Source organism: Coturnix japonica, chromosome 1, assembly GCF_001577835.2.
Source record: "Coturnix japonica isolate 7356 chromosome 1, Coturnix japonica 2.1, whole genome shotgun sequence".
NCBI classification, from domain to species: Eukaryota; Metazoa; Chordata; class Aves; order Galliformes; family Phasianidae; genus Coturnix; species Coturnix japonica.
In genome coordinates this window covers 34709251-34781339 of record NC_029516.1, presented here as the reverse complement: position 1 = coordinate 34781339, position 72089 = coordinate 34709251, and the positions used below count along the sequence as shown (strand labels likewise).

General features: G+C 42.0%; 1 protein-coding gene across 2 annotated transcripts; it reads left to right on the top strand.

The window, feature by feature from the left end:
* The first annotated feature begins 37011 nt into the window (after window positions 1-37011).
* Window positions 37012-53706, top strand: E2F7 (E2F transcription factor 7). 2 transcript variants are annotated; one of them, XM_015857014.1, is made up of 12 exons: window positions 37012-37231; window positions 39132-39407; window positions 40415-40583; window positions 42007-42288; window positions 42929-43087; window positions 44030-44167; window positions 44898-45092; window positions 45541-45625; window positions 46332-46845; window positions 47478-47745; window positions 48906-49327; window positions 50608-53706. In XM_015857014.1, exons 1-12 carry the CDS (start codon window positions 37145-37147, stop codon window positions 50782-50784), a joined length of 2772 nt encoding a protein of 923 aa, XP_015712500.1. In that variant the 5' UTR covers window positions 37012-37144; the 3' UTR covers window positions 50785-53706. The 2 variants fall into 2 exon arrangements, with proteins under 2 accessions (XP_015712500.1, XP_015712492.1); XM_015857006.1 differs by having other exon boundaries at window positions 47475-47745.
* Window positions 53707-72089: the final 18383 nt, after the last annotated feature.

Genomic DNA, 72089 nt, shown 5'->3' with positions numbered 1-72089 from the left:
ATAGGAGCCTGGAATCACACTTAAGACTCCTAAATCAAGTTTTTCCTTCTGAAAAGCCGAGCCTTAATGAATGTATGCTCCCAGTTTGTCCAGTAACCCACAAAATCTCTACATCCTGGAAGGTGCTCCTAGTAAATCCCCAAAATCTGTTCAAAACTGAGGCTGAGACTGCTACCTAAAAAGCTGTTCTGTAACACTTGCTATCCCGCTGCCAGATTCACAGTAAGCAGTATATATAATAAAGACCCTAAATTATTTGTAATATTTATTAAAAATGTCTGAACAAATTACTTCTATACAACACAACCTCTGCTTTACAGCTCCATCCATTTCTGTTAGGTTTCTAACACCAGGCCTAATTTGCATCTTTATGCTAAAACATGTAAATAGAACTTCCTTGAACACCCACATTTTTCATTAATTTCAGTAGAAGTGTCTCATGTAAAAGGAATGACAGATCAGAAAGTGGTAGCTACAGTACAAGCAAGGTGAGTAAAGTCACGTAAGAGAGGACAGTGAAAATAGTGTCCTTCTATTGCTATATGAAGAATACCCACTTTAAATCAGGCAATATCATGTCTAAAACTTAGAAACATTCTGAGTTTCCTCACCATTACAAGGAAATATCTGCCACATGTGTCTGATGAGGTCACTGTGGCAAACTAATGCATTAGGTGGTTGTTTGGATTTACGGTGCAAGAACGCATTGCTGCACCAGTGATTTCAATGGGTGAATTGCCTCGGATGTTAGCAGGAGCTGCTATGGTGAGCTTTCTCTTTTTAGGCTTTTATGGCCTGCTTTCTCTTAACTAGTCCAAGCAGCAAGCCCACTTAAGACACTGTCATTCTGCAAGTGGCCTGCTAGTTTGACAAGGAGCTGAAATTGTTTTAATAAATATTTCAGTACTCTTCGTACATATTGCCATGAATGAAGAAGCTTTAAGTGTAGGCTTAAATTAAAATGAAGAACTCAGAAATACTATGTTTAGGCCGATAAGTAGATCGTGCTCGTTGCAGTAGCAAATTGTGAGGGTATTTCTGTGCCTGTTCACTAGTTAAAAATGGAGATAAGACTATACAATCATATGGATGGATCCAAAGCAGAGTATGTAAGAAGAGCAAATGAATTTTCAGACATGCAGAGCCTGAAAAAATGCCCAATGTGAAAGAAATTAAAGAAGTCTTCAGTGTGAAAACACCTGTTACACCAAGTCTGCTTGTGAACATTGAGATCCAGCAGCTCTTTTGGCATAAAGACAAATGCCCTTTCCCAGCCCACAGCTACAGACTAAGCAGCAGGGAGCAGGACTCAGTGCAGGGATCCCATGGAGATCCACTCCCCACATATGTGGGAGATTCCTTGAAACAGTGAACAAGAAAATAGGGGGCATCGACCGTCCTTGAGCAGTTTACCCTGAGCTGTTATTACATATGCTATTTATTGTGTTCAGATGTAAACCCTGGTGTGAAAATTTCAAGGAATGCTAAAAACTTCAGCAAAAACAGCATAGTAAACTTTATTTTTTTCTCAAAAACTGCACTTTTTTTTTCCTTTCCAGAGAAATCTAAATCTTTTCATCCAAGTATACAATAAACTTATATGTCTGCACAGCCCACATTCTTTGAAATAACCATAAAATCTTTTAGAGAGGCCGTGCTGTAATAAAACTGCAGACTTACACTTTGATTTAAAAACAAGCAAACAAAAATCTATATTTTCCATTGGAAAAGAAAAATATCATGTTACTGTCTTAGCTCTGCTTTCACTTTACTATATAAAGCAACACTAATGATCTACTGAGTAGTTTGGGAAGAAAAAGCCGGAAAATCTATCTCCAGAAAGCAGAGTGAAATAACATGCTGTAGGTAGGGGGATGGATCTTTAGCTCTACCATCATCAGATTCTCTCAAGAGGATCTCACAGACTGAACATGAAAGCACTTTTGCTGCAGGGAGCACTCCCGTGTAAAGCAGGGCATGGCATGATGACCCCTTTGCAGCAAAGGCTGCGTCTGTGGATGGGCTGTTCAGAGAAACATAAAACTGTGGGATTAGACTGGTTTGTGGATAGTAGCATGTTTCCTGATGACCTTTTGTTATCAGGCATCACATCTCTGCTCAGATTATCCAGCTCAGTGTGAGGAGAGCTGTTTGTGAATGGCTATTCCAGGAATGAGGGGTTCTGCAGTGCTCTGTAGTCCCTGCATATTCATGCAAGCATTCTCAGTACAGCCAGGGAGGTGATGGCTTCTGGAGAGATGAAGTTCTCATTGGTATGCTCATCTGGCTTCTGTTTAAATCAACAAACACAAGGAAGATGTCACAGTGTTGAAATGACTAATGATTCTGAATAGATGGTAGCTGGTAATGGTAAGCAGATCAGAAGCATAGGCTTAGAGGTCAAATGGTCTGAACACAGCTTATCTTTTCTGAACATTTATTCCAAACAAAATCTCAAATAAGGCACATGTGAAGGATAATTTAGGCTTGAGGGAAACATGAAGAAGAACCTACATGATAACAAAGAGCTTTGTGAACAGAGAAAAAAAGATGAAAAATATAACAACAAAAGAAGTCAAAGAAATGGTGTCTTGAATCAGTTGAGGAAAAAAATATGCTTTAGGATTGAAGAGTTGAGTTATTGTGCACAATAGGAAACAAGCTTGTGTAATTGGCATTTCCTTGGTGCAGGCACCTAGCTCAGCTGCTCCACGGAACAGCACAGGACTCTGTCAGAAACAAAGTGTCCAAATCCAAACCACTGAAACGCCATGAAAGAATAAAGTCCTCTGGAAACTTTGAAAACTGGAGTTCAAAGGGATTTCCAGTAGATGAGGAAAAGGAGAGAAATATTTCATCTCTGGGAAGAAGCTGAGCTGCTGCTCCAGGATCCCCTCTGTGGGTGCCTTGCAAGGTTTCTGCCAAGTTCTTCAGGGTGAGGTCTGCTCACACAGCTTCATCTATTTGAAAAATAAAAATGCAGATTTAAGCCTCTGTTTCATCAGCTAGTGATCAGAACTGGCAGCTTCAGGAGAAAACCCACCACCCCAAATGCCCTGCTATAGGACTGAACAAAGTGCCTGGTGGGGTTTCACTCTTCTCCTCTCTCACTTCTCAGATCCCAGAGGGAGCACAGGTGACGAGCTTGCACAAGAGACCTTGCTTTAGATGAAAAAGTTCTCTGAAATGAATCCTGCTTTCAGCTTTTTCTTTCATTTCTGGGAACTACCACTATGTCAGATTAAGATTGACGGCTTCCCCTCGTGGAAAAGCACAGCAGAGGACTGCCGTTACTGAATCACACTTGATTTGATGTTTCTTGTGTTTCTGTGTTTGAAATAATTTCCTACATGTAATTATACACTTAAGCAATATTCATGTGCATAAAACAGCTAACGGTTTTCCTGTTTTCCAAAAGAGATTGGCTTGCCCTGGGAACATTTTGCCTCACTGCTGTGTTTGGACTAGATTCGGCACTTAGGATAAAAGCACGGGAAACAGATTCTGAATTGTAATTCCTACAGGAGGCTCCTACATAAAACCATCCATTTGTGCATCATATAGAAAGTGTGTAGATGCAGTGCTGCGCTGCACTTACACTGAACATATGTATGTGTTACAAAGAAAAACATTGGAAACTGGTGCTGCTTTAATGACATGCGAAATACTAAACGATGCCTTTCAAATTCAGATTCACAGTACATCTTCTGGTTTTTGAGCAATCCATATATTAACGAGACGGTCACATTTCATTTATCTCCTTCCTGAAGAAAATCAGCCTCTGTCAGATTTTGAGTGAATGCAAGGTTTGAAAAAGCCTCAACGGTAGCCAAATCCTGCAGCGCTCGCACAGCTAAACCCCAACTGCAAATTGCAAGCGGTTAGCGGCTGCGAGATAATGGTCTCCAGCCTTTGTTAAACTCTCCATCTCAGGGTTTAACAGCACAATTCTGCAGACTGCAGGGAATAGTCCCGCTTTAATATGACTCATTAGATTTTTTGTCTGCTTTTCCCACTTAGTACTCGATGTGATAGAGAATACACCCCCATGACCTTCAGTGAAATTGCGAGGATGTAAATGAGAACGGTGCTTAAACTGAAATATTTGTTGAGTAAAAGCTCTTGTAAATTAGTCTGCAAACAGCCACAGAGTGATACAAACCGAACAGCTTTTACAGCCTACTTTACAGTGTTATTTTAGTTTAGCAGCTGAAGTAGGATTTTACTCATTACAATTCTTCAGTGGTCTCATTCCCTATGCAGCCAGAGGAGGCTCAGGGCAGCTCCAGGCCAGATTGCCATAATCCCCTGAAGGCAGGTGGCAGCTCTTGAAAAGATGCCACTTTGTTTGAATAACACAATGTCCTGAATCCTTGCTTTTTTCACACCTGTGGCACCTGTCAGGCTGCCACCCAGAACAGTGGCAGGAGGCAGACCCATACAAGCACGGAGAAACCGTTTTTCCCTCTAGTGTGGCATGAGGATGGATAGATTAACCCAGATGTGCTCAGCTGACACAGGCCTGATCAAAGACACAGTGTCCCAATGCACAACATGGCCAGGCAAGCACAGGGGGAACTACAGACTCTGCAAGGATACAAGTACAGCCGGTCCCCCAATTTTAAGTGAAAATTAAATGCAGGTGCTGGGACCCAGCCCAGGGAACTTAGTCAGAGCTGGCAGGTTTCAGTGGGCTTCCAGTCCCCAAAGCCAAGGACGGCTGAATCCCAGCCCCAAGGGGAAGGGTGTGTGCACGCCTGCTTCTCTGCAGCTCATAAACATGAAGAGGTTGCTTGCAGAAAGAGGCCGCTTCTTTACAGAGCTGTAAGGCCAGACCTGCTTAGCTGGGAGGAGGGCAACTGCTACTTCTGCAGTGAAATTAATGGAAATTTCTCTTTCTTTGCCAAGCAAGGCATAAAGTGATCTGTGCAAGAATGGCAGTGCTGATGGTGTTGCCCTGATTGGGCTAGAGGCATAACCTGCTGGCACATAGTCCACCAAAATAAGGCCTGTGCCATTTGGTTGAAACAGGGGAATTGAGAAGATTCCCTCAATACAAACTTTGGATTGCCTGCAAGAAACTGTGTGTAAAGACCACTGGATGTCTGCAGTCAAGGCAAGGGATACTGGACGTGTTAATTTAATCAGTGCTGCATTTCTGATCAAAGGAACTTGGAGTCACGAGAAAATCTCTCTTAGAGCACAACTTAATATGATTACCACTTGTCAAGTTTTTCAGATGAGGAAATTATCCACTTTCACTTATAACACCTTCATACCAGGCTATGCAAAGATTTACAGGAACTGAGCATCTGTCTGCAAATCTTCTAGGTTCTTAATCATATGGCCAACTTTATGCAACTTCTTACAGAAGAACTGAGGAGTGATGCCTTCCAGTATAACTAGCCCTTGCTGTCTGCTACTTTGATTCGGATGTGATTTTGCCAGCCCGGGTTCTAAGCCCTGTTCCGTTGGTTTTGGTGCCTCCCCCCATGCACTTTTACCCAGTCATTAATGGATAAGAATGTATGAAGTCCCCAACTTCCTGGGCTACAATTCAGGCTTTTGTTTGAATTCTTGCTTTGTAGACCATCGATTTTGCTTTTTATACTGGCGTAGTTTCATTTGGTAGAGCTAAATGTTCCTATTCCCACAAATTTATCTTCACAATTTTCTAGTCTCTTTTCCCATCTGTATTAGCTATGGGATATTGAGAAGCACAGTCCCTACAAATTGGGAACAATAGGTTAAAACCTCACCTACAGTGATGCAGGCATAAAACCCACACTTCACTGTCCTTGACCAAGAACTTTAGTTACTACGTGAAAGATGAGCTGCAGCTCAAACTACCTGTATCAAGTAGGAAAACCTACAGCATTTACTACCTCTTGTGGTGTCAGTTCTCCTGCTGTCAGTATTGGCGTGTTAAAAACTGCTGCATTATTGGGGCTGAGAGGCCTTTACATATGTCTAATACAAAGGGAGATGGATACCATTCAGGCCAAAATACAGATTTTTCCAAGTGGACCCAGCTGCCAAGTCTGAAGCAGAAGACAGTTCTAAAGCTATATGAAAATCCACAAAACAGTTTCAAGATGGCTTTTCCAGGACCCCTCTCATTTAATCTGGAAGTATGAGGTTTCAGGTTTTCTTTTACTCTCAGTTTTATTCCAAGATTTTACTGGTTAAGATATTTGTATTCTGTTTAGGCTGTGGTTGCCCCTACCAGTTATCTAACTGTATTACTACGGTAATTAGCTGGGCTGGTTTCCCCTTCCCCAGTCTAGGCCTCTGCTTCTGGCCTAGTTAACACGGGCGGTATGCACTTGGCCCCCATGAGAAGTGATACACAAATCCCTCCAAACATGCCAGCCTTGCTTTGGCATTGCTGGAAAACAGCCTTCGTGGGGAGCACTATCCACGATTGCTGTGATGGTACTTAGTTAATTCTGATAGAGCTGAGGGTCAAATTCAGGCAAATATCGCTGAAGACAAGAGGTAATGGCCAAGGACGAAAGGCAGTGGCCTCAAGTTGCAACAGGGGAGGTCCAGGTTGGATATTAGGAAACATTTCTTCTCAGAAAGAGTGATAAGGCATTGGAAATGACTGCCCAGGGAGGTGTTGGAGTCACCATCCCTGGAAATGATCAAGAAATGTATAGATGAAGCACTGAGGGATGTGGTTTAGTGGGCGTGGTGGCAATGGGCTGACAGTTGGATTAGATGATCTTAGAAGTCTTTTCCAGCCTTAATGATTCTATGATACTAGGCCTGCACAAGCTTCAGCCATGTCTCTTCAATGGGGATAAATTCTTTTGTCACAGTGGAGCTCTAAAGATATATTTGCTGGTATTTTTGAAGTGCTCTGGTTTCCCAGTGACTCACAATTCAGAAAAGCACACAAGGAGATGATTACATCCATTTCATGCAGCACGGTGCTTAGTCAGAGCAGCACAGGGCCCCTGCACAGGGAACTGGCAGAAGAGGCTCGCTGAACAGATGCCCATGGTAGAGCATCCTATGTACCAAGCGAAGCTGGAGTTAAATGGGGAAAACACCGTATGTGATCGTGTAATTAGCAAATTTATCATAATGCCTAGGCATAAGGCAGCTAAACTAAGGTATGGATGCGTAATCTCAATTTCGAGTCCTTCTCTTAGCTGGCCTGTAAGATCTCCATAGACTGCATTCTGTCTTCTCTTATTGATGGATGATGTATGTGATAAACAATCCTGCAGATATATTTTCTTGCTTGTGTACACGGCTGCTAAACTCAGCATTTATTAGTGGTGTCTGAGAGGCAGACGGTTGTTATTGATGACAGTCTGTAGAGGCAATAGTTGCAATACTGCAGCTACTGCTCTGTAGAAATGACTGAGAAAGGATTTAACACTTTAAAATTGCTGTGCAGGGGTGAGCATTTCTGGTACTCTACATGGCACATGAATAATTAGTAGGCAGGGTAGCTTAATACAGAATAACTCTGTAGGGTGATGGCAGCTGCTTCTCTATATTGACCTGCTGTGATGCTCAGTTTAGATGGCTGTAATTGCTTGCACGTAGCTGAATTAATGGTGTGTATGATATATTGTAATGCTCAATAAAGGTGCTCCAATAACTCCCTGCTCAGGGAGAATATTGAGTGGGAAAGATATACACGAAACAGGGAAGACTGAAGCTCTCGTCTTTCATTTTTATTATGGATGGGCCTGAAAGTAGTCACAGTGTTTCCTAGCCTGCCTGGAAATAACTGATTTCTAAAGCATTTACGCTTTGCAGCATGTGCCTTCCCTGGGCAAATGCCATAAAGGGCAGTATCTGGCTCACTGCTCCTTGAAGACTGCTTCCTTGCTCCAAGCTGTGAGTGGTCAATGGCCCACCAAGATAAAGCTTATTAATGTGGCATGTTACCATGATGATAAGAAGTGTTGGGAGGAGGAGGGATCCCCCATGCCCTGAAGCATGTTGTAATGCTGCTCTGCAATCAGAGCTGATTTACATTTGTGTTGCTCACACATTTTAGAATGCAAAAAGACTTGAGTTACCAAATAAATGTGACACCAGTACCTGTATCTTCGCAGAGCAGTTGCGCTTACCAGCTATGCGATGACTCCCCCATGCAGAAGGGTGGACTGGGACCCCAATCTAGACTACATTCCTTCCAGGAATGTGCTGGGCTCACTCTTCCCTTCCCCAGCCTTCCTTTGTTAACTATAGGCTTAGCACAGCAAAATTTTAGACTACCTTCCTCCTCAGAGATGAAGCTGGATGCAGCACAGGTGGGTCCAATTTTACCATCTGTAAGTGGAGAAGGTGATTTGTTGCCTCCTACAGATGCTGAGAGGTTTCACTCATTGCCATTTTGTGCTTTGCATGCAAAAAGCACTACACAAGTGTAGTTTATACAGATATTTGCCAGAGGCTTACAAAGCTTCCCATATGGCATCTCCACACAGTGCTCGTGAGCTCAGATTTTATCGGCACAGGACTGCTGCAATGAAACAGTGTCTCTGTCAAGCCGGAAAACTCCAAGAACCAGCACTAAGAACATTTAGAAGGGTTTAGGGTTTTTGCTTGTCTGTTTGTGGTTTGTTTGTTTGTTTGTTTCATTTTGTTGGTTTTTTTAAAAGCATCTAAAACTTTTCTGGTTATTCAAATTTTTTGCCCTAATTCCCATCCTAAATGCTGTCTTCCCCATTCCTTTAGCTTTTCTCTCTTTCACTACTAGGAGAATGGAAAACAGCTTTAGGAGATTGAAATGGAACTGTTGCGCTTTAAAATGTGACGCTTTGGAAGTAACATTCCTATTTAGAGCTGGAATTGTTGCTGTATGTTGGAAGTAAGATTTTCATTCACTTCATCTCTTGACCTCAAAATGTTATTACAAGTTTTTCCCCTAAATGTAGACGAGAAAATCTTTTGTCCCCTTCCTAGTTCTAATAATTCCCCCTGAAAAGAGAAAAGCAATGTGCAGAAGGAGAGATCTGTCCTCTTCTGGTCCTGTCCTATCTCTTCCATTACCCTGACAACAAAAAACATTTGCTGATTTTTAGGAGATGTGCTAAATCTGAACTGTCATATTTATTTATGAGCTACAGGGATAAGTCTCAGTCAAGACTAATGATACACTAAGAAGTGATACATACGATCCTTTTCTTATTAAAGGAGATACAACCACTTCTCATTACACTCTCATAGCTCATTAATTAATTTTAGGACATCTCTGTCAGGCAAAGTATGTGCCTGTACTTCACTAGGATGTAACATATGGGGATATAACACAATCAGTCACAGTGAATTGGGTGATTTGACTAAACTCAAGTCTGATACCCTTGTCTGACCTTAGTGTTAACTGGTACTCTTATTCATCTACCACACTCAGCAAGAATGCAATTTCCAAGACAGTAAGAGAGAAGGCAAGCATCTAAGAGAGCTGTGATTAGAGCTCTTTCTAAGTTTACCCACTGCACTTTAAATGTTGTTGTTTTATGAGGGGGGGGGGGACAAATGATTTCAACAAAATAAAACTTGAAGAAAAAAAGACTGACTATTTTAATAAAGTTTAAAGATCATTTACTTCAAAATGAAACTTTACTTAGGAAAAAAACAGCAAACAAGCCCATAATATTTTCTTTAAAGGTCACTTGGTGGTAAATTCACAAAGCATCTCAGTCATCTCCCCTCTGCCCTTATGACTACTCGATTTCAGTGCCCTACAATTTAGAGAATATTTCAATCCAGGGTCAGATTCAAGGCTACAAAACAGCTCCATGGCTGTCCCAGGAGTCATACTTATGCCTAGCAATGGCCCCATCTTCTCACAGCTCTGCTTTGAGAAAGAAGCTCCATATGGTTAAATGAGTGTATGAAAAGGTAGAGATTTATAGCTTCAGAACTGTATCCAGGCTGTTATGACAGTTTAGAGTTGGGTCAGAACCAAAACCTTTGATCATGCACAGAGATTTGGGTGGTATTTGAAATCTGGATCCACTTCTGAAGTCTCCATCTGACTCATCTCTAGCTGCAGACATAGTGTTTTGCAGTTTTATTTCTATCCCAGAGGGACATTTTCATGCATGCCTTGTAGCAGACAGAGGAGGTGGAGATTTCTATATGATTTATATGCAAGGTAATGCATACATAACTACATCTCTATTTCTCTAGCACATAGCAAGATATAAATTTAACTTTATTCATTTGCTGCACTAGGAAACAATACAGCTCCCTTGGCAACACAACAGCCGCAGACAGAAGTTAGGTAGAAGAGAGATTCAAAGCCAGTTTCCTAATTGACTTCTTGAAGTCATAAGCCATTTGTATCCGGAGCAATAATGATAGTAAACAGGTAGTTTAGAGACAGTAGAGAGAAAAAAACCTAGCAGGAATATTGACCTAAGGGAAACCTGGAACACTTCACATGTTGCCCAAGAAGAAGCATTTATTGGCTTGCTTTGGTAGAGTGCTCTGCTACTAAGGCCGTTGAAAGCAAATTCCCAAACATTCGATATTCTAAAAGGTTAAGACTTCTATATTTTTTAAAAACCGGTAATTCAATCTCTGTGTACCAGAAGATTGTATTACCCTGGAAGAAAAGTAATTTATTTAGCTGGGAATAGATGACCTTGCTGAATATGATTCACTTATCTGTGGTTTCAGGTGAACAGCTTTATTTTTTACATTGATCGGGAGCACAAGCTGTTTGGCTGGCTCTGGCAGGAAAAGAAATGTTTTCTGGAACAAAAAGGCAATGGCTAATGGTTGCTTCTTTTTGTGGAAAATATGAATTCTAACAGGTGTAAAGCAGAAGAAAGCAGAAGAAAATGAATGTGAAAGCAAGAACACATTTACATATGCTATTTTGAGAGCTCTGGGAGGAACTGAATCAGTTTCTGCATGGAAAGGCAGCAGCACATGCACCCAGTGGGATATTTCTGTTCTCTAACCAACACACGCATCTTCCTGAGGGGTGATGCAGTGATACTGAAACACACTTTGAATTCCTAGGGAAAAACAGCAGAACATGTCAGGAGACTGCAGCCAGCTCGGTGTACACAGCAGTATCGCTGTGCACAGTGACAGAGCTTCCTCTTTGCTGCTCCCTTCTCCCTTTCCTGGTTTGGCTGGAATAGAGTTAATTTTCTTTCCAGTAGCTGGTATGATGCTATGTTTTGGATTTAGGCTGAGAATAATGTTGATAACACACCGATTCTTTATTTTATGCTGAATGTTTCTTACAGAATCAAGAATGTCTCGGTTTCTCCTGATGCACTTCCAGAGGAGGAGGCTACAGTACACAAGGTGCTGGGAGGGGACAGAACCAGGTCAGCTGACCTAAACAGGCCGAAGGGATATCCTGTCTACACCCATCCCATATCCCATCCCATATGACACCATTCAGTATTATGGAATTATAAAACTGGAGAAGTCGACCAGGGGCAGAGGGCTACCACTGCTCCAGATCTAGCTGGGCATTGGGTGGTGAGCAATTGCTTTGTGCATCACTTGTTTTGTATATAAATAAATAAATAAAATTATTCTCCCTTCCTTTTCTGTCTGATTAAATTGTTTTTGTCTCAACCTGTGAGTTTTACTTTTTCCCATTTCTCTCCACTGGGGGGGGAATGAGCAAATTGTGTGGTGCTGAGCTGTCAGCCATGTTACACCATAACAGTCTCCTCTGATCAGAGTGTTTCCTCCTCCAGCCACTGCTCCACCTATCTGCTGAAGCACTTACAAGCAACATCAAATTTGGGGTCCTTTGGGGATACAGTCACATATTTCTCAGCTATGCCACAGGGTCCTGTCTGCTATTTATCAGCTCCCAGAGACCTGAGTAAGTACTGAGTGCAGATTTCCAGATGGACCTATGTAACACATCCTGAGATGACATAAATAACTGAGTAAGCAAAGCTATAAGGAACCCTGCTTCCACAGTGATTTTTACTACAATCTTCATTGCTCTACACCATCCCCAGGGAGAGCCAGTCAGCTTGGGTTACAGTGATGAGAAGTCACCACACTGAGCAAGGGCAGTTGTATCTGTCCAGGAGGAAATGAGAAAAGAAAAGCAGGACTTCAAAGTTAACTAAGTTCTCACACTGCTCTGACAAGCAGCTCTCAGCTGTTGCCTCCTCCTGGAGCTAGGCCGTCCAGCAGGTCTGTTGTAGAGCAGTCACAGCTATCTGAAAGGAGACCATGCATTTGAGATGCCTTGACTTATATGAGAAGGGTATGGCAAAAAAAAAAAAAAAAAAAAGACAATCCAAAAGATATGTGCATCCTGCTGGAGGTTACCTCAGTGCATCCCAAACAGCATAAGAAACACTCATTTGGGTAACTGAAGCTGACCCATATGCACACATAGGATCACAGCATCACAGAAGAGCTGAGGTTGGAAGGGCCGCCTGGAGGCCATCTGGCCCACCTGGAGCTGGCTATGCAGGACCTTGTCCAGGTGCCTTTTTAAGATGTCCAGCAAAACAACTGTCACAGTCCCTCCAAGTGCCCTTCAGCAGATACCTGCAGAGCTGCAGCCTCAGGAGACTACCACACCTGTCAGGACTGACAGAAGTGCTGAGGGTGCTCCTGCTTAGCTTTACCTTCAATGCTAACAGTGTGTTGTTGGCCTATTTTCAGCATGGATTTAATTCCATCAGAGACCGGTACACATATGTGAAGCTGGCATTACAATAGAAGTACTTTAGTGCACTTAGGTTTGACTGAATTTTTCAGTGGCCAAAGCAAGTTCAGAAAGATTGCAGACATTTCCACTCCATTCTTTCTCCATCAGTTCACAGGTGAAGCAGTGCTTCTATTTGAACTAGTAAGAACTTAGCACTTAAAATGAGCATTACTGGACATACAAGGTAGATGCCCACACATAGATGATCAAATTCTGCTCTTTGCACACAAAAGAAATGTCACTAGAATAAGTCTGATAAAAAAGTGCAAAATCTACCTTCTCTGTATCCAGCAATGCTCTGCACCACTGAAGCTGCTGGATTTGCAAGGGTCAGAGTGGTTCTAGGCCCAGGGGTGATGTTAATAACTCCACTATGCAAACAAGAGAGCTAGTTGTTACTAAAAGGCATGTTCCCTCTATTCCTGTTTCTCCTTACAGGAAAAGCCACTGGGATGCCACTTCAGGGGCAAATGCCTGTCAAATGACACTATCTTCAGCACCAAACTGCATTCCCACAAGTGGACTCAGCCCCTTCCCAGCACAACTTCCCTTTAACCAAACACTGGTGGAGTGTCTCATGTCTGTCCCTGTCCCACCTGCCCAATGGATGGCACTGAGTTCATCAGCAGAGCAAACAGCAGGGTTCTTAGTGAAGGAGGATTCAGGTGGTGCTATTTCTTACAGACNTTCACTCTATTTGCTCACCTTTTCATTTCTTTCACTTCTTAGTAGAGGAATTTCAGAACAATCAGTGAAGTAAAGCTGACAGCTTGACACCCAGGACCCATCTTTATGCATGCACCCTGATGAGGATGGAGGAAGGAAGTGATTTAGTCTTTTAGATTGTGAATGCTGGTGCTTGCTCTACAGCTCAGAGAAGGAAGCACATATAAATGACTTCCAGGGGCTGGTGAGTAATTCTGCGCTTTTTCAGCTGCATGGAAAACTACAGACACAGCATCTGCCATATTTGTGAAATGTAAAATGAAAAGATATTGATGGCTGATATCTGCAGCTGGGTTTGATCTGCTATTTAGATCTCATTTCAAAAGGGAGAAAGTTAGAACAGTGTGTTAGTGCTTAGACAGAGAGTATCCTCATGTCAGGACTCGGAGTAAAAGAATACAGAGCAATTCTGCCTTGATTCTCGTGCTTCTGAAAGCCCCCTACAGGAAAGGAGAAATGGCAAGGCAGCATATTCAAGTTCACAGGCTCTGAGATATGTGAATTCATGCTGTTTTTTTTTTAGTATACCAAGAAAATAATAAGAAAGAAATTATTCCAAGGCAAAAATGTGGCTGTTCAGATCATCATTTTTAAAAGGATATTTGAAAAATGATAAGTCTTTCTAGCCTTCCTGCCTTCCTGGAGCTCCTGAATAAACTAGTGAGATCTCTAGGCCTTCATACTTTCAACTAGTACATTTTGTCTTTCCTTATTCCCTCCCAGTTTAGGTTGTACAGTTTTTTAGTGGATAAACTCAAATAATACACAAATATTTAGAAGTCTGAAAATCCTCTAGGCTTACAGCAGCACTAAAATATTAACAAGCAACTGCATTCCTTCCAATAAACCTTGTTATACATCTATGTTTATACACAATAAAATGCCTTGTGCTGTCAAGGCAGAGACCTAAGAGAGCACCAAGCACCTTCAAATCCACAAATGAACACAGTTCTCCCTACAGGTTGGGTTGGATTTCTTCACTCAGCACTTCCTGACTCATAATCCTGCATGCTCATATTAAGAACATCAGCTGAAGGTCTTTTTTGAAAGGTTAAAATCAGCAATTTGGGAGTCAGCTCGCCTTGAATTCACTTGAATTTTATAATTTCACATGAAAATCTGGCTTTACATTTATTTTGTTCCACTCTGGAGACTGCAGAAGTTGGGGAATCAAAGCATTATATTACACTGCTGATTGAAATTTGCTTTTTTCACAGTAAATGAGTATGATGAATTCATGCCTGTGACTGTGGGGTCAGCTCACAGAGACACTAAGTCTTCTTGCTAAAGGATTTGCTTATATCATTTTCAAGGCAGACACTTGGTCATTAACTATAAGCTTGATGCCTTCCATAGCCTTTTAGTCTCCAAACAAGATAAAAACACCCAAGAGGGTCAATTCTATCCACTAGATAGAACATTAAAACTTACGTTACTTTGATGCTCCCTTGTATCACTCTGGTGATAACAACCATTCTGAAGCACAATGACAGTTTACTAGGAAGAATTAAATAAAGCTAAACTTTAATGCTATGCTCCTATTGCCTTACACTACAACCCCAAGAGCATCCATAGACACAAGAAGCTTTTGCCAGCTCTGCTCTGGACCCAGAATGAAATGCCAGGTTCTTCATTTCTCCATCAGTGAGTGATATTAGTTCTGTGCTACATCACTGCGACTGTTGGATATAACAAAAGTTCCCTCCCAGTCCTTCCTAATGTTTATTAATTTACTTATTCATTCCTTCATTTCTCTTGAGCAGGGAGTTGATTTGGTCCAATGCTGCACCAGGGTGCTGTGACACTCTGAGAAGAATCCTTACTTGGTGACTTAATAGCAGCAGAATGAATTAAGGCAGCTCAAGCCAAGAGTAGGCTGTAGCCTGACTTCAGCTACATAGCCCAGCAGAACAAGAAGCATGATTAAAATGGAGCACACCCTCACAGGATGGGCTAACTCAAGAGCCTTGTGCACCATGAATATGCTTATTGCATCTGCTTTGCCTTCCAGCTGAATGAGAAGCATTAATGCCCTCTGTTAACCATAACAGTGATGGGGACTGCATGAACCTGAGTGTTTGTCACCTTCATCCAGAACTTACAGCACTGAGGTCTCTTGGTCTGGGTAAAGGAAGGAGCCTTCCAGACACAAAGATGGGAGCAGCACCCATGGGAGCAGCAAACATCCATGACTGCTGCTTTGTGTGGCAGCCCTACAGCTGCAATCACTGCTGTTATTAGAAAGCAGGGTGTACTGAGGCAGCCCTTCCTAAATGGCAGCTACCTTTGCCATTGCAGTTCAGTAACAGTTCTCTCCCAGGTGAAAGAATAATTCAGGATCTGCTGGGCCTGGTGCTGCATACCTCCACCATAAGCAGCACCCCAGAGAGGATTTCCAAAGGGGCACTGCCCACAGTGTCAGTCAGCTGTCACCAAAGCCAGTCCCTCTGAATGTTCAAGGTACCTCTGGAAGAGCACAAAAGGGCTGTGTCTTAAGTGTGGCTTTCACCTGAGAGCCTGAAACCCTTGGGATGAGTTTGAGTGGCAAGGTCTTAGTGGAGGTAAGTGCATCTTTGTAAGCACAGACCACACTGAGGAAATTTATTTGAGTTTCTTCAAGGCTGGGCAGCAAAGGGATGGGAAGGCTTCTGTCTGTCAGCAGGGGCTGGAAAAAATATTGCAGAGCATTGCAATGAAAGAAGCAAGTTTTAAAAGGAATTGTTACGATCTGATCCTAGTTAACCCTGAAAAGAAGAATGACAGGAAAGTCTATGAGTAGCTAACAATAGGGTGGAGAGGAAGGAGGTAGACCATTAAAGAGCTGTGATCTGGGTATTTTACTTACTATTGGAATCCTGCTGATTCACCGCTGCCATGATTTTCTTAAAACAAAAAGCTCTGCTCCTTCTCTTTCCTCTCACTCATTCCAATGCTGCCTTTATGCGCAGATTCAGACACCAAGAGCAGAGAAGTACTGACCCCTGTGGGCCTCAGTGGAGATATCAAGGCTCGGATGGGAATGCAAGGAGAATGTGGACTCACACCTATTTTGCTTGCTTTGTTAACCTCCTATTTTATTGAACTGGGAACTAATGCTTCTTCTGTCTATCGATAGGGAATTGTTTTCCCCCGTCCATATAAGAATGAGTGCTCTTGTGTAGCTCACTTGGGTTAGCAGCGGCATCAACAAATGACTTCCCTGACTCTGGTCTTGATGCCGTTATGAAAATATTGCAAAGAATTTTTATTCTGAAACCTGAACTTCATCTTCTGAGGTAAGCACATCATGCTAGAGGGATAAATGAAGCCAAAGCAGCAATAATGGAATATCCATGACTCTTGGATTTTGAGCCCAGTGATGATTATGATGCACCTGAAACTCAATCAAGTAATAAAGAAAAATTTGCACTCCCTTGTTTGACAGGGAGACCTACCCTGCACTCATAAATTTTTTCACTTTGTGCTTCACCCGTTTCTATTAGATTGCCTTTTGCGTGTGAGCACAGACACAATAGGCTGGTGATTTGTCTGGAGAGATGAATAAACTTGACAGGTTACCTTAGGAGAGTCCTGTGCAGTCAAAGTGTCTGCAAGTGGAGGCTTGGTAAAAAGATATGCTTTACCAATTAATTTCTTAAAGGTCAAACTTTGAATTATGGAACTAGCCAGAGCCTTTTTCTTGTGATTCAGGTAACCATTCAGAGATCTCATCCCATAACTGAGCTCTGCTGGCTGCAATCTGGCAGACCAAGTGACCATTTATTTAGCATTTCATTTTGGATTCTTGTATCTGTGTTGATGTATACTCAGTATGCCCCTTGCCTCCATGCAGAGAGGCACTGTACTGACAGCTCTTTGATCATACAGCTGGAAGAACTGAAAAAAGAAAGCCGACATCCAGTCAATCCACATCACGTACTACTTACCAACACTTTCAAAAGCACAACAGTGAGAAATACTGCTTTTACCTCTCCCTTTATATTTATGTAGGTGGCTTCTGGTTTTCATTTGAATGCTATAAAGTCCCACTATGAGTAATTTGCTGAATGTTCCACTTCAAGAACGGTGGTGTGATTCCTAGGTCAAACAAGTGATTTAAAAACATCACAGGCATTTAGAAATGTTAGGAGTTGAATTTCTATTTGCCGTTTCTTTTCTATATGCTTTTGCAAGTATTCATGAATTCCAGTTTCATAACATAACATTTTTTCAGTGAATTTGTTTAGAGACTTAGTGAGAATTTTAATGTCTTGTACATTGCCAAGGCTCAAAAATTGATTTTTAGAGCTCACAGAAACAATTACGTGTGCTTTAGCTCATGTTTTGTCTTAACGTCAGTCTCTCTCTCTCTGGCAATGGCTTTCTCTCACAACAAGCAAAGGCAGTAACATCAGTCACATTTGTTCTTTTTCTGTTTTTTGGGTGGCTTTTTTTTCCCCCTGATCTGCAACATAAATGGGACATAAACATAAAATAGTAAATAGCACTCAGTAAGGCTATTCCAGGCCTTCAGTCATCAGATCGTGTTCTCTACTGCCATATCTACTCCCTTGTGAGCTTAGGGTACATGTTGCTTACTGGTGTATTAGCAAGGATACTCGTAAGTAGAAAAACCTTCAGCAGAGGACTGGATCTCTGCAATGCTCTCTACATTTTCCTGCAAAGACAGAATACATTCATAACTCTGTGAGTAACAAAAAGCTTATGCCAGCAGCTTTTATAAACACATGTTGTAAATGAAATTTTAGCACAAACACAATAAAAGAATGACATAGTTCCTGAGGATCCAGCCCAGAGACTCAGCACTAACGTGATTAAGAGACGTGAGCATGGCTATGTCACCTGTTCCTGTTCTTAATATAGCAGAAATTAAGCAAGCTGTTGATGAAGTTTTGCCTGGGACAAGCAAATCTTGCAAGAAACCCTTACACATCATTCTGATGTCTCCCTTCATAATTACTTAGCATCTTCCACTAACAACCCCTTACACCTTGGGTGTATCAGTGATCTTGGGAGCTGCCTGTCACTCACCTGGTCAGAATACCAGAACAATATCACTACGATACAGATAGCACCAAAAGCTAATTTTTAAAAGCCCATTGTGCAAGAGGTAGGTGCTCCCCCATTGAAAGTGCTGGACCATAACTGTCCTCTCTTCTGGCAGCATCCTGGGGAACAGACAACTTCAACTGTCCTCCATATAGATTAAAAGCAGCACGGAAGTTGATTATATTTGTTAATTGCTAACTGAAAGTGACTGGTAACCTAGAACCTCACTAGTTCTTTAGCAATTTCATTACCCATTCTGACTCTTTTTCAACAAATAATTTGCTAGTGCAGATGGCAACACTGAGTGAAATGCAGTACCTGAAGATGCAGTGAAGGAATTTTGCCTGGTCATAATATGAAGAATAATACAGCATAGATATGCACAACAACTTTTACGGTTTGAACAGAGATGTAAGAATGATGAAAAGCACCACAGGACAACAAAAACGAAAAGTCACTGCCATTTGAAACTTTCCTTATATTTTTCCATCACTCACATCCACTATCAGCACAACACAGTTATACGTGGGTCTTTCTGTAAACCAAAGAACCCTTTGAAACAGATTCAGCAGCCCAGAGTCGTGAATACAACATGTAATGTCAATTCAAAATGAAGATCAGAGCATCGCAGTAATTGTGTGAACTTACATATCCAGTCTTCTTGATTGCTAATTTGTGTATGCAGTGTCAGAGGGAAAGGTTTTCTGGTGAGTGGAAAAGGTTACGTCACAAGTCTCAAATCACGTTGCTGAGGGCATCGGGTAAGAACAATTGTGGTGTAGGTCTAACTATGAGAATAGAATTTACATTACAGCTGTTTTCTATCACATGGGTACCAGAACTAACTATTCTTCAAAAACAGAGAGAAGACTGTTCCAGTGATAATATATGTGCCTGTTACAATCCTTGTGATGAAGATAAGCACTAGGACTTGGAGCGGCAATGAATCACATGACACTATCCTGGCTCCACTACCACTGTTTGAAACTTTAAGGCTGGCTATAAAGTCTTGAGCAAGGAAGGCAATCTGAATAAAATCTGTACAGTACACAGAAAAGGACTTTATGAACAGTGTTTGAAAATATAAGTTAAAAACTGCAAACAACCAGAAAAAGTAGACTACCAGGAATGGTATTTATACGTCTTTACATGAAGTGTGGGTAACATGAACATTTAATTTAATGAATCCAAATCACAGGTAATTTATCTTTCTGTATACAAAAGCCAACTGAAAACTTATTTCACTCCCCAAAACAAGCATTTTTTCTAAATATTGCCAATCACCTTCTGCAGTTTGAGTAGAATAATGGTTATGGCACCTTTTCCAGCTGGATCCTCACTCCTTTTCTCACAGTGAATTGCCAAAAACAAGCAGAAGTATGATCAACAAATGGAACTACCACATATATTTGATAACTTTCTGTATTAAATTCTACTACAGACTTCTACTATATCATATAGAGATGTTTGATTCCTTCATGCAAACACATTTTTTTGCTATATCCACAGCCCCGTTTTCTGTTAGTTTTGTTTGTTAATTATTTTTAACAACAACAACAAAAAAAACACCCCACCTTCCTTCCTTTTGACAACATGTTGTTGTCTTGCTACATGCTTGATGGATAATGTCAACCTACTTCAGGGACCAGTTTATCCCACTGGTAATTTCAAGTGATGCTAGAAAACTCAAGTTTCCCTGTCTCAAAAAATGGCAGACAGCCTGGCTTTGCAATGTATTTGGCTCCCTGTTCTTACAGCTCTGAACTTGAAAGAGATTGAGAGTAGATGAAACCTTTTTCTTTTTCTTTTTTTTTTTTTTCCCATTTTTGTTAGCAAGTGATCTACTATATGTAAGAATAAGTTTCAGAAAGCATTTCATGGAAAATGAAGAATATGAAAAATATATTGTGTATAAATGCTACCTGCTGTCTGTCTACTTAATAACATGGAGCTACAGATGTGTGATTAGCTACAAAATGCTATTGTGAAAGTGAGGTTTTGAAGCTTAAAATTCTGCCATGCATGATCCAGTAGCAGCTTCCAAACATGTCATATCATCTCCACCTCCATCCTCGTCTCTGTCATTCACTAGGCTCATAAAGTTTGCTTCCTCTCTTATTCCAGAAGTAACCATCTGCTCATTCAGACTGCCTTAAGGATCCCTTTCCGCAGGGCTTGTCAAGCTCTGCTCACTGCTGTTTCTGCTGTTAATCATATAGTATTCTTCCAAGTTGACCTCTGTGGAATGATTTATGTTAAAAACTAAGCAGAGGCGAGTATCTCACACTATTCCACATTATGTCTACTTTAAACTTCCTTGCAGACATCTATTCTGTCTTTTTTGGTTCCTATACACAGGCTCAGTTACGTGTTGACTGAGATGATTCTGTCAAGTGCTGCTCACCATTTTATAGCTCTTTTCAACAGCAAAAAAACAAAATCTCTTCCCATCTCCCTCAAAAATACTGAATGGAAAGGAAAAAAAAGGGAATGAGTGAACAGCTGCATCTTAGCAAAGGATTAGAGGTGTTGGATTTTTGTTTTCATAAGATAAAATGCTGTGTCTTACTGAAAATATCCTATTCTGAAGTATTTAAGAAGATAGTCATTTTTTCAGTACTTCACACAATAAAAAATAGCTCATGTAGAACATGGAAAATAGAGCTTATTGTGCAATGAATGAGAAGTCTTCAAAGAGAATCACCTTAAGATTTAATCATTCAAAGCAGGATTAATAATATGCCACTGGCTGCTGAAACTAACAGAATAGTGATTGGTAATTAGCCAGCAATCATGCAGCATTATTCACCAATAGCAACTCAGTTTTATAAGACCTTTGTGTACCTTTTGTCTGACACTGAAAAGCTTCAGTGCCCAAAGGAATCTATAAAATTGAAGTTTTGATACAATTCCAATTAAAACTCTGCCAGTGACTTCAGTATGAACCCAAGCACCCAAGCAGGTGTATGACTGGAGTATCAGTAGTAACGGCTATTAACTAGGAAATAAATCAGTGCTGAGGGCAATTAACACCTTACAGAGATCACCTATATGTAGGTAAGTGTTGAAAAGTGCAGTAGAAACGTATGATTTGATACAAGGTTTGGTGAAGGAAAAAGGCACTAGTGATTTAAGTGTGTATATAAATATATAAACAATATATTAAATACAATTCATTTTTAATAATCTTTTCATGAGTCTTAGAATACCATGTTTTATAAAGTTATTTAAATATCTGAGTTTTGTAAGGCAGGATACCCAACAGCAACAACTGAAAGCATATTCTAACATATGCCCTTCATAGACTATCTGAAGTAAGAAAAATCGCTTGTAGCCTATTGCTTCTTTGTGATGGAGACAGGAGATGGCAATAAAGCCCGGTTAAGAAATATTGTCAGAATGAGATCATCTAGCCTTTTAAATCTAAATTTACAGCAATCTGTCTGAGTGTAGGTATAACTAACAACAGAACAGGTGCATACGTAGCAACATATAAATCTGGAAGAAGACTTTGCTAAGGGGAAAGCAAGATGTTTGCAGAGTAGATTTGTTCTCAAGAGTCATGTAGTTCATAAAGTCTTAGCTGGGGTGCCAAGGCAATGCTGCTCCTCAGAGCTGACTGGGATTCCCAGTGGTGTATGGGAAGGACATTAAGGCACCATGGCAGGGCCATCTTCTACTTGTCCATGGTGCCTGTCAGTAAGACTGTGGCTCATCTACAACAGGCCAGACAGACAGCAATTGTAGTGGTTTTACTGAAAAATACAGCATTTAATGCAAAGTTGAGTTCTCCACTGTGTAGCTCCCAGCTTAATCAAGGCAAATGCTGAAGAAAATAATGCAAATGTTTTTCTGCCAGTCTAGATCTATAACTCTGTCTGAAACCTCTCTTCCCATTCCCCATCAAAAAATCAGCCATCTTTGTTTTAGGCTTTTCACCTCCAATTCTTTCCCTACCAGCTCTGGACAAATCTGGTCTGGGTATTTCCTGCTCTCTCCCAAAGCAGCAAAACTTTTCTAACTGGAAAATGGAGGAGTTCTTCATGTCACACACCAGTGAATGGCATCTAGTGTTCTAAAGTGTCTTCAAATACTTCCAGCAACCCTTCCACAAGGGTGCAAGACCATCAGAGGCCCTATATCATATTTGGCACATCTCTTAGGTACCATTCACATTTCACTGGATCTCTGAGTCCAATGGGCACTTCTGTTCAAGCAGCTCAATCAGGCTGCCTAGCTCTATGCATTTACCTCTTCCCTTCTGCTTATCACTGTCAGAAAATTATCTCCTGTAGGACTTCTCCTGGACAGGAGTGAGCTCACTCTCTGGAGAATTGTTCTCTATCATTCTCTGAGCGTCTCTTACCAGTCAGTTGTGCAGCATGCTTCACGAGAGGTGGAGCAAACTGGAAACGTTCAGTACAAGTGTAAGTAATAATCTTGTTTTACAGTATGTGGATCAGAAAGCCAACTTGACCAGCTCACTATACAGGGCCAGTTGGGCTTCTATTAAGTAAAGTTTTCCCTAACATTATCCAGAACAAGCACAGTTACAAAACAAATCAGATTTACCTCAAAGAGCCTAAATCCTGTAAGTGACAGACTGGCCATGCTTGCATTTATGGAACTGGCTCTTGTCTCCAAGTCTGCACGACATTCATCAGCACACGCCCATTAAAATGGATGGGTCTCTAATCCCTTACTGTGCTCATGAGTGTTCGGGCTGACTCAGTGTCGATATAAAAATACATGAATGTGCCAGACTGAAAACCTCCCACCTCACTCAAGATTTCACCTTCCAGAAAGAACACAGGAAGGGAAAGTATGGAGCTATATGCAGACTCTGGAGAACACAGACTCTGGACTGTGCTGCACCCAGGTGCCATATGTGTGTGGTGTCAGGTCCAATACTGCTAAGAGAGTGAAAGATTAAATCTGTTGGTTTTTTTCATGTTTTAGTAATGGCAGTCAGACTACCACAGACAATCAGGTTTAGTGCAAATGACAAAGTCTGAGAAGCTGACTCATCATCTGAAGAATTTTAACCAACCATCTGCATGCTTCTGACTCACCGTAATGGAGGAATAGAACTTATATATTTAATTTAGCTTAGCATATTTTGTTCTGCTGCTGCACCAAGTTAGGAGCGCATGCGCAGGCCAGGTTATGGCAAATCAGCTTTCTATCTGGAGACTGATCATCTGTTTAGCTATTCAGACGTTCTGCACAGCCTATCAGGAAGAGTTTATAAAATATTTTTGGTCCCTCAGCATTTTGTTTCCATTTTGTGCTCTGAAAATCCCTCTTTAAATCAAAGATATCCCCTAAGCCTCGTACTCCTAGCTAGAGCTCCAATGAAAGCTGTTCAATTTACAGAAAAAGGTTTGAGATTCTATGCAGTTTCCCAATGAATATTTTGCTGGCAAGATTTTGACTTCTGTTTGTAAATCCTCACAAGCTTAATTAGTTTGAGTCAAGCCTAGATTTCTTTGGTTCAGTGAGTGTTCTTCAATGAGAAGCAGAATCTTAGCAAACTGTGGAATTATATAGCACAGCTCCCTCTAGAAATAAATTAAAATTCCCCAACTGGAGTAGAGTTACATGAAATGGTTTTTTAAACGTCCAGATTCAGGCTTTCTGTTAAACTTTTCTTGGTAGAAATCTCCCCAGCTACATGAAACCTTACTTCAAATTTAGATTTTCACATTTTGTTTTACTACATGTTCAGAGGGTAGATTCTATTTATGTTCCCAGAACAGTTATTTTAACTGAATTCTTCCAGTATATATATGTTCAGTGTTGAAATCAAAGCCAAGATATTGAGAAATATTTTGTTACCAGGTAAAAGAACATTTTCTCCCCCAAACAAACATTCACTCAAGCACAAAGGAAAGAAATTGCTGGCTCCTCAGACAAAATGTGTATCCTTAGGCTATTGTGCCTTTTTGTTCCATTATGTCTGCAACACCACTCAAATTGACCACAGATAAAAACACATTTTTATTTTGTTTATGATTGAACCAAAGTATTTGTTCACATAAATGGATGAAAACATTTGCCTAATGCAGCTGAAGATGTATTTGGTAGTTGTAGGTTGCTTGAATAAGATTGATTTTCTTCCTTTTATCCTTATCTTGCTCAATAAAATAGTAATGTAGACATATATAGGCATAATTCATGTCTGGCCATTCTTGAGGCTCTGAACTATTCTATATCACTTCCCTTGAAGTCAGTGTATGTTTTACCAGATCAGCTGTTCAATGTTTTTACGTATAGCAGCACAAAGGTGCCTTTACCCAGTAAATTCCTTGACTCCAGGGCCTATCTGATAGACCTGCGCCATTTCATCAGGTTTCAACTACAATAACCAAACAAATGATCCCCATATATTGCAGTGTAGGAAAAAATATGAAATAAAAATATCAGATTAATAGGCACATAATTACAAAAAGTAAGAATGAAATGATCTATCACAAAATGAAGTCTTTTTGCGTTTCTTAATTTGGTTGGAAGTTTGTTTCATATCACAGAAAAGCACAGCTTTTGGAGCACAGGAAATGCCGCTTTGTGGGCAGAAGGGCCTACTAAAATACTAATAGCTGTTTCAGCCAAAGGGGCCCATACATGGAAGGACATGAGATCATCACTACCTACAGGCCAGTAGAGGATGATCATAGGGCTGTGACTCCAATTTCAGAAGGAATCTGATGAAAAGCGTGGAATAATTGGGTATCCTGAAGCTGTTGAGTGTCTGCCTATCAAGTAAGGATTTAGCCTCATTAGAACCACTGACTTCCATCAGTTATTCACCAGAGAGCTAAATGAGAGTAACAGTGTACGTGGGAGCCCACATTTGCGGGGTTTACTGCAGTAGCAGCCCACTCCATGGATGGTGTGAGATAAGGCCTGTATCTTAGCCCCTGGGCCTGAGAGAGCACAGCGGGCTTCAGGTTTTTTGTGCTTTTTGTTCCCTGCCGCTCCTTTTGCCAACACTTTCCTCCCCATCACGGTGTCCTTCTGGACTCACTATATGCTTGAATGGAATTAGCTGTCCATGCTGAGCTGCAGATGGCACTAGGAAGGGTCTTGAAGCCACTCCAGCTCCTTCTCAGGTTCTGAGCTTCCATAGACTGTGGGGCATCTGGCTGCAGTAGGCTTTGTGAATCCTTGTCCCATCTTCAGGTAGGCTTTCTGCTTAAAGCCACATGGAAGGCATTCATATTCTGTTCTTAAGTTTTCAGAGCTGCCACTTCTAGTATGGTGCCCACAGCGGCTACTTCTTGGCACAGAAGAACAGGAGGTGACATGGTATCCATGATATCCCTTAATGGCAGAGGGAATCAGCTGGGAGAAGGCAGAGACAGCAGGCTGTCCAAGCAGCAGGCTGACAGCTACATGGGTCTTTAGGATCCTTGAGGAGAAAAGTTTCCTTTCCATGGAAGTCCAATATCTCAGCATAATCTCTCTTGTCAGCTGTCAACTAATCAGCCCATCCAGAGCCTGTACCAAGATATTTTGACTTTTGACATCATCTGCACCCTCCTCAGGCTCTTTGTATCTGCTATTAGACTCTCTCTGTCCTTCTGTCTGAACAACAGTAGTGACAGCCACGAGCTCACGGTCAATGATTATCTGTTTCCCACACTACCTTTCTTGTGGCTCTGGGACCAATTCTTCATAATAAACAGTTACTGCTGCACAGCATCATTTTCCTCATGTTGGAACAGAAATGTTAACTCTAGAAATGGGAATCTAACCTATTGTGGAAAGATGAAAAAGATGGCCTTGCAGACAGGTATGCTGGCAGACTCTTTAGAAGATGAGACCCTGTCATGATTTTGCTATCAGCAAAATTACAAAATTATTAAACCATGACAGAACCATACAGAGGCACAAGTTGTTTTCTGGGCTTTAGAATTTGTTCAGTTAAATGACTGTCACAGTCTCCCATGTCACTGTTTTCTCTCTGGTGTGTTGCCTCTCCACCCCCTATTCACTATTTCCCCCCACCTTGTCCCACAGGTGGCTGACCGTGTGTGCTAACAACACACCCAAGGGCTTAGGGAAGCTATGTGACTACTGGAAATCAAAAACAAATACACGAGTTTGCTTCCTGGTTGGGCAATCAGGTTCCTTACTCACTCCCAGACCTCCATATACCTTTAACATAGCACTTACCATGTTATTAGTAGCTTTTCTAACTCAATAATACTGAACAATATTGTGACGAGCCAGAAGAGCACGAGAAAACTCCTATTTTTTTTGTAAAATCACTTCCTGTGATTTTCAGGTGTGACGATTAACGTAAATCTGCTCATTTTAGGATACCTGTTGCCACATGCCTCTAACCTTTTGCCTCATTAATTGATTATCCTTTCTTTGTCTCTCTTTTCTTCCCACCTTGCCGCCACTTTGACAGAAGGTGACGCACTGCTCCTGCTGGGAGTTCCTACCAGATGACTGTGAAAACAAGCTCAGGCTTGCAGGCTGCTGGAGGAAATGACAGATGCCCCTTCCAAAGTGCCAAAAAATACAGGGATGAGAATCAAGTCATTCTGAGGTGAAAATGTATCTTGTTACGAGTTGCTGAGTGGCAAACAAGAGCCTGTATGGGGTAGAAGGAAGAGGTTTTTGCTCATACAGATCTGCAGCAGCCTTCCTTGTTTAGACGTACCTGACTAGAATGATCACTGGATATGCTGGGTTTTGGATGGCTGCCTTGGGAGTCTGGAGAACTTAAGATTGATGAGAACTTATGCAGAAGTTTTTATAGCCACTGAAACTGGCAACACATAAGAGATGTTTTAACCTTCAAAACTGATGTGTATTTTTGGCTTTGTAAGAAGTAAAACAGTATCTTTGCCCACATTATTTATATCAATATTGGGTGGCTTCAAGTACTGCATTTAATTTGTGACTTCAAGATGTGAAGCAACTAACAGTTAACAGGAAAGCAAGACCAATTCCAAGAGCCCTTCTCCTTTTAATAAAGTTCACTACAGAAGTTATTTTATGGCCCATGACTATAAAGGGGAATATGAATAAAAGAAATGAACCTTCCAAGTACTTCAGCACAGGAAAGCACCATTCCGCTCATCTCATTTAACACCCTCGGTTTAAAAGCAAAACAAAAATAGTGACAAAACCCTCAAGGCATAAAATTTCATCAAGACGTTGCTGAACCAAACCTGTAACTTTACATACTGGTACCAAGATACAAAACTAATTCTGCCAAGTCTGCATTTTACTATAGCTAGGATGTGAGAAAACATTTTTTCTTAATGAGAAATGTTTTTAAAAGGCCTGTACACCAGCTCTCACTGCTCCTCCCGACACGCTCAGCCTTGCCTTTGGGCCGCCATGCAGGAAAGTGCTGTGTTACAGCACAGCCTCACCATTTCTTGCTACCACAGGACTCCCGTCCAACAGGGCAGTATCTGAAGATCTGTTCCAGACAGTTCACTGCTTGTCCAAGCAGTACAAGCAGCTGCATGGCCAAAACTTCTTCAGGTTTATAAAAGTTTTGCATACATCAGTACCAGCCACATCAGACCAGTGGAGACAGTACAGACAATATCTGCCTGCTTGGTGCCTGTTGTAATTTGCACCTCCCAGACCTGCTGCTGCCCTGCTGTAACAGCTGAAGGCAGAAGGCTTTCCTAATATAGGGCCTGCCAAATCAAAACGACGCCAGGTCTTCACTAGTTCAACAGTATCACCTTCACCTTCTGCTGGAAATCTAATTTAGAACACTTTATTTTTCCTTTTCCCCTTTTCATAAGGTCTGGTATACTTCATGGTTTGCCATACATGGCAGCTGCAGAAAAAAAAAAATGTCACACTAAAATGGTTTTGAACTGCAGAATGGGAATGGGAAGGAAAGGGAGAGATATGGAAAGACCAGCAGCCCATGAAGACAGCTTCTGAGGAATAAATAACACCCATGGGATGCCAGCCCTGACCTTGGTCTCCATTTAGACCTACAGAAGTCAGTCCTGTCCCAAAAATCTCTTGCTTCTCTCTTCTCCTCGCCTTCACACACCCTCAGATTCCCACTGCACAGTCGCTCATCCCTGTGCCAGGCACATGTGGGGCTGAGCTGGGAGCTGGGCCAGGCAAGTGCTCTGGGTCAAAACAATCCTTTTAAGGATTAAGAAGGTCACAATGAGGTTTCCCCAGAGCCTTCCCTTCTCCAGGCTGAACAAGCCCAGCTCCCTCAACCTGTCTTCACAGGAGAGGTGATGCTCCAGCCCTCTGATCATCTTCATGGCTCTCTATGGACTCACTCCAACAGCTCCACATCCTTCTTGCGCTGGGGGCTTCAAGCATGAATGCAGTACTCCAGGTGAGGACTTACAAGAACAGAGTAGAGGGGTACCAGTTCCCTCCCTCTCCCTGCTGGCCTCCCCTCTTTGATGCAGCCCAGGATGCTGTTGGCCTTCCAGGCTGCAAGAGAACACATCTGGCTCATGTCACGCTTTTTGTCCACCAGAACTCCCATGTCCTTCTCCACAGAGTTGTTCTCAGTGAGTCACTGGAATCTTTGCCTGACAGTCATGACTTCTGAAATATGAAACATGGCCTGGCATTCACATTATCCAGTTTCTTCAGGACCATAGATGCCTGTTGTCTGGCCTTATAGACTTGTACACATTTGGTCTCATGAGCAGTCTCAGACAGAGCATCCCACTGACATATCAAAAGGTGAACACTTCCATCATTAAAAATTTGAAAAGGGGCACCAGAGTGATACAGGTAGAGTACAGAGTATTGAAGCCCCGAGACATCGAAGAGTTCTTGAAGTGGGGAGTGTCCAGAGAAACAACAGCAGAACAATTCCAGGGCTGCAGTAAGGGAAACAAACACTTCAACTCAAATCTGGTGACAGCATAAACCAGAGTTCCAGTCTGAATGTTGTTCCATGCTGAAATTTACCTTCTGCTTACATGACACACATAGCATAAATCATGGATTTTCTGTGGGAATATAATAGCCACACGCTGTTTCATAAGTCTTAAAAGGACTTAAATTTGGTAGCTGAAGTGTGTATTTCTGTTCTTCCCTCAAGTTTAATAAGTAAGGCCTTTCACACTTGAGTTAGAGTTACCGTGCTCAGTGAACAGATGGTATATCAACAAACCTTCTTTGAAATCACTTGGCAAGCAAAAAGTGGCCCACTGGATTTTTTTTTACCACATCCTATACTCATCAACTTTTACTTCACCTCTGAACTATTAACATGCTTTTTCATTTTAGATGCCCATAGCACACTTATAAAAATGGCCAGAAAGGACAAATGAGTAGTGACGGATAGATATACACTTAGACATTTTATTCTGTCAGATTTATTCCAGCAACAGTTGATTTCCAGAATCAATACTGATGGACAGTCAGTCATTTTAAATATCAGCATCTTCATAAATCAATTCTTACTCTTTATCACTGTATCCATACAGACAGTAAGAAAAGCAAAACCCCGAGAGATTCAATTAGGCATGTCCATGACCGATGTCATGAAGTTCACATGTACTTCTTGCATAACTTGGCCTCAGCATGTTTTCCGGTTTCCAGGAGAATTCAGAAGCTTTAACCAATCAATCTACATGTTTTTGACTGATGTTACATGCTGCTTTACAAGCAAAGAGGTTATACGTCATCCCCAGCTAGAGGAGTTATCAATAAATCCTGAGCAAAGCAAGGGCATTTCATGCCTATAAACCCTTGGCACATATCTTTAGAGATGATAACAAAATTCTGACCCTGAGTCAGACACCAGTCTCTAATGATAGCTGACTCATTTGTGCCGTGGTTTGCACAAAAAAAGTTATGTTTTCACATGAGCTGAATGCTTAGGAACATTTGCTATTCTTGGGATAAGTGCAACCAAGATGTTTGTTTCCAAAACAAGTAGAAGTGCTCATGAGCAACATTATCAAGAACATTTAGCACCTATGCCTTAAGTCAAACTGGATCTCTGTTTCATGGTTGTTTGGGCACTGCCAGTATGTGCATGGAATTCCTAAAGCCAAGGTCCTCCTGTGAAAAGGACAGAACTGGATATTCAGCATCTGATATTCAGAGCCTTGGACACATCTAACCCAACTGACAGCGGAATGATCTGAAATCCCGCTGCTCCTCTGGGCTTCCCTTGGTCATAATCTGGTTAAAAACACAAGACTGAAAACACCTCTTGGATTTTGGGTACCAAGCTGTCCTACAGGCTGTTAGTCTTCCTTTACTGAAAGCTGAGGAGGACAGATCTCAGGGGCAGATCTGTATAACCATTGCTCCCAGATGCCCCAGTCTTTCTCACAGCAGCACGAGCCGCTAGCTCTGGACTCAGAGTCTGCTCAGGTACAGTTCCCAGCCTTTAGACAACGGGTCCTTTGCTGACTCTTGTTATTATTATTTCTGTTGGTGCACAGATGAAGAGGAACATCACTCCTAACCTGGAAAGAAGTCTGTTTTAAGCAAGGTTGGAATATACCTGCTCAGACATCTCCTTTACTACTTTCTTACAAGCTGTTGAATGAGAACAAGTTGTTCCTTCACAACCTTCCTGAGCATCTTTAGTTTTCTCATTTGTACTGAACATCTAAAAATGCAAAGGACTAGCTGAAAAAAAAAAGAGAGCAAAAGAAGCAGCCATTGACTTTTCCGGCAATTATTTTGATTCCTCAGTGAGTGAGCAGGCTTAAGTAAAAGCAGCCAGATTATTAACAGTTTTCACCAAGCAGTGAAAGTAAGCTCTGAACTTATATTTAGCCCTTCTTGGTATTCAGCCAAAACAAGCAACAGTAGCTCCTATTTAAGGTTTGGTGCCAGTTCTCTTGGTTAGATACTGTATTCTTTCTTGATAATGTGGGCAGCACCAGCAAAATCAGTTCTTGTCATTCCATCTAAAGAGACAGCCACCACACTGAGCCCAATTACTTGCATTCCCAGCTACCTGGGGCACGTCAGAAGAGCAGTGAATAAGCAATTCACTCAATACTCATGCTGAAAATGAGTGGCTTTTCAAAGCCACGTGAGTGACTACGTGGTTTTCGCAGCGTTCCAGCATTCCAAGAATAAAGCAGCGCTGTTATCTATTTTAAGCACGATGTCATTTGAGACAATTGCAAACTATGTTAGCAAGCTGCAGTGCAGGCATATTCAGAGCTTTCACACAATTACTGGAGGCCACAGTGCTTTGATAATTATTTTCACTTTTCACCTGCTCAACCAGAGTAGCTGAAAAAGATTAATTTCATGCTATAACCGAATTCCCAAAGGAACCAGAAGCCTCTGATTGCACACACTGCAGCTCAAATACAGCAGCTCATTCATACGCTGTAGAGGGCTTAGGGGAATAAGAACAGCAGCGCCACATAAATATTCAATTTACACCTGCAAATCAAATGGTAGCATTAATGCACTTGGAGATAAATCTATAGCTGGCTACCACAGCAGATCTCTCATTAGTTCATTTTTACTGTTTTAAGGGACAGCTTAATGTAAAGAAAACTTTTGTACTGAGTCAGGCAGCACATTAAAGTGAAGCACCTTCCATGCTTTATAACGAGCCTGTGGAGCTTGTTGCTTCAGAGCCAGGACGAGTTCAGGAGGCCGTACAGACTGGGCCCTGAGGCGGCTGCTCAACATGGCAGTCTGGATGCACGTGCCATAGCAGGAAGTTCCCTATGATGCTGGGTCTGGGATGGATGAGCAGGGAAAAGGGCATTTTCTGTATAGTCCTATTTCATACATTCTCCTTAAGCATTTGCTCCTGCCTGCTGTGGGACACAGGATGTTAGGTGGAGCAGACCCCTGGCTTTATCTGACATGGCCATTCTTACATTCTCCTGTACTCATAAATAACTATAGTGACTGGGTAAAATCTAAGAATTTGTGGATGTTGTCAGCTTTGCTCAAGGTATCCTCCCTGTATCTGATGGCCTCTATGCATCCGACTTATATGTTATGAAGATTTTAGAGCACATGACTTCATGGTTCAGTTCAAAAGTATAGGGATGGAACAGGAAGGTCTTCCAGGTGCTTTCCAACCCAAGCCATCCTGTGATTCTGTAAGTGAATTTGAAAACCTTCCTAGTAAAGCATGGCTCAAAATACACCCCAAATGCTCTACAAGAAAGTCTTCCTCTCCATCTGCTTCAAAAAGACTACATCAGGCATAAACACTTAACAACAAAAAAATAAAGTGAAAAATAAATTCACTTGAAAATTGGACTGGGTGATGAGAAAGGAGATCTTCCTGTGCATTTCCCTGTGGTGTATTCAAGCATGAAATACAAAAAGGGAAACACAAAAGGAACTGTCTAGAGGGCAGGGAGTCTTTCTGAGTTTGTAAATTAGGTCCACATTCGATCACTTCCACTGTGATTGAGAGCTGTTGCTCTCATGCCTAAACAGACACCAACATACACCAAGCTCTTAGCAGTTCCTCTGTTGATGTGTGAGGATTGTAGGGCATGTCTTGAACAACAGACAAATGGTACTTGGCTTTTATTTAAGAGACTCACAGTTTCACTCTATGGTGGCACTTTAAAGCCCATTGGGGTAGGGTTCTGGTATTATTCTATAGCATTAGCTGATCTCTTTCATCCACATTCATACATCAGAGAAAGAGGAAAATATTACTCTTGGCTTACAAATATCAGAGAAACTGAAGTGCACTGAGAGCAACTTTTATAAGAGATTTTGTACTATAAATATGGCCCATGCCACTTATATCATAACAATGTTATTCTGTTCTCTAGCCCTGACAGGACCATTACACATAGGTATTTCAATTTATTCCACTTCGAACAGCCTTCTTTCATATAATGGAACAAATTTCATTAAATCACAGCTTTCACATGCCAACCATAAGTTTCAGTTGGCTTCTATTTTCCTTCAAGTGCATAGTAAGTATAATACTAAATCCTCACAAATACCAAGAGGGCTTGCTCTTGTAAGGTGCTAAATGCCCTCCTCCCTCCCCAGGTCAAATGAGCTCCAGCTGTCTATCAAATGCAATGCTGAACTGTTGCTTTCTTTCAGTGTCATTATTGTCAAAAATGCAGTCATAGGAGACTTCAGATATATAGTCAGCTCTGCTCAGTTACATATTGGCAATTTATCTGGATTACAACCTGACCTCGCTGCAAGTAGAGACACTTCATAGGGCTCTGTGCAGAACCATCCCAGCGCTAGTTTATTATTCCAGGGACTGCACTGCATGAGTGCACCTGTATTGTTCCATCCCACAGTCTGGAAGCAATGCTTCGGTGGAAGCAGTCCAGCTAGTAAATACTGCTGCTCTGCCAGATTGCAGTCAGTGACCTACAGAATCACAGAGCTGCCTCTGCTCAGACTGCAAGGACTGAAATACTGAAAAGCAGGAGGAATACTGCTTTGCATAGTAGGATAGCCACAGGGCAAGCACAAGAAAGTGACGGGCAAAAAGGAAGAATTGGGACAAGGAATTAAAAAAGAAGTGACAGAAGCAATGGTAAATCAGACCAATATTCCACTTACAATGGAAGGTAATAGGCTGAAAGTATAACAATAAGAAGTTATTCTTCTCTACAAAAGGGTCTATAAGCCTGGGTGCAGAGTCAGATGGCAGCAGCTTGAGCTCAAGAGCCAAGAAAAGCACTCCTGAAACCTCAGTCTTCAGACAACATAACACATTGCCACTGGGGTACCTTTGTGGCACATACGTTCTGGTTCAAGGCATACCCAGAAGCTCCATTGCTCCAAAGACTGTAGGACTAGGCTCTATCATACAAACACTTTAAGACACCTAGGTTGAGAGGTTCAGCTTTGTCCCTGTTTTCTCCTGTTGTTCGTACATACCAGTTTCAGTGATGCATGGTAACTTGCCAAAGCAGTTAAGCACTGAAAAGCAAACCAAGAGCCATGTCTGCTATCTTTCCAGCAGGTGCATAATTTGCAGACAAAAAATTTAAAACTGATAAAACTCACAGATGAGAAGAGCTGTCATAGAGGAATACGGACAGCTTGATGAAAAGAGCACTTTGCAAACAGAAAACATCCATACATGCTCACATTACTCAACTAAAAGGGGCAACACAGGTCCCTCTGAATAGCTGTGGGGCTACAGAGCAGCGACTGTGAAAGATCTAGAGCCCATAGGTGACAATCAGTTATTAGTGTGCTCCGGCTGCAGTGCTGTATAAGTAGGGCCAGTGCAATCTCTGTAGTGGAAGCAAGGAGCAGAGCAGCCTTTTTATCATCCTGACTGAAATGCTGCATTTATCAGGAAAAATGGAGAACCTGATTAAAAAAAAACCAACAAACAGAATTCATTTGAGAGCATCAGAAAATGGCTTTTCGAGAGAAACAAAAGCTCTCCTTCTGAGTCTATTACTAGCTTTCGGTTCCAACATTCACACAGGAAAATAGCAGTACTTGAAATGTTCTGCAGTTTAGGGTTGAAAATCCCAACAGGAAAATAATGGCGTGAAACAGAAATGAGACAAAATAAAGTTAGAAATAAGGGGGAAAATTAATGGGGAGAATGGGATAATATTTAAACCAATAATAGCGGAAATGATGAATTCACAGTCTTGTTGTCTGCAGATCAATACCACAGGCATCACTGGAACACAAGCTGTAGCCAAGCAAAAGACCTTCAGATCAATACAAGGGTAATGAATGAAATTTAATAGCCTGCAACACACAAGAGGTCAGATCAGATGATCCAAAAGTCCCTCAGGATTTATAATCTGGGGACAACCAGACAAGATCAAAGCACACCGGGCAAGGTAATGAAATGAGCCAGGAGCATGCAAGGCAGTCTTTGCCAGGAGTGCCATACAAGAAAGCTAAGAAGTGCAGGACTTTCTTTTCCTTCATGCTCATTCATCTCTTAATTTTGTTCCTCCATCAGAAGATGCTTTGCAGATTGAGTTCACAACTGACTGCAGATGTTCTTACAGAATCACACTGCTGGGGTGATACTGAGACTTCTGTTATAACATTTATGTCCATCACTTTCAGGTAACAACCTACTTTTCAAACCCGTATTTTTCATGTTTGGTCTCAAGAGACATTTTTAAGTGATTGAGGGAGGACTGCTGTCCTGGTTTGGGACTGAAGTCAGGAGGAAAACCATTCGTCTGTAAGATAATACTTGGCAGTCTCTTTAAGTGCTAATTCGAAAAGCCAGGCCTTCAGGTGGTTAGTCCATGGAGGAAACTAGCACTGTTGAGACATCTTGCACAGTGATATAGTAGCAAGCAATCACCAGAGAGCAGTTCTGAACATTAACAGCACAGAGTGCATCCTTCTGGCTGTTAAACTACTGACAGTTTCATGGAACAGCAAGTCTTGGTCTGTGAATGCTTGGCAGAAATAACTGTATGGTTCTGTTCTTCATTGATATTCCACAACAGAAACAAACAATTCCAGAAGTTGAATCGGTGGGAGGTATGGACTCATGCCTAAATAGCATCTTATACTACGAGCTCCTGATTCATCCCAGGTTGAATCTAAACAAGTTAAGCAGAGGTACTGGGGCACTTTTACTAAAGGCAATCTGTCAAGGCAGAGATAAATGTACTCTGTGTCTGTGACATGGAAGCCATATTTCCCAATATATATCCCAAACCCCTTATCTTTTAGATTGAGGGTTGCCCACAGTAAAGATATTTCGGTCTGCACAGGAAGACAAGGCTTCAGCCAACAATCCCTGTGTCTGTACAGTGTCACCCTATAATACTCTAGTAATTATTTTAATAACTATTACAACTGTTTTGCATTAAGTATTAATTCTTAGTTAAACAACTAAACACCGATCCTTTGTTCCCGCCTCTCTGCTTGAAAAGTCATCTATCTGTAACCCTAGCAAAGAAGGTTTATGCTACGGGACATTAAGCAAACTATATCTCATTCAGAGAAGAGTAATGAAATTGTAATTGTACAAAGAGCTGATCATTAATAACAATTTAATTTCACCATCCAGTAATCGCTTGGAGGTGTAATGCTACCTTTGTGAAAGCCAGCTCTCTAACAGCAGCAGCTGGAAGTGATTTTCGGGTGCAAGTCTGATTAAAGAGATGTGATCAGTCTCTTCCCTACACCACATCACACAGGTAGGCGTCCAGTTGGGTCTTGAATATCTCCAGAGAAGGAGACTCCACCACCTCCCTGGGCAGCCTGTTCCAGTGCTCCGTCACCCTCACTGTAAAGTTCTGCACACTCACCCAGCTCCGTACCCGGCCGCTCGGTCTGAGGTGCTGGAGGCGGGGCAGGAGGGGATGTCAGCAGGGGCTGGCAGCAGGGGCTGGCAATAGGGGAAGGCATTAGGGGAAGGCATTAGGGCCGCCGGCGCCCGCGCCAAGAAAAAAGGAGCGAACCGGCCCCGCGCGGGCGGGATCCTGGTCCCGCGCTGCCGCGCGCCGCTCGCCCGCGTTCTGATTGGCCTGCAGGCCGCGCCTGATTGGCCGGATCGAGCAAGCGATGGCTGAGGGCGCCAGCGCGGGGACTGCGGCGCCTGGCGGGAGCGGCCGGCGGGCGGGCGGCACGGCCCGGCCCTGCCCCAGCTCCATCCCCAGCCCCAGCCGCTGCCGAAGTGAGGCCGCCCGCCGCTGGGTGCCCGCCTGCCGCGCCCGTCCAACCCCCCCCGGCAGGGCGGGCTGCCCTTAAGGGCCGGCGCGAAGGCGGCTTCTCTCTGTGCGGATGGAGGCGAACGTCCTGAGCCTGCGGGACCTGGCGGCCGTCCGGCCGAGCCGCCGGGGCCGCGCCGAGACGGAGGCGGCGCACAAGGTGAGCGGGGGATCGGGGAGCACCTGCCCCAGGCGCTGTCAGGGGGTCGGGACGTCGCTGCCCCCCGGGACGGGGCTCCGGGCTCTGACTGGGCGCGGGGGATTCGGTCGCGCTGCCGCCGGGTTAAACCCTGCGGCCCTCTGTGCTTTGAGCCAGCTCTCCTTGGATCAACGTGAAGCCAGGGTTCACCTGCCTGGTCGCTCATCTCAGCGGGTAGTTGTGGTGTTCCAGATGTCATAGTCTGGGAGGTTGGTAGTGGAGTGGATGTGGGCTGAAGTGCAGAAGTGCTTCTTCTACTCCTTTGTGATACCTGCACAAGGACAGGTGTTGGAGGCAGGGGAATCACGGGTTCTATAGTGGCCCTCGCTGCAGTCCCACTGGCACCAGCGGAAACATGAGGGGAAAGGGACTTCCTCTGCTGCACATTGAGTGTTGATCTGTTGCCAGATGGGAACTTAGAAGAACATACCAAGTGCCAGCTCTGTGCGAGTATGTATTCCAAGCAGCGCTGTCGCCTCTGAATTCACTCCTATTTTGTCACAGTTACAGCTGGCTGCTGTTGATTGGAAAAGAAGATACTTATTATCTAATTTAGGGTTATTCATAGATAAATGTATGCATAAATATTCCATATTGATGCTCAGAATGCTTTTGATGGGCCAGGTTGATCCCCACACTGAATGTTGCAGAGATGCTTCTGGTAAAAGCCAGCTGTAGGTGTGTTTTCTGGCTGGATTGGGCTTGATGAAGTAGTATTTGGGGTCACCTGCTTAAATACCTAATATATTTGCTAGTGATAGCTGAATTGTTAATGATAAACAGCAAAACGTGAACAAGTTCTTAGAATCATCAAGTCCTTATTGTTGGAAGAGACCTCTAAAGGCATCTAGTCCAACTCCCCTGTAATGAACAGGGACACCACAGCTGGATTATGTTGCTCAGAGCCACATCCAGCCCGGCCTTGAGTATCTCCTCCAGGGATGGGGCTTCTGCCACCTCTCTGGGCAACCTGTTGCAGTGCTTCACCATCCTTATAGAAAATGGCCTTCTCTGCGCCATCTGATGCATCCTGCAAAGACAGCAGAGTGACCTTCTGTCTTCCTCGTTCCTTCAGCATTTGTGACCTGCTTCAATCCACAGGCTGCTGTGAAACTGTCTTCTGTAGCTCAGAAGCTGATTTCTCAGTGCCATTGATGCTTTCTGGAATGAATTCCTTTCAGTTACTTATTGGTTGGCAGTGAGGGCTCTCACTGCAAGGGTAAGGAATCTGGCCCTCCTATGAGAGAAGGTTGGGCTGCAGCTGGGGACTGGAGGGAATTCAGCTTTATTTCATTCAAGGAACTATGAAAATCAGCTTACAGGTTAGACTTTTCCTTCTGGCAGCTCCCAGCTGTGGTCAAGGAATGCCGTTATTGAGTTCTTTGTTGTTCTGAGCAGCAGACAGCGTGGGTGTAAAGCTTGCTCCCCTTGCACATGAAGTTCATTTCAATTCAATGCTCCTGACAACCCAAGCTGCACTCCCAGCATGGCTTTTCATTGGAGACTTCTCAAGCAGAACCTCATATTTTTTTTTTTTTTTTTTTAATATTTTTTATATTATGAGTGCAATGTGACCAATGAATTCTTTCCATCCAATTTATGTTCGGGGCAATGAATATAAATTCTTGTAAGAATGGAAATTAAAAGTGTAGTAGGCCAAGTTTGACTGCTTCACCTCATCTTCTGTAATTCAGGGTTGTGTCCCGTATGCTATCACATAGAATGTTTCACTGCTTCCAATGAACGCAGAAGAACTGCACTAAATACAGTGGTGAGTGCCAAGGCATGACTCGCTAAGGTTGCTTTCATAAGAACAAAATAAAATTGATCATCAAACTGTTTTCTTTCCTGTTTTTGATAGGAAAACATACTTGATCGGTCCAGGATGACTCCAAAGACTCCCATTAAGAATGATCCAGTTGACTTATCAAAGCAGAAGGGCTGCACCCCGGACAGAAATCCAATGACACCTGTTAAGCTCATTGACAGACCTCAGGCTGACCCTTGGACCCCCACTGCTAACCTGAAGATGCTCATTAGTGCTGCTAGCCCTGACATGAGGGACAGGGAAAAGAAGAAAGAGCTCTTCAGGCCAATAGAAAATAGTGAGCAGAATGACATACCTGACTCATTACAGGTAAGACTCAGAACATGGTTATCTTATATTCAGTCCCAACTCAGACCTTCTTTTAACAGAGCATTAATTTTCTTCCAACTGGTCCTTGGCTCCCCTATTGCAGTATGTCAGAACATTCCCAAGGTCAGTTGCCAGAGCAGCGCTGCTTGACCAGTGTGAATTTCAAAGACTGAAGGTAGCTGTCTTAGCAATGACTGACTTGGGACCACACGAGAGCCTGAAGATGATTTGATCTGAGAGGACAGTGAAAGAAGTAGAGCTTACAGTGGTGAAACCAGCACATTTCAGTTTTCCTCAAAGCTATTTTCCAAACCACATTAGAAAGAAAGCTGCCAGTTTATTTTTAAACAGACGCCCTGCTTGGCCACTGTGCTGCCATTTTCAAAAGCAATTGGACTACAGCATGGGCATGCATTTCCCTCTGCTTTTGCAGTCTTCTGCCTTTTTTGCCATACCTCCTTAGAGTGATCAGTAAAGTTAAGTTCCCTTAAACTAACAGCTTAACTAAGTTTAAGGCTTAGAGCTTTTGTAGTGCCTTTTATAGCCTCTTAGTATCATACTTTCCCTTCTTCCCCACACCATCCAGCCCAGTTCCTTAAAGTTAACCACTGTGAAGGACAGTAATTTCTCTTGAAAGTGGTTTTGCAGGAGCTATTTGATGGTTTGTTCATCTTCTGACTTACTCGATCCAGAGGCGTTAAAGGAAGTATTCCTCTTCCTCTCTCAAACAGAAGTATTCCTTCCAAGCTCCAATTTGCTAGTTCAGATATGTGTTTGTTTATGCAAAACCATTATTGCATGAACTTACAGGTAAGAGTATTTCATTACAGCTGTTGTGTGTTGGATTAAAGTATATGCAAGCAGAAGTGTGTCACCCAAGTGCTCTGCTCTTGCGAGAGGCTCTTGTTAGGAAGTCTGAATATTGCTGTCACCTGAAATATACCTTGCTTGGCTATGCCTTATTTCTGAGCACCTGCACTAAAGGCTCAATGTTTATATTTTAACAGTATGATATGGTAGACGACGGCACGGTTGATGAATTTGAAAAGCAAAGGCCCAGCAGAAAACAGAAAAGCTTAGGACTCTTGTGCCAGAAGTTTCTAGCTCGTTATCCAAGTTATCCACTGTCAACAGAAAAAACTACAATTTCTTTGGATGAAGTGGCATCAATTCTTGGTATGTATACCTGCAAAAATGGGGTAAATGATCATCCGGGTAATCTTACAGAATGCATTCGAGAAGGTCAGCCTTGTTACTGAGTGTTCAAAATCTGCCTTTCCTTGCATCTGGATACTCTTCTAATCATACTAATTACAAGCTAGAAATGCCTAATATTCCAAAGAGGCTGTTTTGAAATCTGCTTTCTGGCAGTACTTCTTACTAAACAGGTCAGTCCTTCAGCTGTCTCCCAATGCTGTTGCTTTCTTAAATTTTCCATGTGCTGAACATTGGAGCAGTTGTGGGAGTTGAAAGCCCTTTATAGGGAAACTAGTAAACAACAATTTGTGTCAAAATGAAAACTTTAGGGAAACAATTGCAAACAAGTAGGCGTAGGATGTCAATTAGGGAAACAATACTTCATGACTTCTTTGTATAGCTGCATAGGAGTAGTGCTTGATCCCATGCTGGGACTGGTGTTACCCTGCCTTTCTAACGACGAGAAATTTTGCTGCTGGTATGTGGTGGGCACCAAAATGTGTGTTGTACTCTGCTTATCTGGAGTATCTTTCACTCCAGGATGCCCACACTCGAAATATTCATGTATTGTTTGTTTTAATATCCATTTGAAGCTGTGTTATCCATATTATGCGGATGGGTAAACAGATGCATCAAGGCTTTGCCTTCTGCCGAGAAATCTTTTGAAACCTTTGCCTTTGGCCAGCACATGTTCTGCTCAGCTGATGCTAACAGTTATGGGATTTCAGGTGTAGTTGCTGCCGATAGTGTAATTAATGTACACTGTGTCGTAAACAACAGCCACACTTCAAACACCACTGGAGGGCAGTGCTTGGGATAGCAAGTGGAGCCAGCAGCCCCTTCATATACAGTCCCCTGCTTTGCTCACATTGGTCAGTCTGAACTCTAATTGCTGTTACTTTGTAGATTTCCCATTGGCTTTCTATGAGGACTTGTTTCCACTGCAGGTGTAAGATTTCATATCTACCCTGTGTCAGGACTCAGACCCTTCCCCTGCCCTTCCTGACACACACGCTTTTAGGTAGATCCATGCCTGAACTCCAGCACTCTGAAAAGAAGGGCCAAAGTGCTCTTGCTCTTAGGACAGTGTACTTAAGTCTGAATGAAGCTGAACAATCTGCAGCAAGTTCATCTAAACTCTGTCAGTCTTTCAAGATGTAGCTATGGTTGAGCTTGTATCTGTTGAACAGACAGAAGACATCATTCCTCAGTCATGCATTGGTTTTGATTTTGCAGATTTGGGTGGGTGTAATGCAACATGTTCAGGAGAACAAATGAAAGATGCTTTGTGAATACTCAGTGTGGAGAACCGCCTGTTTTTTGTTCAGTTTCTGCTGAAGAGCGGGTTAAAACTAGGCAAACATTTTTATTTTCTCTCTTTTATTTTCCCCTCTTAAAACAGGAGTTGGGAGGAGGAGAATTTATGACATAGTGAATGTGCTGGAGTCGTTGCACTTGGTTAGTCGTGTGGCCAAGAACCAGTACTGCTGGCACGGGCGGCACAACCTAAGTCAGACTCTGCAGACGCTTCAGGAAGCAGGGGAGCTGCAATATGGAGAGCTAGTGACCTCCCAGTGCAAGGAACAGGACACAGAGTACAAATCTGGAGAGCAGAAAAAGGAAACAGTGCCAGACTCACAAGACAGACCGTTACTTGACTTTGCAGAACCAGATTGCACATCCGGTAAGATAACTAATGCATGCAGTGTGAGATACAGACATAGGTCTCTTTCTCCTGTTTACCGTGTGACTTTTTCCCTTTGTTGTGCTTCTGAATTAAATGGTAAAAAGTTACTCCTTGCAAAAAGGAGCTGAATTCACTGTATAAGTGATGGAATTCATTCTGCTGCCCTGCCCCTAGCATTGGTGTCAGAGCAGATTTTCCTTTTCTCCTCTGGACTGTCAGAAACCTCTGCAAGATGCTCCAGTCCTCTTTTTCCCCATCCGTACCTGACAATAAATGCATTCTTTTAACAGAAAGAGTCATATTCCATTGTCCATTATTTACACATTCCCCATATAATGCGTACTGTTTAAGTTCTAAAGTCCATTAAAATGATAATTGCACAGGACTGTGTAACACAGTGGAGAATCAGCTTTGGAATCTGTCTTTCTAAAGGCTATTTCTGTAAGCTTTAATTTGTATTGCCTCTTGAAGAGAGGCTTCTGTTTGCCTTATCCAGTTATTTTCTGCCTTTCAAAAGATTTCTGCTTCCTGACAAGAAAATACTTTACTCCTTTTATGTGTGAGAAACCTACTGATTAGTTTTCTGGCTGTGATGGATGACATATGCTAAGAGGCTTGGGTGTTATTTGTAACACAGCATCTGCAAACAGCAGAAAGGACAAGTCCTTGCGGATTATGAGCCAAAAGTTTGTCATGCTGTTCCTTGTCTCCAAGACCAAGATAGTCACTCTGGACATCGCAGCGAAGATCTTGATAGAAGAAAACCAGGATACGGTGGATTACAGCAAATTTAAAAGTAAGCTGGGTATTGAGAGACAAAGCAGACAGTGAGTAAGGAAAAGGGGCATGTTTGGACTGACACCAGTAGGTAACAGCAAGAACAGGTCAGGAATCTTTTGCTAAAATAGGGGTTGGATTCTGTTGATTGGAAACAGTTTCTCTAAATAGACCTTGGGGTAAAAAGCATCAATTTAATGATCATCTTAAAGTTTTAGCTTCAGAATGTGTGAAAATTGGGTTTCTAAGTTGAATTCTTTATACTCGATACCTTATTTCATTTTCCTTTCTGAATGGCATGTTTTAAGACTTAGTGAAATGACATGTGTTGTTTGTGTTTTCTCTGAAGAAGTTTGTTACTTTTCCTTTTCACCCCAGAAGTCTGACAGCTGGATAGCATGGTTTTGTTAGTGGGGTTTGGTACTTAGATCTCTTGGACAACTTGACAAAAACAGCGTTAGGAAATCGTTTTGCCCTTTTAAATGAAGTATAGCTATGTCAGTGTTAAAATGCTATTCCAGATGCCAGGAGAAAGGAAAGAATTTTAGCTGAGCAGTGGATATGTGTACTGTATCCAGCTCCAAAATGTTATTTATTGGAGTCTCAGAGATTTTTTTTTCTTTTCCTTGTGCACATTCACAAGCTTCTTTCTTATATGTGTTGATTTTTCCCTTTATGGAGGTTGCTGCCTTTTCTGGTCCTCCAATGATGTAATCACTCCCTAATTCATTTCCATCAAAATGAGGTAGGCTGGATGCGCAGCTAAAATAAAATGAGTGATGATAAGCAGGTGGAAATGGGAGCTGGTATGGCAGCCTTTAGAGGGGTTATTGGAGTCCATTTCAGTTTGATTTTACTTGTCTCATCTGTGATGATACTCTAGAATGAAATTACTACATAAATACGTACTGTCTGCATTGTAAATGTGACTGTCTTGACTACTCCTGTTCTTTTTCCTTAGCAAAGGTACGAAGGCTGTATGATATCGCCAATGTCCTTACCAGCCTATGCTTGATAAAGAAAGTTCATGTCACAGAGGAACGAGGCCGCAAACCAGCTTTCAAATGGATTGGGCCTGTGGACTTCCCTGGAAAGACCGGTAAATTGTGTAGCTCACTGCACTTTTCTTCTGACATTAGTTTCCAGATTACAAAAGGTAGTTTTCCACATGTGAAGAATGTCTTGACATTAATTAACTGTCATGTGGTTATCAACCACTTACCAGCTCAAAATTTGCCCTCACCAAGCTTACCTAATGATAATTAACTAGATGAGTTGTAGAACAATAGAAGATTATGCCTACATCTCCAGATGTGGTTCCGTGGGTTTTAGGGATTACAACACCTCAGTATTTCTATCATAACTTGATAATGAGTTGTTTCCTTGATAAGAGAACTCGTATTTTCTCATGAAGAAGTTTGTAAAGGAGAGGATTGGCCTGAACTCTTGTAAGCTGCTGATTCTTGTCTAGAAACAAATGTGAAGGAAAGCCTTGTGCTACTGTATTTTTTGTGAGTTGGGCCAGTGCTATGACCAAGTAAAAGTAAAGCATACTTGATTGTAAATGTTAATGATATTTTAGGCCCCTTTCTCTTGCTGGCCATACACACTGGAGCATAGTTGCTTCCTGCAGCTACCATGGAACTGTAAAGAGGGAAGCCATTGTCTTGTTTACCCATGCTTACCCAACTGTGATATACTTAATGTTGTGGGGCTTGGGATGGTATAGAGGTTACCTCTTCTCCTATGGCCAATTTTATTAACATGGCAGAAGTCTAAATAACGAGCTGTCTACTTTGAATGACTTGTACCAAACTATATCCCTTCAGATGAGCCAAGAGGGCACTGCCCAACATCTGGTCCTCCAGCAGAGGCACGAAGAGGAGCCTGTGCCCCGTATCAGATCTGTGCTACCGGAAAGCAGAGGTTCACACGTCATGCTTCGTTTAACAGTGCACAGCCCTGTGAAGGTACCAAAAGGAAGGTCAGCTCTGAGCCCAGCAGCCCAAATCGAGAGAGACAAGGTAACTACTAAGGAAGCGTGTTTGTTTGTATGCTACTGAATCTGCCCAAATGTAAGCACACTCATTAAGGCAGCTGACCAAATGAAACAGCCTAATAAAATATATATGAATTACCTTAGGTAGGTGCCAGTACTTTCACTTGTATTTTGGATGACTGGTTTAATTTATGGTTCTTAAAATAGTGGAATTTATTGTAATAATAACAGATAGCTCTTTAAAATGAGCAAGCCTTTCACGGGTCCCTGTTATAGGAAGTAATGGTGTCAAACACCTCCTGGGTGGGACTGAGAGTTCTGAGAATGTTTCAGGTTCTGGCTTTAGGTGATTACTAGACACTATAAAAATGTGTCAGGGAAGAAACACTGTAGCCAGTACTTTATATGGCCAGTATCAAAATACACTTAGTAAACCTGTCTTTTACTAACTGAATGTTCCTTCGTTCTTTCAGCTTGCATTGTAAATTCAGATGAGTATTGCTCAAAAATGATAAATCTAGCAACTGTCTGCAGGCAGAAGATAGAGGAAGATACCAGGTAAGATGGTGTTTAAAAACTCCGGTCTTGTTTCAGCTTGGTGCTTGCCATGGGAAGTTAAAGGCTGGATTCAGTTCATTGTACCAGTATAGAAAGGACCCAGAGTCTCCTTATAGGTATTTTAATGCTTATTGGTCTCAGTATTGCTTGTATCTTTGGTGGGGCTTTTTGTCTAGTGGTCTATCTAACTTGATTGCTATATTAATTAAAAGTTTTCTTCTGTTTAACTACTTGAGCTTATTCACAGCCAACGCATATGTACTTATGTTTGTTCCACTGGTATCCTTTTGCTTCAGTAGTAGTTGTTTATCTCAGGTGTGTCCATACAGGGCTTTACTGAAAAAGGAGGCTTTTTCATGTTACTTAGGCTGAGCAAATCACAGTTCCATGGAAAACCTCCCTTGTCATATTAGTGGGTCTTCTCTACATCTATTCCAATTTGAGTTTGTGTCTGGATGCCAGGCGCAGCTCCCTAGTGGCCTTTTCTAGTCCAGTCAAGTGCAGCTGAAAGCATTATTGTTCTGCCAAGCAATTGATGAGTCTGCTTCCGTATAATTTGATGTAATAAAAAGAGACCCTTGCAAACTGTGTAAAATAGGTGGAGTTTTTTTGTGAATTTTCCATGTTTATGCCTGTGTATGTAGTAGCTTGTAAGGATAAAACATGGGTTTGCTTTTGTACTGAATGTTTTTGTTCTTTTCTTTAGGAGCAAAGCTTGTGCCGCAGAAGCAATACTCGATGCAGTAAGGAACCCAAGTGAAACCTCACCTATCTCCCTTCTTCCAGTTCCTGGGGACTCTGATTTTTGTGCTAACCCGTTATCTCAGGCAGTTTTCCCTGTGGTCCAGGCAGATATGCCAAGCCTTTTGCTACCAAAAGGGGTCAGCAGCCAAGCTCTGCATCCTTCCAGTGCAGCAGCCACCAAGACAGAGAATGGAAAACCTCCCTTACTCCCCAGCCAACCCTTCCTGTGTTTCCCTTCATCATCCTTTTTTATGCTGTGCGGTGGTCTTCAGGAGAATCTCTCAAGGGAGAGTGGGAGCGCAGAGGAGAAGGCCTTGCCCCCAGAAGCTCAGGGTGCTGTACCTCCAGCTCATTGCCAGAAACGCAGCTCCCACAGGTGCACATCACCCTCTGCTCCTACTGATGATGAAGAACCAGCTGCTAAAAAGCAAATCATTGGACAGAGTGATGTCCCTATCTCACTTGTGGTACCCAAGGTAAAGAAATGAATTTCTTTATCAGTTGGGCTTCCTATTCATCGGGAAAACTTTTTCCCAGTATAGTGTTTTTAGAAATGAGAAAATCATTCCTGTCATGGATACAAATTAGCATGTTAATAGAATTACGTGAGTGCTGTATCAGGAAGTATAGGCATTAACTAGGAAATGTTTTTGCAGTATTAGTAGAAAATGGACCATGATTGCTTTGAATTGAAAAGTGATGATCAGCTGTCCTTTGGAATCATTGTCTTTAGCAGAACAAGCTACTGGGGGGGGGTAGCAGGGGAGAAGAAATCAATATGACTATTACTCCCCATCCTCCACTCTTTGCTTATTCCACTGACCCACAGAAATTGTGATTAGTACTTTCACCCTAATCTCCAGCCTTAGTATACGCTCATTATATACTCAGGGTTGCCCACAGCACATTGGTGAGAGAGCAGATAATGAAGTGCATCTATTTCTCAGCTCTCTTCACTATTGAAAGCAGAGGTCAGGCCCCACACCAGTGTTTGAATATAAATCTGAAACGGGTACGTGTTTTATTCTGTAGTTGAAGAAGGCGTATGAGACATCATACCATACTTCAATTTGGACTCCTCATTACCTCTCTTGTTTTTGCTTAGAAGCCTGTTGAGTCGCCTAAGGCAGACACTGCCCCAGAAAGTGGCTACGCATCTGCTGTACATCTAGAAGCTTTTCATCTTGACCTCTCAAGTCCTGCTGCTCCAGAGACTGCAGACAAAAAGTCTACTAAGCTTTTGGATTCTCAGGAGCAAGAAAAATGGTGTCAGAATAAAGACCACGATGAACCTTCTCCTGGAAAAGATCACATCTCTAAAGGAAATGCCAGTCAGCCTTTTGTACCACAGTATCTTTATGTTCAGCCTGCTGCTGGTAAGGGCAGACATGGGATCTAGAGGCACTCAAACCTTTCCATCTGTTCACTGAGGCATTCAAACAGGGAGACCTACAGATAGGTCAGGAAGTCTGTGGTTGGCACAATAAGTGTCAGCAGCTCTCTGTAGTAGTTTAATAACTGACTTCCATATGAATTGTTTCTTCTCTGAAAACACAGGCTTTCTATTTTTTAGGCACTCAGGTGTTACTAGAGATAAATAGTGTAGATTTTGCACGCTTGAATTATGTGCTGCAAAATTAAGACACCTGTCTGGTATTCAAAACTGAGGGTATTGAAAGTCTAGATTTGTCAGTAAGGTGGCCAGAATAGTGCAGCAGCATTCCCCTAAGGGTGAACTTAGCCACCCTTTGCACTTTCTTGTTTATGCCTCAATGGGATCGTGCCACACAAACTGAATTGCTGGGAGTATCCAAGGACACAGTAGGAACAGGGAGGAAGCAGCTGCAAATACACCAGGATTTCATGTCTACCCTTGTTTGTTTCTGTGCTTACATGGTGCCAAAGACTGATTTTTGGGAGCAACACATGCGAGGTAGATTTTTATGACCACTGCTTTCATATTTGACTCCCTTGTGGCATAGAATGGGGCCTGTGGGCTTTCACTTGTGTGGAACTTATAGGATAGAGATACTCAGTTGGAAAATGCTGATCTTGGAATTTTGGAAAGTCAAACAAAGTGGGAACCGGCTTCTTTTTCAAAGTAAAATGAGCATCTTTGGGGTATATGTAGATGTTTTCTTTTTGTGTTTTTTTTTTTTGTTTTTTTTTTTTTTGCTAAAACACAGTGCATGTACTTTGATATAGCAGAGAATAGGATTCTTGTTAGTGTAAAGAGTTTGTTTAGCCAAGCTGTTGCCCATAACTCAAGTTAGAAGCAGAAAATAGCGAGATGTAGGTAGTGCTTAGTATGAATGAAGTGAACAGATGTAGAGAGAATGAACAGGCAGCAGGGGGGGACATGGGGGTATGTAGGAAAAAAGAGCCTGGCTTAACAGCCACAGTTCTGCTTCTTCCTGGGCAGCCTATCCTTCCTTCTTTCTTGTCATACCTCCCTCCTGTTCTGTATGAAGTTGTGTTAGCTTAATCCCAATTTGTCAACTGTATTAATGCCTCGCTGTTTCTCTCTTTTGTTTAGGATTAAGTAGTTTTAATTTCCTGTTCTCTGCAAACCAAGCTCCTGGTGCCGTCGGGCTGGCTGCAAGCCAGTTACCTTCTCTGAGCGTCCCCTGTGTCATGGTGCCATCAGCAGCCTTGGCTTCCTTTCCTCTCGTCTGTTCGCCTGCTATTCCCAGCCCTCTTTCTCCAGTTCCCGATGGCTCCTCTGCTGCTGCCTCCATGAATATCAGCATGCCTGGCCTGGCATCAACAACGCCTGTTTTCATAGGCACCACAGCAGTGGTTACTCCAAATGCCTCACCCTCACCATCAGTGGATCCCCAGCAAACTGCTCACCCTGCTGCGCATCTGAGACCTATGCTCGCAAGGTCCTGCAGTGCTGTTAAACTGGACTCCCCTGTGTGTGTGGGGCATCCGGTGACCGTTCTGAAACTGCAGCAGGTAAGCATCAAAGGTGACTGAATAACAGTGAAAACACAGTTTCAACTCAATGGGACTGAAGGCAGCTTGTGCTGCAGACTGGTGCTTGTGTGCCAGAGCAGCAAGTTGGCAGGCTGGGAGGTGGTGTAGTCCACATAATTCACGTGTCCATCTGTCGTGGTGGGAGGGATTGGGATAGTGTTTGTTAAACACACGGCCCAGCGTAGGGTATCTCATGCTGAGTGGTAAAGTGGTGAGTTTTCAGTTCTTACATTTTGAAATCTTAGAAGTCAGACTGAGCAGAGGAAGAAAAATGAGTCTGTGGTTGTTTTCCCAAGATCTGAGTGCTTTGGGTTGTTGCTTTTTTTTCCCCCTGTTTGATCCTAGCATTCTAAGTGTATCATGCAGGAGCTATAGAAACTCACTGGGAAGATGGGAGGATTGTTTGTCATCATTGAAGTGTCAAATGGCCAGAACAGGTGGTAATGTTCTGGGTTACCTCCTCACCCCCATTCTAATCTCTGCTCACTAAGGGAGCTTAGCAGCAGCACGTGACAGAACTAAGTGATAACCACTTGATCTTCCTTGAAGATCAAAAAGTATTTTTGAGAACTTACCATAGCAGTGGATTTTTTGAATATATAAATGATAAATTCACAAAGGAAGGACTCGTTGATCTGAAGGACAACTAATGAGTTAAAATAATTATGTCACACTGTGTTAGCTGTGCACAACTATTAGCAATGATATTTTGGCACTGCTTTAGCTTACATATTTTTAGTCTGAGATGTGTTTTTCTGCCATCTAATAAAGAGACAAACAGAACTTTTGGAAGCTTTATGAATGTTATTTTATGTTGTTCAGGCTTTACAAAAAGGCTGTAATAGAGTCAACCTGTTTACAGATACCAGCATTAGAGCAACACTTAAAGCAGAAGAGGCTTGGGTTTAGTAGACTAATTTTAGATCTGTTTTGTTGCTAGCAAATAACAGAAATGATCAAAACGTTAAGGAGGGGAAAGAGCCATTCAAGCTAGAGGACAAGACTGGCATAAGAATGAATGAGTACAAACTAGTGGTGAATATACTTAAGTTGGAAATGAGATAAAGGTTTTCAGTTTCCCAGCAGTGACAGATAGGTCAGAGCTATTCATGTGGAGCTCCTGAATGTATTGTGTGAAACGGTTCCTCATAGTAGCACAGGATGCTGGGCTTCTTGCAAACTGAAGAGAGCTTGTAGGCATGCTTGCATGTAGACTAATAAAACACAACTGAATTACCTTGGTTCTGTTTCACAAATAGCCTTCATCGACTCCTGTCACTCCCAAGAGCGTTCGTCCTGCACGTCACGAGGCGTTCTTCAAAACTCCGGGAAGTCTTGGAGATCCTGGTGCGTGGAAGAAAAGCGAAGGCAACCAGACCAGAAATGCCAGCTCCGTGCAGAGAAGGCTAGAAATCTCTAGTACCAGCACTGATTAACTCCACGCATTGCAAAGGTTGGGCAGATTGTCCTAGGACACGGTATTTGTTACAAGAGAACAAGCTCTTAATCTGACGAGGAGCATGTTGACATATCATCCCTTTTGGCCCACTTCCCCACTATCCATTCACCCACCAGTTCTGTTAACCTTCTCCACAAATCACACTTGGCACTGAAAACCTTGTACTTAATTGTTCCTTCAGTACTGATCTGAATTCAGGTGCTGTAGCTCACATAACCTTGTGGGCATCAAATTTCATTTGTGGTTTTAATCTGGAAAACTCTTATCATTGTGAGGAGATGCCAAGATTTTTCCTTGGAGTCCCCACGGGTTCTTTGCTCATGGTTTTAAGTGAGACATCTAGCACTTACCTGGGGTAAGCCATTTTTGTTCAACATGTCTGCTTACCCTGAGTAAATCTGTGGTGAAATTGATGAGCTAAAACAATCTGCCAAACCCTGCCTCCTCAGTACAGCCTCTTGCTGTGTAATTTGTACATTAGAGTGGGAGCTTCAGAGTAGCAGATTTTCTCAGGGTAGGATTACTTGAATGTCAGTCAATTGTTGTACAATTTGCCCAGCGCTTGTGGTTAGGAAAACTAATAACAACGCCATGTGAGTGAATGTATACATTAAGACCAAAATAACTGTGAGTGTTAACGTTGTTATAGTTACGTCAATGAACTGCATTGTTCCTTGGGTTTCTTTCTCCTAATCTGAGCAAAAGGTACAAAGGTGGGTGTGGAGAACACAAAACTGGATTCTTTCTTAAAAAAAGTTTGATGAAGTCATTTGAGAGTGTCAAGCTGCTGGGAGAGCTGTGCTAAGATTTAGTTTCCCATGCAATATATGTCCTGGACTTTATGACTAAAGGGACACCGGTAAGTCAGTAATCACACTATGGGATTCAGTTTAACCTGGGTCTCCTTAAGTGCCTTCTTAGAGGTTTATTTCAGTCTGTACCCCTTAAGTAGATTTTTAAGTGCCTGCTCATCTGTGGGAATTTTGCAACTACTTAATAGTGTTTGAATGTACTTGGAAGATGAGGCAGATTTTATCTTTTGGCACATATCTGTCTAAACCACAAAAGAAGCGAAAAAAGAATGGGAGTCCAATTTTGGAAGTAGGAAAAAATTATTTGTGTTCCGTATGAGAAGATAAGGAGGAAGAAAAGGGCATGTGTAACACTTAACATTCAGGGTCTTCAAATAACAAGTGGTGCTATTAATAATATAGGACATAATTTTAAGGGTTAATATTCTTATGGTTGGGTATGTTCTTTACTGGTATAGCAGTCTGCCATAAAACTTGTGCAGTTTCCTTTTCAAAAGACAGGAGGCATTGCTGTTGACTTCATATTAGTCTGGATTTTTAGCAAGCATAGGGCCAACAGCATCAGCTTTTCCCTTGCGAGTAGGAACTTTGGTTGGTACTGGTGTTCAAGAGCAGAGAGGCTGATGTGCTACTTGGTCAAGGGAGGCTGGGCTTTTATGTGGGAGTTGGGAATTTGATGAGGATTTTTATTTTTATAACGAAATATATTACAAAAACTGAATTTAAGAAAAAACTTTGCCTAAACTGGGAATTGAGTTAATGTGGCCTTATCTTCGAATAAACGAAGAGCAGCCTTATAAGGAGAGCTGGTTAGCCCTCACCGAAGGGAGATCTCTACAGTGGAATTATCATAGGAAATGTCAGGGATGATAAGAAGAAATGTTCAGACTGCTAAATGTTGGTTTTCCTTGTTGTTTTTTCTTCTAATCACACTACAATTGTGAAAGTTTACAATCTTCGCTTCTGAATTTTTTCTTCTTATACACCCACTTCTATTTATTTCATTTTGAAAAGTTACCTGTAACGGGCACGGTGCTGCCGCTGCAGTTGTGCTAACCTACAGTTGTTGGCTGCAAAGAGGCTGCGGTGGTTGAGGTGGATGTCATGGATGTCGTTTTAGAAACCTTGTCTTTTCCTCTTGAGCGTGGTGCAGCCTTTGAATGAAATGGCAGCTGGCAGCAGGGGGGAGTGCTGGGGTTGAGTACTGACTCCAGCTGAAGCATGATCATGGTATTTGCCTTGTGCTGTAGTCCGTGTCGTAGCATACTTGAAAATGCAGGGATTGAAAATGCATCTTCCATTTCCAATTTCTGCTTCTACTTGTGAGTTCCTGTAAATACAGCAGGCCTGGAAATGAGGATCAACTCCCTCACAATCAAAGCTGTTGGATGGGATGTGGTTGTGAAAGCAAATGTGGGGCAGGGAGCAGAAGGGGGTTTATGTGCTGTTCTGGTTTTGTCAGTGCAAAATGATCACTGAAGTAGGTGGAGGGATGGATAAAGCAGCAGCACTGGGGTGTTTGGGTGACACTGGGGACAATGCTGCTTGCTGCTGACAGGCAAGGCAAGAGGGGTGGGCTGTCGTAAGAGAATGAGTTTGTTTTCTATCATTGTCTTCACCGAAAGCAAAACAGTAAATGAAACTGGTAACAGTTCACCAGCAAAGAAGCTTTGGAATTTGTATTCACACTGAGGAAAAGTGCATACCTATGATGTTTTGCAGGGTTTGTAAAACCTTTCTGTTCTGAAACAGTTGTTAGGGAGGGTGAGTGTGTAACTTATACTTGAATCTACCTGCCACGTTTACATAACTGATTATCTTTTGTAAATTGGTGCTATTTCTGTATTTAAAAAGCGGTATTTTTTAATGTAAAGCTGCTTCCAGTTTGTATCTTTGCACTGCTAGTTTAATATAGGTATTAATTTTATTGCTGCTTGTAACTGTCCCGCGTTTCCTGCTCTGTAGCAATCTTTAGCTGTTTGCTTTATAGCTTTACTCCAATCACAATGTTGGGATGATTATTTTTTTAATCCTATCTCTTAGCAAAATATTAAACTTTTACAGAATAAAAGTGGAACTAAAACCAAGTCTGCGGCTGTGATGTCAGTATGGAGAGCATTCCTTGAAAATAAATAACCATCTGCCATGCATTCACATTAGCACTGTTGAATCTGAACACCAAATATGTAACAGGATGACTGTGCTTCAACTACTTTAGCATACAGCTGTTTTACTGTGCTGCTGTAGCCTCAAGGACCAGTGCAACATAAGCTGGCTAATAAAGTCCTTGAGCTGGCTAGGAGCACAGCTCTGCCCCTAAACCAGGCTGTAGGCACTGTCCTTAAGAGCTATCAGCTTCACAGGGGGCCTGTGCTGCTACCAGGGACCTTGGGGCTCCATTAAAATCAGGGGCTGTTTTACTGTTGATTTCACCAAGTCCTGCATTGCTTTCCCCCAGCAATTAAAGAGATGCAAGTTCACGTCACAGAGACCTGGCTGCAAGATGCCTATGAGTTATCTATGAGTTATGACTGGTTGTGCTCCTCAGAAGTCATTTTTTAAGATGAAAACTCAGCAGCTCACTCAATATTGTTTGGCTTTTTTCTGACCTGTGACTCCACCAATATTAACTTTCCCTTTCCACTGACAGGAAAAGATTATAAATTAATAAGATTAAATAAGGGATGAATGCTAACAGACCCAGCCCTGCTCCAGCCCTTTCTGTTAGGCCATGGCTGTAGCTTCCTTGGCAGAGTTCAGGGCTGTAGCTTCAAGTAGTTCCCATCCACATCTGTGTGCCCTTTTGAAGTAAAAAATAATTAGAGGGGAGCATTAAATGCCCTCTGGTTTAGTTCTCTGTTAAAAGGGAAAATTAAAAGCTGTAGCATTGTGAATGAAAGTTCTTAGTGCCCTGTGGACTGGGCTGTGCAGCCAGGGCCAGCTGGGAGACCAAATTCAGCCCACAGCATTGGAAGGTGTTACCTGCTGCCGGCAAGTGATGCTTTGATCTTGGGGAGTGATCAACCTCTGCCCCTGGGCCCAGCTGCCCCTTGTTTGAGTAATATGAAAGAGGCACCCAAGTGTCTTTGTGGAGTAGGAAAACCAGAGCAATAAAAGCCACAGGAAAAAAATCTAACGAAGATGGGCTTGGGGGAAAATTGCAGAGGTTACTTGGGGGCTGATTGCTTTCCTCCTGTTTCTGGAAGTGCAACATCACTGAGGCTTGTGACATTGCATCCTGAGGAGGGAGCTGCCAGGGATGGAGATAAACCAGTGGACCCCAACCTGCGCTGTGGGCTCTTGTCATTACTGCAGCTGCACTAAAACTGGAGGATTTGGAAGATGTTGATGAACAACAGCTCTGCAGATACTTCAGGCTCTAGTGTCAAATGCTTCTTTTCCTTTCTTCCTTCATATCATCATGATGCCAGTGGCTCCAATGCACTTGCTCTTGATTTATGAAGAAGATCTTGATTTATGGGAAGATCTGTCTCCTGGTTCTGGGCTTACTTCTGCTTGTTCTTTACTGCATGACTTTGAGAAAATCAGTCTGACTTCTCTAAAACCAGAACAATTACAATCAGTCAAGCCTATCACCTGGCCTCACAAAGTCTAGCCAGTATAGATGGCATGCAGGAGGAAAGGGAGAGACATAGGGTTGAAGAGTAGCCCAGGGCAGCCCTGCTGAGCAGGCTTTAAGAAATAGGTGGGCAAACATTCCCTGATTTGAAAATAATGTAAACTCAGCCATCGTTGGGTGTTCACATTATTAGAGGCTGTCACATCAGAGACTGATAGCCACGTAGTACAAGCCTGATTGTTTTATGCTGACCTTCTCTTACTGTCTGACCATTATGTGACATTGATTTTTAATTTAAGACTCCTGATATGTGTCTTAAGGCTGAAATCACATAGATCAGAGCCCATTATGTCTACCAGACATTCACAAAAATGCTTCAAAATTCATTAGATAAAAGATTATTTTAAGAGGCCAAGGAAGAAAAAGCTTTTTCAGTCTTCCCAGCATATACAATTAAAGAGGAAAGAACATTTCAGATGCAATCAGTGAGTATATTTTACTATAATCAGATAACTACACGGTGCCCTGCCAGAGTAACTAGGGCTGGGCTCCAGGAGTCTCTGCAGAGAATAAAAGGATTCACTCAGGCGCCAGCCTCCCTCCTCCCCCAGTTCTGAAGTCTCTCCAGACATTTCTTCAAGCTACTGCACACTGCAAAGTCTTGTAGGATCCTAATGAATCGTTATCTCCAGGAGACAGAAAGTAAGTACCAGCCTGTCAGCTCCCTTTTTGCAGCAAAGCCCTTGCCACTTCTTGTGCTAGGTAAACATGACCACAGCCTGCCTTCTGTAGGGTAGGGAGAGTTTAATTAAGGAGAGCAAAACAAATCTCAGAGGTTCATGAATGTTTTATGTCTGTTAAAGCCCAGGAAAACTTGGTCTAGGTTATAATTCTGCATTTTAAAATGTTATTCTTGTGGTTCTGTGCAAAAACAGGTCAAGCTTCTGTCCCTTTTTCAAGGAGGAAATCTTCATGGTAAAATCAAAAGGAAAAACTGAGATGAAGTAAAAAGAGCAGTTGATCCTTGAAATAACTCTGTTATGAAGCTGCACTGAATCATAGAGGTCCACCAAAAGTCTGGGTCTATTTCAGATTACGACTCTCAGGGTTACCCATTAACCCCTGAGTTTTAACTTGAGTGAAGCTGCATTCAGACATCTTTCAGAACCAGGCCAAGGAGGGTATCTCTTTATTATCAGACCTAGGTGAGTCCCAGCAGCTTCTATCAGGACACAGAGAGCCAAGTGTGAGAACGAGGCCCTCAGAGGCAGTGCCCTCAGCAACAAGGAGCCAGGACATGGAGGGGCAAGCCAGGGTCAGGACTGGGCCCAGGCGCAGCCACTGATCACCTAGCAAAGTAATGAGCAAAGCCTGAGACCAAGCCACACCAAAATCAGAGGAATGAACCCTGGGGCAGCCCTGGCTGCTGTCCTGCTGTGATGTAGCCCAGCTGGGGCCAGAGGTAAAGCCTCAGCTGAAAAGCAGCTTCCAGGGTCTTCCCTCTTATCTTTCTTCTTGCTTTTATCAGCACATTGCTGGCCTAGGAGTCATGCAGCTGAGCTCCTCAGCTTAGTCACTAAATGCCTAGAGGGCAGGACAGCTTGATTTGCTAAAGAGAAAGGGACAAACTTTAACGTGCACTTCAAGTTTAGGTGATGAATAGAAAAGCTAAAATCAACTCTCTGCAGAGCTGCATCCACACAGATGCTGAAACACAATCACATTTTCCAGAGGAAATTGGCTTCTGTTGTGCCAGAGTAGATTCCAAGATATAGAGAAGGTTAAAGTGACTGTTTAATCCAATTGTGTGATAATAAGACAAAGTGATTAATTACACCTCCTTAATGAAAAAGAGATTGTGTACAGGCCTGAATCAGCTTTAACATATCACCTTGTAAGCTGACTGTGTGTTCACGTATAGCTTCTGGCATTTCTGCACTCTAATTACTTGTGTTCCTGTGTTAGACCAAAGGGTAAAGCCTGCAATTTGGAAGGAGAAAGACCATTCTTGTCTTGACTCAGGCCTCTCCTTGACCAAGGAGAGCCTGGCTGAGATTAGCTGAAAACAGATGGGAGTAAAAACAACATTCTCCTCTCAGTAGTCCTTCACACAGAGGGTACTAGGAAAAGTAAAAAGCAACATAGTGAGCTGTATTAAACACCTTCCCAACCAGAGATGTGCAGTTACTCTATATCATATACAAACACCACCATCCTGAGGATGCTGCAACAACCACTAGCATTTACTGAATGGCAGCCCACAGTAATGTCTTGCCTGTGTGCAAGAGGAATTTTTCCTGTTCACATCTGGCTAAAGCTTCTTTCTAGCAAACAAATGCAGGGTGTGTCTAGCATTCACTAGAATTGATGGACGTTTACATGTGACTTCCATCAGCATGACACCAAAGTAGTTGTAGAATTGCCACACCAAAAAAATGAATACCTATCCTAATGCAGCTGAAGATACTCAAGATCTGTTCAGTTGGGGCTTATTTTTAATGTCCTTCCTGCCCTTCTAAGCTGTTTCCTGTCTTCTCACCAGCAATATAGCTTGTTTACAGCAGCTGGAAAATGTATATAGAGAAAAAAAATGACACCAAAAACACTTTGGAGGACGAGATGCTGATGTTGTGGGGGAGAATAATGAAAGAAATTTAGAAATCTCTGCAGTAACAAGAGCCAGCCAGGAAGTCAACTTCAGTCGAACCAAAATAGAAGCCATTAAAACCTATGGAAATATGAAGCAGCTTTAAAATGATCATGAATTTGGAAACAATTATGCAAAGAATGAGCAATATCAGCAAATTCAAGCAGTCCATTACTGCATATTGCACTATGATCCTTCATGACAGCCCCCTGAAACCATTCACCTGGTCTTCTATGGGGCTGTAATAACTGGTACAACTTTGTCATGTTTCAAGCACTGTACAGCAGCTGGAGACAGTGATGTCTCTGTCTGTTTATATTAACTGAGGTTGAAACCCCTCCTGACCAACATCCTGCATTTCCAAAAGACAGTTCATTGTGTGAACCATAGGATCATAGAATATCTTGAGTTGGGGGGGGGCCCACAAGGATTTTCACATCTAATTCCTGTCTCAGCACATAACCATCCAGAAATGAAGTTAGGAGTAGAGAATCTTGTTTCCTGTGTTACATTCACACCCTTTGAGACAAGGATTACAAGGAGCATAGAACTATATTACTGCTACAGGGACAATCCCTGCTTTCTTACACAGCATTGGCATTTAGAGATTAACAATACTAAGAAAATAGGAAATGCAGGGAGGCTCCTGGAAGGTGAGTTACCCTCATTGCAGCAAGTGTTGAAAAAAGCAGTAGAAAGTTTGTCTGAAAATTAGAGACCCCTTCAGTCATGTCCTCCAGTAAACAAAGAGCTGTCCCACATAGTACTTTCTGTGATTTCTGTTTGAGGAGTTTGATTTCTGTTTGTGCTTGCTCTCAATACACTGAGTTATAGTATAAGTCAAATAGCTATGTGTATCTGTATGTGTAACAGTACGGTCTCCATTTAGTGGGCTCAATGTTCAGCCTTACCACAATCACTTCCTATTTTATGAGCCTTCTTCTCAACAGTACAACTTTGGTTTGTTGTACAGGGACAGATTTTTCTGTTCATGTTGTGTAATGATGCAATTCCAAGAGATTTTAGGGATGAGTGAGTCACTCTTATGGGACATCCATCACACCATATGCAGAGAAAAAAAAAATCCCACTTGAGACCTGGATTAAATCTCACTTATAAGACATCAGTATGTGTATTATGACATAATACAGTAAGATAATCTGTTACACATAGAGCAAAGCTATAAAATGAGTTTCCTTTGACCTTTGCTTTCTTAGGCCTTCAATTTTGTGAGGCAATCACTCATATCGCTGAGAGCATTCAAGTACCTGTGAGTGCTTAAGTCACTTACTTAGTAGCATTAAGAGTCAGTATGGTGCAGCTCCTCTGAGAAGTGATCTAAAAGGGATTTGACTTTGTACTTCTGGAGAAAAAGTAGAATGAAAGAGGAGAAAAGGAGTGACTTCAGTTAGCAGATTCAGAACAGCGGATCTCTCTGAAAATGCTGAGAAAATTAATGCCTAAGAAAAATATCTTGGTAACAGACTAGTTGAGCCAAGGTTTCTCATTTCAAGATTTTTTGAAGGCCTGCAGCAAGGTTTTATCACATTGTATTTTTTTCACTTCCTTTATCACAGTGAAATTCTGCTCTATCAGTGGTTTGTCTCTGGAGCCAAGTATGACTCGAGGTATCTATATGTATGTTCATACCCTCTGAATATAAACTATCAGAATGCACATCTGAAATGGGAGCCATACATGCAGAAAATATTTCAGTTGTTATGAAACTAAGCAGCATATCTGCTTAACAACAAATTGCTGTGAACATATCGCTGCCATGCCCAAAGCCTTATCTGCTGCAGCCAGAAAAATCACATTAGTATCCATACCAAAGGCAGTGTACTGAGAAAAGCACTAAATTGACTTTCTAGCTAAAACAGACAGGCAAATTCCACTGCCTTATAAAACTACTATTTGACTATGTAGGGGTTGATATTTCATAGAGGAAGAGAAGTATGTGGAGGTAGAAATGGTATCATCTCCAGCAGCACAGCTGGTAGTGTTCCCCATCATCCATTCAGCACTATTCTGTCACAGTTCTTAGTGCACTTCCAGTTGGTTCAGATTCCAAACACTTCTGTCAAACAAAACGTTTTAAAAGGTTTATTTTCACTATAAGAAACACCAAAGAGTCCAGCCTCCATAACGGGAATCTCAGCAGACAGACAAGGGGGAGCTTCCTTCAGTCAAGGAGTGCTGACCTACTGAAGTTAGCCTTCGATGTCAAAATCTGTTATATCATGCTCTAGACCCAAACATGGTTATGACTCAAATTTCCTTTAAACAAAATGGGTTTTCTTTTTTACATTTGTTTGTGAGGTGCAGTCCCATGTGAAAGCTGTGTAGAAGGTCTCCCCAGAAAGTCACTGCATTGGCCTGGGCTTCTGGAAATTGTCACTGTTGTCCTATACAGCAATTGCTCCCAGAAACACAGCACTGCTGCTATTAGCTCAGCTGCAAGAATGAAACAGGCCTCTGGGTCCAGCCGGCCTGCTGGTGCCTGCCCTCATTTCCCCCCACTATAGGTACACATAGCTCTTCAGGCTTTAGTCTATGACATCAATTGGACATTTATGTGACAGGATGGTGTGAACTCTGATGCTGCTTTGTGAAAGGCTAACAACTACTAAGATGATTCAGCCTTTGGTATCAGAAGCTGTCAAAGATACTGCTGTACCAAGGATAGTGTCAGTCTCTGCCATGCAGGACCCCAGCATTACAGAGCGAGTGAGCAGTCCCAGCTTGCTATTCAAGAAACTATATCTATGCATGATAAAAGCACAGTGTTTTTTTCCAGTATCTGGGTGATCAGCTTAAATAACATAGATGACACTGTCATGGCATTTTGTTCAGATTTCCTTATGTTTACTTTGGTTCTACATATATAGTAGTTTTCCAAGCAGTCACACATGGTCTGAGAGTGAAAATATCTCAGCAGCAGGGGAACACAGACGATCATTTCTCTTCGATTCTCTGTTTCCATCTTGGAGAGAATATGCTATTCCTCACCTTTCCTGTTACGTTTAAAAATCCCTTCTTATGTTTTTACAAGGTTCTCCCTTTCGGGAATCTCAATGAGCATATCCCTTAATAGATGTTGACATTTTTTTTCCACAAAGCTTCAGCCTCCACATGGCAGGCTAAATAGTGTCAGTGTGGGGAACATCATGCTTAGAAACTGCAGTTCCTGTAGCATCGTTCTGTGAATACGCCCAGCTGACAACTGCTGAACCTGTAAATCACTGCTGGAAGCAAAACTGTCTGTGCAGTTATTTGCACAGAAAGAACTGGTGGTGTGAGTGAGAAAATGAAAATCTTGCAAAGAGGACATAAAAAATCCAATTTTCCCTTCTCTGTTAGAAACAGATATCACATTAAGAGGAATGAATAACACATAGTGAACAGTGAATGAATGCTATTATTGTATGTTAGAATATAAACACACATTTATAAGACAGATGCTGTTGGTTTGGGGAACTTTGCTCTTTCCTGCTTTTGGTCACTTATCGGTAGCATATAAATATGTCACCAAATATTGGATTTTACTAAATCTGTATTAACTAAATCTGTGTTGGTTGGACAGACTGTCCTTTCCTGGCCGATACCATAAAGACACAACTCTGAGCCCCCTTAACTTAACTGCATTTACTGCTTTTATAGAAGTCACCCTGGGACCTTGTACTGACACACGTCTAAAAACACATTTCCTGACCTGAAAGTGTAATTCAGGTTACCATGTACTCAGAGGATTACCAGTGATATTCTACAGTGAAAAAGATTGTGCTGGCATAGATGTGCTCAATTCCAATCACTAGACCAGCTGTAAATTATCACAGAAATTGCTTATAGGGCAGTGAGTGATTTAATATAGCAAGAAGCAGTAAGTCAAAATAATAAAAAAGCAGGCACATAACTCTACTTTCTTTGAACCTGATTGAAATTTAGTTTTACAGAAACTTTGCCTTCAGAGGGAGGATTTGGATCACAAGTATGACCCCACCACTGCAAAAATATCCCTAATTCAACCAGTCTTGATTTGATGAGCATAAAACCTGAGCATTCACTGAAGTTCCTAAGAGTTCCCAGTCCATATGAATACATGAGCTGAGGAGACTTTAGAAAGATGGCAATAATTCTAAATGTAGCAGTAGGTTGGTGCAAAAAAACCAGTTTATTCTAATCTCTTTTTCAGTCACAATGGTACTGCCACAATAGTGTTGCCTGGAAGGCATAAATACATGTTTCTGTAGCATGAGACCTTTTTACTTTTACAAACTTAACTCTATTTGATTTAAATATACTGGTCTTAAAAAGACTATTTGGGTGATAACGATGGCATGTTTTGAAAGCTAATTTGCTTTAAAGTTTAAATTATTCTCTTACCCTCTCTCATGACTGTGGTCATTAATTTTAACTAAGCTTACACAAATGCTTCCTTTCTTAATTACATAAAGAGGCTAACCATAAAGTTCTTGTAGGCTGGAGTGGGATGTCACAGCCCAGCAAAGAAGAGAACCATAGGTAGGGTTAGTTGTACAGATAGGGCACATAAAATCTGGAGTTGAAGCAGAAATGCTTTTGTAATATCAGGTGGTTACTGAGGACTATAAATCCTACTTGCCAGAATCCCTTATTTTTTGCCCTTTGGTCAAGTTACATCTTTACACTTTACCAAGTATAATACAAAAGGCAGCTGTGTCACCATGCTGCAAACACCATATGAGTTCCAGAGAGACCTTCAGGGAAGGTTACTGCTGCAAATCTGAATTTAGAAAACATTTTCACTGATTCAATGGGCTTGATGAAAAAATATATATATTTGAAGAAGGTTTTTGTGATAAAATCATGTTTTAGTTATGTTCCTAATTAAAGGAGGAATAGGAGGAAGGCTGGTGAGTTCCTTCCCATGAACTTGGTATCTCCAGCGTCCCATGGCACAAGGAACTTCCTCCCATGGGCCTCCACCCATCCTGGTGGGCCATAACAATGCCTTGGATGCCTGCACCCTGTAGCTCCCCTCCTCCAGTCCATCCCCCTGCCAGACTGAGGGTGGGTGCTCATGCAGTGATGTGGAGTCCACCCCAGGCAGTGGCCTTGATCAATGACATCCTGATAAATTGTACTCTGACAAGAGTTGTGGCTCTAAATGGTCGGAAGGTGTAACCCAGAGCTCTCTCCTCTAAGGGGTAATTTAAACATCTTCAGTGTTATTTAGTGCTGAATTCATGAGGCCAAGGAAAAAGCAATAGCCCAGAAACTTAGCTGAGTGTAGGGCTCATTGCTTCTGATATTCTCCTCAGACAAATGACCTTCACCAACTGTGACGTCCAAGAGGAAAAATAAAAAATAAAAGGCATTAAAACCTTCCTCTATATATTTAAAGCAAACAAATATAAACATAATTTCAGTCTAACATGATCTTGCAGAAGTGAGGACTTCTTTTTGATCGTGTAATGAACACAATCAAACACCACTTATGGTTGTCTGGGTGATCTGTCTGTGTATTTCTGTATCTTAACTCACCTTGGTTTCTTTTAGAGCGTAACTTTCAGTCTTCAGTTTGTGCACATCTACAACGTAATGAATTTTAGCCTCAAAGGCACATTTCAATAATCTCAACTCAGTAGGTTTTTCCCTTCCCTTGAGAATATATACGAGCTCAGTTACTCCTGAACATAAAGTATTTATCTTCTGTGAATTTCTAGTCTATGTTACGTTAGAAACCGAACTTCCCATCAGCAATAAAACCATAATAAATGTCCAGCTTCCAGTGAACAAAAGAAAAGTCGGAGCAGAGTCTGTTTAGCATCCTTTGACTATGAACTAATGAACGGAGACCATAAATGACTGTCCGTGAGATCCAGTTATCTATCTCTGTGAAAGGAACAATGCGGGAGAAAATGAGATTGCAAGCAAGTGGGAAGCTGGAGGATTAATGACTGCAGGAAAGAAAACTCATTTAGAAGCCTAACATGATCATTATGTAACTAAGCTTTGTTCATAACCATTCAGATAATAAAGTGGTATAAACTGAGTCTCAGCTAATGAACTGCATGGAGTGCTTTAGAAAGTAACGTTTGTTTATATGAACTCTGACCAGACCTACACCAAAATGCGTGTTATTACTTATATATTGTTTTTAAAAGTGTTCTATACACATGAGGAGTGCTTTCCTTCCCCAGAAATCCAGGTCTTAGCATTAAAAGGTCTAATGGATGTGAATTTTTCCTCAGAGAGGCACCTGCAGCAGGAAGGAACCTGTAGGAGTATTGGCTCATCTAATTCAGAGCAGGGATGTACAAATAATGCATTCTCAATCTCACTGCACCTCAGAAGACTACAGAGGAGAATCCTTAGTTAACATGAATGACTGGCCAGGGCCACCAGCAGCCAAACTTCCACAGCACAGCTCTGTCGTGGCTACTCATGAGGACCATAACAGGAAGGAGAATGCTGTGTGCTGGGAGGAATAGATGTGGCTCTTTCTTGCTTAGAGATTTTGTCTTTAAAGGGTGTATTTGAATTGTATTCTGTCTCTTATCTATGTCCACACACTTCTTCCAGCATAGTTGGACTGTCATGGCAGCAGCAGCTTGGCTCAAGTCTTCAGTGGTGTGAATGACTGTCAGCCTGAAGAAGTCTTTGCATGTCAAGGAAAGTAATCACAAGCAGCCTACGGACTGCTCTTCCAAAATCAAGCATCTTGTAACAACTAGCAAAACTCAGAGGCCACATTATTCCCCACCTATGTAGGGAATCTGCTATGCACCTCTGTCCCTATGAGTGGGTGGTTGTCAGTCTGTCTGTCTTCTGCTAGATGGCAGCAAAACCAAAAGACCTGTCTCTTCAGATTTGGTCTTGCAACCAACAAATGATTTTCCTTGTTTTTCTTTCCAATAATTCATTCTGATGGAGGCAAGTAGCCACATCCAGTAATTGTTAGCCCATTTCATGCCATGCCAGACGCCTGGCAGTTGTTCCCTTTGTTCATGCTGGAAGTTATCTCATCACAGAAGAACATAGTGAAATAGAGGCACGGACAAATTAGCATAGGGACTGTACATCAAGATAAAAATTAAAGCAATGTTGAACAACTCTAAGAGTTAAGGCAACTACTGCCTATTTCCATGGCTCTGTTGTTCCTTTTGCCAGCAAGACCAAAAGAAACAACAAACAACAGAAGTTACCAGCCAACTTGGGACAAAGTCTGATTTTATTTTCGTAGGTGGAAATCTGAGATTCAACAGTATGTAGGATTTCTATGAGTGTTTACACTTTTTCCATGACTTGAGACTTCTGTTGGTTCACTGTGCTAGAGAGATCTCCTCTAGGATATTAAACTACAGCATAAGAAACAGAGGTACATCAGTACATCATTGGGGTATATTAGCCTAGAAACACAGAAGAAACACCAAACCAACAGTAGCTGTCAATGTCTTCCAAAGCTTAGGCGTAAAATAAAACTCCTGTAATTCTCTTTTATGCCATTTTAATGGTGCTCCCATGTCAAAATAGGATTCTGCTGTTTGTCTGAGAAATGATGAATTTGCAATTATATGAATCAATCATAACTGAAGAAGAAAAAAATCAACCTGTAGCTGCTTGAAGTGACAAATACTAGTCCATGCAGAAATTGTTTATCTCCAGTGTAAAATGTTTGTAAAAACTGAGCATAAATTATTTCTTAATTGCCATAAAAAATTAGGCAATCACAAAGAGCAAACAGCCAGCAATCACCTAGATTTATAAAGAAACTTAGGAGTGAATAGCAGCTGGTATGAAGACTGATGTGAATGATGCATTTATTTGTGAAATGGCTATTGCCGTCCCTGATGGGTGAGTAGGATGTGAAGGATAAGATGCCCTCTTAACATTGTGAAGTTCAGAGTCATTAAAGTAATAGCAGTATTTATGACTTCAAAACACTTCATAAACATTAGCTACCTCGTCCTCATGACATCTCTATGAGAAACACACTTACAAGAGATGCAGTAATCTAAACAAGGTCACAAGTGCAGTCAATATTAATAGAAATTAGTACACAGTGTTCATTACTTTCCTAAATATTTCATTAAAATATATATTGCACACCACTCTCACCCGAACAGTTCTGTAGCTGTGAAAAATGCTTTGTCCAGAAACAAAATGACCTTGTGCAGAATCATCTCCTCTGCCTCTTGTCAAGTAAGGCAGTCTGCTTGGTTTGATTTCCATAGCATCTAAATCTGCAGAGAGATTATAGTATAGCACCATTACCTACACTGTCTTCCACAACTTCACTGATTATTAATAAGTACTTTATGCTGCAAATAACAAAATTACTTGAGAAAACCTGCTCTCACATATCTGTCTGTTTATTCATGCACCATAGCTAACTGTACTAATGCAGAAGGAGTTGGTAAAATCATTAAAGTTATATACATGCTCTTCAAATTCATGATTGGAACCAGCTCCACTGTAACAGGGTGATAAATTCTCTGGGCCAAATTCACGGGAGGACCTGATACTGAGGACAAATAGAATGTGCCAGTCATAGAGATTGCTGCTGTCAGCTGGCTGCCAAACACTTGTCACCACTCTCCCCTGCTTGAGTATTTCCTCAGTCACTTCTGTTTGTTTGAACAATCCTGTTTGTAAGTATTAACTCATCTCACTTGGACTGATGCAATGAAGAAATGATCATGAGTAGCCTAACCAACAGATCTGAGCAAACAGAAACTTATGGCAGTACAGCAGGAAGAAAAAATACAACAAAAGAGAGACTGCAGACATGGTTTCTTAATCCCACTCTACCACTGCTGTGTAGTCCTGGATATACATAGATAAAGACACAAGTGGCTGGAGTGCATTCCTGCAGAAAGAGGTCTGGGGGTTTTGATTGATGGTCAACTCCGTGTTCAGTTCCTAGCAGCCAAGCAGTCCAGTGGTATCATTCAGTTGTTACTTGCATGCTGAGACAACACATCAATGCCTCTTACACCTTCAGTCAGCAGGTACAGGGGGTGCTTCAGTCCTGCTACTACTTCAGCTCCATTATAGCATCAATCCCATTGCACCTATAATCCCACATCTGCTTTACAAAAGGGAAAGCAAGAAATGCTACACAGGTTGGCATGTCACAACACTCATTCCTGCGTTCCAGTTATTTCATCTTAAATCTAAGTCAGCTCCTTGGAACTTTTTACTCCACCTTCAATCTTTTGATGATTACAGTTTAGGAAGAAGACATCAGCAATCTAGAGCTGACATGTGCGAGTTTAACCTGCACCCCTTCTCTGGTCTGCAGGCTTACAGCACTGCTTGGCTTTTATTTCCATCATTCAGCATTTCCATCTGATTACTGACTTTGCATCTGTTACTGTTACCTGTATCTCACTGCCTCTTTGCATTGTTAACTCACTTATTCCTGAAGGAAAAGAAAGAGAATGTCCATCCTGTGTTGTTTCTTCATTTCACTTCTTGAAAATTTTCCGTTTTCCTCTCTAGTGGAAACTAATTTTGTTCCATTATTTGATTTTCTTATCTCACTTTTGCTGCATACTAAGCTTTAACCTCTTTTTCCTCCAGCAGTAGTTTAGGTACATACAGTCTCAAAGGGAGAAATGAGCTTGAACATTGGTAAAATGGTACAGGGATGTCTCTGAAAGAGATCCATCTACATACCCACTGGAAACATCTGTAAATCATTAACATAGTTATAATAATTCTCCTCTCTTTTATCCTCCCAAGCTACGTTCCAACCTGTTCATTTTTTAGTGTGTTCATCTAATCATAACAGAAATAAAACTGGCAATTTGATGCCTTTTCACAGTAAAGCAACATGAGCTCATTTCTTACTAGACCAGACATCCTCTCTTTCCATTAACTTCTGCATGTTCTGCCTCAGGTGTATGATTAATAAAGGGCCAAGGTTGGATCCGTTTATTTATCCAAATAATCCTATTAAGAACAGTGGGAAGTCCAGCTGCTGTTAAGGAAAATAACCCACCTGTTGAAATGTTTGGACCAAGTAAGAGAAAATGAGTCCCATCTGGTTTTTCTATATTCTTAAGTCAAAATGACTGACTGGGCAGGAAAATACATTTCTGGTGTATTTTAATATTGTTGTAGTACAGCTAAAGACCATTTTCAGACGGAGTGAAATAAGTCTGGAAATGAGTATTATTCCAGCTGCTGGGATTGTAACAGCAGGGCATGGAGGTTTGGTATGGGAGAACTTCTGTTAAGATCCAATCTTGACAGGTAAGTCTCAAAGACCCTATCATTTTGGATAGGCCCTGTAGCACTGTAAGCATGTTGGATCAACATCATTGTCTAATGAATAAGGAGGAGAAGAAAACCTGTTTCTTTTTAAATTCTGGTTTATTGCAGACTAAGGTCCTGCAGGTTTCCAAACCACATTTTGGAAACAGCTTGGACAGCTGGCATCATAACAGTGGTTTTATGTTACATCTTTCTGGATTCTTTCTATTTTTCAAGCTGATAGCCTCTGAGCTATTCACCTGTTCCACTTTTCCAACAGCTATAAACTGACTATATACCTTCTTCCACAGAATATTGCCTGCTAAAGCTGTTAGCAGATAATGACAATGAGGAATTGAACTTCCACTATCCCACAGATGCCCCCATCTCCTGGGGGAAACAGAGGCTGAAAATGCACAGAGCTCCCAGACCCACCTTCATGCAATGTGGTGTGATGGAATCTCATGATGTGTGGGTCACAAAGAGCATCACAGAGTGTGGGTGCCACTCAAATGAAGTGTTGATGCCTTCCAGGTCCCACCACACCCCTGGCACAGATCTGATCTCCAGACAGGCTGCAGGCCACCATTCAGGTGCAGTTCAGATGCAGTTATCACCCCTCCAATTAATATTCTCTGGCATCTCATGCTCCACAAGCAACAAGGAAAACAAGTGTAAAACTCCTGCCTTGAAATACTGCCAAGTGCCAGGACATAAGCGCACTGCTTACTTTTAATAAAACACTCAAGAGGCCTGCAATAAGCTCCCACAAGGCAGCAAAGAACAAAAGCTCCCAGCCACTCCTGCTCACCTCCACAGATGTTTCCTTCCTGCACACAGCCACGTGGATGTCCTTGGGAAGAGAATCCACGCTCTGTTCTTCTTCAGGGAAACAAGATAGCTATCTGTTTATAAAAATGGATAAATACACTTCAAAGTCATGCCGAAACTCTTGACTCTACAATCACTGTTGCTGTAACCCTATGAAGCAGGGTCCCCTGTGCTTGCAAGGTCTGTCTCAGCCCTGCACCAGCTGCTGGGAGCAGAACTACTCAGGGTTTCTTGTATTGTATGGCTGAAAGGTGGGATGCTGCTGCAGGCAGCCCTACCTGTGGAAATACCACCTTCCTGAGCACCCCACACCCTGATCAGCATGATGCCTGGAGTCCCTCAGGATACCTCAGGGACACATAGAAAGTTTGGGGAGTGCTGCACCTTGCAAAATGAAATCAACACAAACTCTGGAAAGGTAAAACATGAGTTAATCCAGGGAAGTGCTTGTTTTTTTCCTACTTCTCTAAAATGAAGTTTATGTTTACACAAATGGATGGCACCTCCAATAGGCGGACAATGAGAGGAAGAAGGCTTTCCTACACTTAAAGATACTTTTACACAGGAATGCAGTATACACTCTGAAAAGAAGGAAACTAACACTCAGCATGAGCTTTCAACTTCAAACAAGTGGGGTAACTGTGTGAAATTAAAGCTGAATGTGTATTTTGATATCTGAACAGGAAAGCTGACATCTTCTATGGGTACAAATGCCTTTATTTCGTAGGAATAACTCTTATGGCTTGGGATGTGTCTTCCATCCTCACAGCAGGAAAGAGGATTTCCAGGATACAGACAACATTCAGCACCTCAGGAATCACAGCATGGTCCCCTCCTGGCCTATGGAAGATGGACAATAGAGAAAGATGGGCACTTTCTGCAGGTATGTGAAGCAAGCTGAAAAACAACTGCCACCTGGAAGTAGCTGTACTGGTTAGGCTGTTTGGTACCTTGTTTGAGGGTCTGATGTCAAGAGGCAGGAATCCAGGCCACAGCTCTGAAAAACCTTTCATGATATCACAGCTGAAACTTGTCTTTGTGGTGCCCCTTTCTGTTTCCATCCATAAGTTGGCAATAGACATTTGCTTAAAGCACAGAGCTAGTGTGACCAGAAAAAGAGGAAATAACTTAGAAATAACTGCTGAGAAATAATGTGATTGAACCAGATTTTCCCAAACACTGCAGATGGATCCCAGATAGGTGCCTACTATGGAAAAATATAAGAGGAGGTGATCCAAAAGTGCCATAGAAAGGCTAAATACTACCCACAACACAGCTAACTAACTTACAGTGGTATTTATATATGAAGTAATGCACTGAAGGATGCCATACATCTTCTGCAAGAGCTCAGCTGATGTGAGCTTTAGACCCAAGGAACTCAGGGATTCAAAGAACCATCAGCTCACACTTACCTCTCTCTCTAGCGGGATGGGATCTTCCAGGGAAAATGAAGCAGGCATAGGTGAAAAAGGGAGGTGGGAAGACGGGACCACCAATGACCTGTTTTCAGACCTCAGTGGACAGGACTCTTCCACCTAGATTTACATTCCCAGTCCTCAACCAGACAGCAACTGAGTCAGAGTTGCATGTTCTGTTGTGTACCTGCAGAAGGAAGCTCACGGGAATCTTGGATGTATGTTTGCTGTGTATGTACAGACCAACATTACGAATCATGCTATCCTCATTGCAGGCTTGATGCCTCTAGGAGGAAAGAGATCCCACTTTGACAGTATCTATCTGCTGTGACGGCTCACTTGCCAAAAAAAAAAAAAAAGGCCTTTGTGAAACAGCCTTTCAAGTTCAAATTTTACTCTTATCTTAATTCTCTTTTGTCTACAGTGGAGACGTTTATGTTAATGGCTCTTTTGTTTTGTCTGTAGTGTCCTCTAGACTGTTTGGACACTGTGTGAGCAGTGTGTCAGGCCAGAGCTGACGCACTCCAGTGAAGCAGTCAGCCAGCAGAATTAATCACAGCTTGTAAACTCTACATAGCAAAACAAAACAAAATAATAATAATAAATCCTGACTTCTGCACTGATAAACAAACAAACCAAAACAAAAATGCCTGAAGTGCCTACATTTGTCACCCAAAGCTTCCTTGAAGTCCAGGCACCCTGAGACGGTAATTTAGATCATGGGAGGATTAAATTGCATTCTGGAGTTTCTTGTCCAGAAGAATCAGAGAGCTTAAAACAATGAAACTCTTAATTTAGGTGCCTCACTAAGTGCTTAAAATGTGATGGGATGAATTTGGGCAAAATTGTTCATGGCAGTCTAACACTGGAATCGAGTGAGGGCTGTTGTTGTGTTTCTACTTGGAGAAAAGCTAACTCATCATTTTCCCACGAGCCTTTGATCTCATCCCAGTGGCTCTGTTGAAGTCACTAATCCCCAGAAGCCCAGAGCATTCCATTTTCTCTTCAGTTTAGAAGGAGAGTGGGTGGATAGATGGATGTACCAAAAGAGTTTGGGGAAACCAGAGGAAGATGGAGAATATAATTTCAAAACCTTCAGCAAGGGGTGCACTTCTTTCTTCTCTTACGTGTTTCAGGAGAGACCATCAGTCTTTCTGTTCTTGCTCTAAAGGCTGAGTGTTTAAAGAGACACACTGTCCTCTTGCCTGAGGACAGCTGTAATGCACAGAGCGCATTTTAAAAAACCATCACTTTTATTAACTCCAATTATACAGAGCAGTAATGAAAACAAGGAAGGATTATTACCCAGCCCCTCCCACCTATCAAGATTCATAACAGTAAGCATCACTTTATTGAGGTATAAAGCAAATAGTTTAAGCCAGCCAGAAATAGCCAGTGTAGGACTACAACTGAAACAACTCCCAGCTTTCACACACCACATTTCAGACCAGAGTTCGGCCCACCTGATGATTTCATGGTAAGTGTTCTTGTCTGGGGAGGAAGGTGACTCTGCACAAGAATGTGAAGGGTTGTCTCACTTCTACATTGACGTATACCTTTCATCCATATATTCTGGGATGCAGTGTTCCTTGTAATACAGCCCAGTGTGTTGGTTGCCTTCTTTTCAGGGAAGGTGTCCTGTCAACATCATCCACCATAGACATCCAGGGCTTTTTTAGCATGGCTGCTACTGCCACAGGTACAAAACTTTGCTTTTCTCCTTAAACTTTTAAAGCTGTTTACGTTGCCCTTGTC

Bases quoted from the DNA above. Each gene is read 5' to 3' on its own strand.
- E2F7 (XM_015857006.1), top strand. From the start codon at position 37,145: ATGGAGGCGAACGTCCTGAGCCTGCGGGACCTGGCGGCCGTCCGGCCG. The intron at 39,408-40,414 runs GTAAGACTCAGA...ATATTTTAACAG, and splicing joins ACATACCTGACTCATTACAG to TATGATATGGTAGACGACGG. The intron at 45,093-45,540 runs GTAACTACTAAG...TCGTTCTTTCAG, and splicing joins CCCAAATCGAGAGAGACAAG to CTTGCATTGTAAATTCAGAT.